Source organism: Accipiter gentilis, chromosome 17 (assembly GCF_929443795.1).
Source record: "Accipiter gentilis chromosome 17, bAccGen1.1, whole genome shotgun sequence".
Lineage (NCBI taxonomy): Eukaryota > Metazoa > Chordata > Aves > Accipitriformes > Accipitridae > Astur > Astur gentilis.
In genome coordinates this window covers 28,185,579-28,244,681 of record NC_064896.1, presented here as the reverse complement: position 1 = coordinate 28,244,681, position 59,103 = coordinate 28,185,579, and the positions used below count along the sequence as shown (strand labels likewise).

At 42.2% G+C, this 59,103-nt stretch overlaps 2 protein-coding genes across 2 annotated transcripts; both read left to right on the top strand.

Moving 5' to 3' along the window:
- Positions 1-208: 208 nt before the first annotated feature.
- LOC126047207 (acyl-CoA (8-3)-desaturase-like) lies at positions 209-12,192 on the top strand. The gene is made up of 12 exons (XM_049820519.1): positions 209-727; positions 3,223-3,333; positions 3,626-3,823; positions 4,616-4,717; positions 4,892-5,020; positions 6,512-6,572; positions 6,697-6,773; positions 7,923-8,020; positions 8,371-8,467; positions 9,101-9,180; positions 9,600-9,725; positions 10,495-12,192. Exons 1-12 carry the CDS (start codon positions 533-535, stop codon positions 10,544-10,546), a joined length of 1,326 nt encoding a protein of 441 aa, XP_049676476.1. The 5' UTR covers positions 209-532; the 3' UTR covers positions 10,547-12,192.
- An 11,464-nt stretch (positions 12,193-23,656) lies between these two features.
- On the top strand, positions 23,657-36,217 carry LOC126047208 (acyl-CoA (8-3)-desaturase-like). Its single transcript, XM_049820521.1, has 12 exons — positions 23,657-26,063; positions 28,146-28,256; positions 28,701-28,898; positions 29,954-30,055; positions 30,247-30,375; positions 32,317-32,374; positions 32,801-32,877; positions 33,348-33,445; positions 33,800-33,896; positions 34,862-34,941; positions 35,142-35,267; positions 35,615-36,217. Exons 1-12 carry the CDS (start codon positions 25,845-25,847, stop codon positions 35,664-35,666), a joined length of 1,347 nt encoding a protein of 448 aa, XP_049676478.1. The 5' UTR covers positions 23,657-25,844; the 3' UTR covers positions 35,667-36,217.
- The last annotated feature ends 22,886 nt before the right edge of the window (positions 36,218-59,103 follow it).

Sequence of the window (59,103 nt, the reverse complement as noted above, 5' to 3'; positions counted from 1 at the left end):
CGATTCCCATCACCAAATCCCTCAGCGACGCTGGCTGCCATCTCCGGGCGCTGCGTCCCCCCGCCCGGCCATCGCGCGCTCCCCCTAAAGGGGCGGGCGCAAGGCGAGCGGGACCCAATGGGCTTGGGGGAATCGAGGGGAGGCGGGGCTTGAAGGCTCGGGGAGCCAACGGGAGGCGGGCCAGCGGTGCCGTTTACAAGAGGTTGGGAGGGAGCGAGGAGGGGGGACTCGGTGCTGGCGGGGAGGGTTCGGCCGGCGCCGAGCCCAACCGAAGCGAGCCGAATCGAACCGAAGCGAGCCGAGCGCAACCGAACGGAGCCGAGCGCAACCGAACGGAGCCGAGCCCATCCGAACGGAGCCGAGCCGAGCCGAGTCCAACCGAACCGAACCGAACCTTAAGCCAGCCGAGCCGAGCGCAACCGAACGGAGCCGAGCCCATCCGAACGGAGCCGAGCCGAGCCGAGTCCAACCGAACCGAACCGAACCGTAAGCCAGCCGAGCCGAGCGCAACCGAACGGAGCCGAACGGAACCATGGAGGACCCGGAGCCCGGCCGGGGGCTTCGTTTCTTTACCTGGGAGGAGATCGGGCAGCGGAACGGGGGGGGTCCGCCGCCTCAGGAGCGGTGGTTGGTGATCGAGAGGAAGGTGTACGACATCAGTCACTTCTACCGGAGGCACCCGGGAGGGGCCCGGGTCATCAGCCACTACGCCGGGCAGGACGCCACGGTGAGGGGCCGTGAGGGGCCGTGAGGGGCGGCGGGGGGTCTTGCTGGGCATCCACGGGAGGGCTGGAAGAGGGATGCTCGGGGCGTGGGCAATATGACAAAAATAATAACGAGTGCTACCAAAAATGGGTGTCCGCAACGGGGCATAAATCTGAGGGGGGGGGGGGGGGGAACCCAGTCGTTTTTGCACAAATGCGGTAAATAAGAACACCCCGGGGTTGATCCACGTCTAGCCACAGGCCAGATCTGAGGAGAAACACCCGAGGTATTCACAGGGACACCGGGGTGTGCAGGGCTAGACTTATTTTGTTTTTTTTTTTTTTGCATGTACACGAATGCCTTCAGCCTCCTTGAACTTTAAAAACCCAGGGCGGTGTTTTCAGGAGATGGCACTGGTGTAAAATAGTGCTGAAAATCGTATTTCAGTCCTTTAAAAAAAAAAAAAAATACCACCCGTGTCTGAGCGCCAGTGACCATTGCAAAGCAGAGTCAACGTTGTTCGAATTGGCAGCGCAGGCGTGGGGTAATTTTGTCAGTGTTATTGCCTTCCTTCGCCCGGTCATGTCTTTCACAAAAGAAAATGCGTTTCCTCCAAAAGGAAGTATTTAGACCCAAGGGCAGGTGTGGGATGTTGAAGCTACCCTCAAGAGTGTTTTTGGTGGACCATGTTTCAGCCCAGTGTTGTCCCTGAGCAGAAAGGATGAACCTTGAGATCTAGTGCTTTCCTTCACTACATCATATGCATATTATCTTCAGCTTTAAGTTATAGGAGAATTTGCACATACTTCATGAGGTCAGGAGGCGCACGTGCATTTTTGAAGACCTGTTGCTGTTGCGCGATCAGAAATGGGTCGGTGAGAGCGGGCAGCACGTAGAGCTGAACACGGTTAGATGGTCAGATTGCAGCCAGCTGCATTCTTTAGGCGCTGTCTGTGTCACTGCTGGGTGCAATTGAACTGCTGACCGCTCAGGAACCCGAGCCAAGTAAATTCCAATTTTTTTAAATAGTTTTGTCCTAGAAATGAAAAGAACCAGGCTTCTCAAAAACAGGAAAAAAAAAGAGGGAAAGGTCAGGAAAGAACACTTTTAGTCTGCTGAATGCCACTGGAGTGTTCTGCTTTCCTGAAGCTGGAATCAGCGGTCCTTTAATCTCCCATTAGGATTGCACTGCCAGGTTTTACAGCCTCCGTGGAAAGGATTGGTCTAAACGTGTGGCACCATCCTACTCTAATCTGCCCAGATACTCCTCCCCATTTTTTTTCCAATGAGAAAATGCAAATGTACGTTCTCCTCTTCTCTTTCCGTCCTTTATTCACATAAGCCTGAACAGAGAGTACTCCATCAGGGATGCTACCTCTGTAGTACAACAGGGCTGACCCAGAGCTGGCAACATCAGCTGGTTTTTTAACCTCTTTCTTGACTAGACATCTTTTAAAAGGACAATTTATTTTGAAAGCATGCAATGATGAGCTAGTAATTATAGTGCTGAACAGTTCATGGTGCAGGAAGCTTCCAAACTGACGTGCAGTGGGCAAATATTGTCGCAGAAATGAAAAAAAGAGCCTTAGGCTGAGGGAGATTGGAACATATATGCTGATGTGGACATGGAGGGAGAAATATGCAAAAGGAGATAAATGGGAGAAGTAGATGTCAGAACTGCTGTGTGTGCTCAGGGGATTTGTTATCTAAATATAGTGGTAGAATCTATAGTGGTAACAATCGCTAGTGATTTTTTCACCTTGCTGCCTCCTTACCATGGAGATAGACATTACATTTAAATGAGAAAAGTAACTGATTTCCCTAACGGGGATCTTTTGAATGGTAGGGATGAAACAAGGCTTTTTTCATGGGACTCTTCAGAAACATGGAGGGGAACCGCATGGGGAACAGGAGACGGGTAGGAAGAAAACAAAACTATTCTAGGAAGATGTGGCAGGGTGGTCATCGGAGATTGCCAAGGAAGCACGTTTGGAACAATGTGGGGCTTTTGAGAGATTGGTGTGGGTCACCAGGAGCTGCCATCACCTGTCTGTGTCCTGCTTGTCCCATTATTTTTCCCAGTTCAGCTAGCTGATTCAGGTTTTGTGCTAATATCTTGCCCTCCTTCCCACTCAGACTTTCATTTCAGGATATGGGGCCTGAGGAAGGAAGGTAAAGGCAAAATAGAGACAGAGGAATATGTGGTTGAGATGATATATCTTGAGGTTCAATGGGGTATGAAATTTTCAGATTCAAAAGTAAGAGGGGAGTGAGCCCATATTTCTTGGTGACCTGCACTTAACAGCATCCAGATAGGAAACGATACAGAGAATTCAGCTTCAAATGATCATTTGCGGTGTGAAGAAAGCAGTAAGATTTGTGGCAGTAAGATCTGGTTCAGCCAGCTCCATTAGTAGGGTTGCTTTCTGCTGAGTCCAGGATATCATGAAATACATTTCTTTTGCTGCCACCTGAACAATTGTTTTTCTTCATCCTGTTCCTATATCTGTATTTCAGGATCCTTTCATAGCATTTCATCTTGACAAGACACTAGTAAGAAAGTACATGCGTCCACTCTTGATTGGGGAACTGGCACCAGATCAACCCAGCTTTGAGCCCAGCAAGAATGTAAGTATCTTAAAAACTTGGTATTCAGGTTGAAATTGTGCTCTTCAGCTCCTCTTACTGGCAGCCAGAATTCCCTGTACATAAAATGATAGTATCTCCTGGAATCTCTGTGTTGGTCTGAAGCTTCCCCTTGGCTTCATGTCATTATCAGTAGTCTTAGGGAAGGTTTGCCTCCAGGTGACCCTCAGCTTTTTCCCATTGCCATAGTAGCTCCTTGAGAGGGGAAACTGAGCTCGCCTTCGGGTTTCTGAGGCATTTTCAGACCAGCAGATACTCTTGGGTGTCCCCACAGAAAAAGCTGGTAGAAGATTTCCGTGAACTCCGTGCAGCTGTCGAGAAGATGGGGCTTCTCAACCCCAACCGCACCTTTTTCATCCTGTATCTCTGTCACATCTTGGTCTTGGATGTTGCAGCCTGGCTCACCATCTGGTATTTTGGAGCATCCACAGTGCCTTTCCTTTTCTCTGCAGTGCTTCTAGGCACTGTCCAGGTAAGCAGCTAGGTGAAAAGAAGCCCCAGAAACACCAAAAGCCAACCTTTTGAGACTTAGGGGCTCATTGCCATAAGCACAGGAGAAATCTTGTCTTCGTGGACTGCCCAAATTCCCGCTTCTCCCTGCGTCCCACCAAAGGGGCAAAATTACAGTGCCACAACACGCTGCTTTGGTAGAGCAGGCTTTGCCCTGCTTTTTCCTTCCTGTAGTTCCTCAAAGCCCTCCTTATTCCCAGCCTTCTTCATACAATGAAAGCCATGCTACGCTTCTGAGGTCCCTTGTGCCAGAACTCCAAGGCACTGTGCAGGGGCCAAGCCACCGTGTTCCCATGGGAACTTGCAGCGAGTTAGAGGAGAGGGCAGAGCAGCTTTCAAAGCCCCAGCTATTTCTCCTGTGGCCAGCTGATCCCCTTGGAATTACAAGTACTCAGAGGAGGCAGCAGCAATCTGCTCCTTAAAGGAGACTTTGTTGCTGATTTCAGTGCAGTTTTGTAACAGAATAAATGCTGTTTCTGAGCTCCATGACTCCCCCCCCCCCCCCTTCCAATTTTTTCCTTCCTCATGAAAACAACTACCTGGGACTAAAAGTCATTAGGCAAAGTCTGGACTGCAGTAGTATATAGTAAAACAGAAGTGTTTGGACTGGGTTTTAGTAGTAGAAATGCTCTTGCTATCCAGGGTTACATTGTGAGGAGCATGGGAGTGGGAGAAAAGAAAGCCCTTTTCCAATGCAGAGCCTCTTGACTCTTCTTTTTCCCCAGCAGCACTGTGTGTTTTTTTTTAATTCCAGACCCAGGCTGGCTGGCTCCAGCATGATTTTGGACACCTTTCAGTCTTTAGCAAGTCCAGATGGAACCACTGGGTGCACAAGTTTGTGATCGGCCATCTGAAGGTGGGCATTCAGTGCTGAGAGGGACTGCTAGAGCCTTGCCTGGGAAGCTCTGCAGTCAAAACCAATCTCAGTATAAGAAGAAAGCAAATGCAAGGAACTGCTGGGGAGGGAGGACAGACGAAGGGCAGAAAGTACAACCTCTTTACAGCACTCTCTTCTCATCCTTTCCTGCAGGGAGCACCAGCCAGCTGGTGGAATCACCTCCACTTCCAACACCACGCTAAACCCAACTGCTTCCAAAAGGACCCTGACATTAAGATGCACCCCTCATTTTTTGCTTTGGGAAGAATACTCTCTGTAGAGGTGAGACCTGATGAAGGCTGGGAGGTTACAGCATTAGGATTCAAATTTGGAAAGCTTCAGGGAGCTTGGAGACTAGTGACCAGTTGGTTTGGTCAATGAGCTGTCTCAGTATTTTGGAAATTTGGAGAAGGTGCAGCTTGGCATTAATAGCCTTTGAAAAACAAGAAAAAAAAAGATCCTGATGCATCACTAGCTTCCATATACTTAATGTTGCAAATGGGGTTTTTTTATGGTTTTTGCCCTAATACAATCTTGCTGTGGGTTGAAATTTTCCAAATTTACTCTGAAGGTTTTAAAACAAACACCCAAACTGCTTCTGTAAAATGAGAAGTACACCCAGAAAATTATTTGAGTTGACTTGCTATTTTATATAGTGCTATTTTTGCCTTCCACTTGTCCCTAATATTCCTTGGTAATACTTCAGTATTTCTGAGATTTTTATATTCTTAAAATTTCAATAGAAGTTATTTTTGCTGTGTTTTAAAATAAGAATGAAATATTTGTCACGATTACAAGTTTGTATTTCTCTGATGAGAGACTTGCAGTTGTATGAAGATAAGATTGCCAGTTGTTCTCTTTACCAAGATCAGCTTGGACAAATTGTAGTGTTTTGGGAAATGAAGTAGTGAATGACAAGCAAGGACTATCTGGAACGTTTACAATTACTGATGAAAGAAGATAGTTCAGTGGTCTCAGTCTGAGAGTGGGTGTCAGACTGGGTCCCATCTGGAGTCCAACTCTATTTCTGGTACAACTCTGAAGTTAATTGAATGGCTTTAGCATTTGCTGGTCCTTAAAAAAAATAGTTACATAAATTCATAGTGTCACCTGGCTTAGATGTTCCAGTTTGCATTGAAATTAAGGGAGGGCTCCTGTTTGGAATTAGTTTGGACATATACAGGGTTATAATGGAGCTCCTCAGGGAAGTCAGTGACATGTTCTGTTATGTTTATACAGTGAAAAATTAGCAGGCTCAGAGGGAGGATAACCTATTCAGTCCTGTTCCTATGCACACAGTTTAATGTCTAGATGCTCATTTCTCTGCTTTGGAGACTAATTGCAAGTAGGTGGGAGTTCTACGTGCTGTGATCTTTATGGATAGTATCATAGGTCTTTGGTTTTTTCTGAAGCTGTATATTGGCAGCAAACTGTTCTCAGTGCCTCATGTGGTTTTCGGTTAAGTGTTGTTAGGCAACTGTGCCCTCTGTAGGCAAAAAGCTTCCAGAGCACGTCACTGTCTGTGGTGCAGGGGACTACCCAGCCTCTTCTGCAGCCAAGGCAGGGATGAAGACTTCCCATAGCAGTCATAGACTGAAGTTCCAGGGGATGATGAAGCCAATGGCATGTGGATGCTGGCATGGTTTGATAGGGCATCTCTTTCAAAGGTTAGGAGCTATCTAAGTATGCATTTCTTCGGAAGCATATGTAGGACTGTATGTACAGATGTCTTTAGCTGTCTTCACAGCCTGAGTAATTTGCTTATTTTAACAGCTTGGTGTACAAAAGAAGAAATTCATGCCTTATAACCACCAGCACAAGTACTTCTTCTTCAGTGAGTAACCCTACCCTTTTGCAGTTCTATGGACAGCATTCACTCAATGCCTTCCTTTTCCAGTCCATCTCCCTGGCATAAAAGGGCACAGTTAATGTCTCTGCAATCTGTTTCCCCACTCTAGTTGGTCCTCCAGCTCTCGTGCCTCTTTACTTCCAGTGGTACATATTCTACTTTGTGGTACAGCGGAAACAGTGGGTGGTAAGTCGGCTCCGCATTGCCAATGGTGACTTCTCCTGGTTTTACAGATACGTTTCTGTGAAGAAATTACTGGGAGGAACTCTGAGCCATGTATCTCTGTGGCAAGGGGTGTGGGTATACGATCTGAGCAATAATGTTTGCTGGGGGAGAGAGGGTACCTTCCACAGAGCCCTTCTCCTCTGTGAAAGATCCATTCACAGTTGGGTAACAAAAGATGTTCTCTGATGTTCTGTCTCGGTCCGGGGTGTGTGAGTGTCTGGAAGCATTCCTTCTTCTGCGGAGTCGATGTTCATACAGAACCTGTCCTTCAGGTAGCATGAGAGTCTAGTTTAAGGTAGAAGCGGCCATTCTGACCACTCTTTTTTGTTTTCCTAAACCAATACAATAAAAACTGACAGGCACAGAAAAAGGGGAAAAGTAGCAGAAATCAGGAAGGGTCAGAGGAGTATTCAGTGTGCCTCCATTTTGCAAAATGATGTATAAAAATCAAGTAGCTTTCAGGTAGCCTAAAACTGAATCCTCACAGTTCGGTGTGAAGTGGAATAAGGAATGTGTAGTAGACTTTCAGAGTCGTTAGGAAGGTAGTTTATTAGGGGAAGATCTAGGACCTTGAGAAATAACATGGCGTTTAGAGACTTTAGAAAAAATATAGAAAAAAGATGGCTCTTCTCTGAGATGTAGGGGTTAGAGACAAAGCATCTTGGCTGGTTTATTCTTGCCTGGGGGATGGGACAGTCAGGAGAAAATGAACATGAGGGGAATCAGAGTTTGCAAGAAATGTGAAGAGGAACAAAAAAGGATGACATGGAGGTAAACCAGAGCTCTTTATTCTTTTAATTGGCTTTTCTCACTGCTTTCTTCCTCTTTAGATCCAGAGGAAAGCGTGATGCTTTAGAGCGTGTCCTCTCTAGTGTTTGCCCTGTGTCGGGCTCATAAGACTCATAAGTCCTGTGCCGGGCTCTGGAGCACAGGAATGGCTGGGGAGTGGCTGTGTGTCAGATTGCTTTGTGATGGGGCTGGGGAGGAAAAATCTATCAATAAAAGATATTGTGGGAGGTTTTAAGGGGAGTGCCACATAGAGTGGATGGTAAAATCAGAAGCCAGTACTTTTTCCTGTTAATGAAGTTTTATCTGTTCCCTATACTACAGGACCTGGCCTGGATGATGACCTTCTACATCCGATTCTTTCTCACCTACTTGCCCTTACTGGGGGTGACGGGTATCCTGGGGCTTCATCTGTTAGTCAGGTATCATTCAACTTATAATTCCTGCATTTTCTTTACGCAGTTCCTTTGTGTCAGCTTTTCTTCAGCCTTCTGGTTATCTTTCCTATCAGCTCCCTATTCTTCTGTCTCTTTATGACTTTCAGCCAGACAGAGGTTGTTGTCAGTCAGGCATGTGTCTTTAGAAGGTAGAAAGTGTCTGTGTAGAGGGTAGAAGGTGTGTGTAGGTCTGGTCTGCTGACCAGATGTTTGGGGTTCCTGGTGTTCGTTTTATCAAGCAACGACTAGCTTGTATGCGTACGAGTGTTTTGTACTGACTTGTTATGGCATAGGTGTGAGACCAGTAATGTTTTTGTGTGTGTTTGTGTGCACAGGTTTATAGAAAGTAACTGGTTTGTCTGGGTTACACAAATGAATCACATCCCGATGCACATTGATTATGATAAGAATATGGACTGGTTCTCTACCCAGGTAAGACCTTCTTTCCAGAGACCGGTGACTTTGAGGTGAGAAGCTACAGTTCTGGGTACATAATGCCCAAGAGAGCTGATCGCAGAAGTGGTGGGAACCGAGAGAGGAAAAAATAAGCAGCTTGTCCTCACTGTGTGAAGCGAGTGATTAGTGCGAAGAAAGAAGGTGCAGAAGTGGCATGAAGGCTTCAAATGCTGAGCACAGATGCCTCAATGAAAATAATTAGAGATGCAGAGCATCTGCATCTAATAATTAGAGCATTGTAAATGCTCTTCAGATAGAGAGCTTTCTGTGCATGAAGGATGCACATCTCTCTTGTGTGCTCTGTCTTATTTTAGTTCTGAAGCCATTACACAGTTTTTTAAGTGAGGAAGGTGAAAGTCATAGTTGTTATGGCTTATCTCACTAGGGAAGTCAAGTCTGTTTTCCTAAATTATGCCCCTAAGAATCGTATATCTCAGCATGGCCATCTCGTTTTGATTGGAGATAGCTCTTGGAGCTGCTGTATTCAGCCAGAAGACATGAGATGATAAGGAACTTATAACTGCTTACTGTTGTGTTTGGCACATGTAAGAGAAGAGGCATTCCTAAAGCAAAACTTAAATGTTACTGGTTTTTGCTTTTTTTATTCAGCTCCAGGCAACCTGTAATGTTCATCAGTCCTTATTCAATGACTGGTTTAGTGGACATCTGAACTTCCAAATCGAGCACCAGTGAGTTGAAGCATGGGTTGGGGATGTGAGGGAATTTCAAGGAGTATGCTAGTTACACTAGGTCTGAAGAGCCTACAAGGTCCCTGTCTCTATCAGCTAATACAAGAACAAAAGATAATGTGGGTAAATTTTGTGTTCTTTACATGGGGATGGAATGGGAACTCCAAGAAACTTTTTGGAGGACTGGGAGGCACCAACACCACTCTAGATATGAGTAGTATGGCACAGGAATGAGAATTTCCAGCTTCCTGGTTTTACAGATACTGATTAAAGTGACACGAGAGGGACCGCTACAGAGCTCTAATGGCTGTGGGCACAAGGGGACGTTGAGGCACTTCCAAGCTTAGGCACAGAAGAGGGGCAGAAATTCTGTGGGGTCATGATGGGTGCCATTGAATCACCATATTCTTTTCCCACAGCCTTTTTCCGACAATGCCTCGACACAACTACTGGAAGGTGGCCCCTTTGGTGAAGTCCCTGTGTGCCAAACATGGTATTGAGTACCAGTGCAAGCCATTGCTCACCGCCTTTGCGGACATAGTGCAGTATGTATCAACCTACCGCATCCCCTAAGTGAAAGGTTTTTCAATATTACGGAGTGAACAGGCGGGGGATGTGGGAAGGTGAGGGGCAGCCAGCGTGGATCACAGAAGTTGTGCGAATAGCTGTAGGTAGTATAGATGACTATGAAAGGGATTGGAAGACTTCAGCTGTGGCGCTGGTTTCAGTAGCAGCAGACAGAAGGTGTCAGTAGGAACGACCTAATGGAGAGCTCCTTTCCTTCAGCTCTGAAGAGACAGAGGTCATTAGGATGCCAGGTCTGGCACCTCTGTCTCCAAATATGCTCCAGGGAAAGAGGTGTTTTCATAAAGATGTATTTGAACCGTCATTCATTCTTTCTTTTTTCTTCTTTCCTCCCCTCGTTGCCCCCCAGATATTTCTTATTCCATTGAAAAGTCATATGGCTGTCTTCTGCCATGCTTGCTCCTTTTGTTTTCATTGTAATTAAGTTGTTTCCTTTAACATTCCAGTCTTTCTTTGATGTAGCCACAGTGGTTTGGTGGTTCTTCATCTTTCCAAGGAGCTGTAGTCTACATTGCCTTGCCTCTGAAGATCTCTGAGCAACCTGATCTAGTTGAAGATGTCCCTGCTCATTGCGGGAGGGTTGCACTAGATGACCTTTAAAGGTCCAACCCAAACCATTCTGTGATCTCCTTTGCTTAATCTATAGACAGGAATTCTCACAATGGTCTGTTCCCTGGACGCTGTATCTCATTACCTTGTTTCTAAGGAAATGTCGTTCTCTCTTGGCAGCTCTTTGAAAGATTCAGGGGAGCTCTGGCTGGATGCCTATCTACATAAATAAGCAGCAGTGGATCCTTACAGAGGAATTCCCCACCTTTGTTGCCTCCTGTGGTGGTCACCATGAAGATACTGCACAGAGGAGAGAGAGCTGGCTAAGCCAGAGGTGGGGAGGTGGCTCAGCTTTATTCCATTGATGAATGTGATTAATATGATTGTTTAAAAGATGTGTTCTTAATTCTTCTTGTGCTTCTTTCATTCCTCTTTGGTGCTGAGTTAATGTGGAAAAGCTGAATGGAGGAGGTTATGTTCCACCAAGCTGGAGGCAGCTTTGGGACTGGGAAAAGGTTCTTTTCTGTCTGCTGATACTTCATTTGCTGAGTATATAGGAGGGAAGTCTCTTGTCTAACATAGGCTTTTGTGAGGTGGCTCTCATTATGAACGTAGCAAGAAAGTTGAGACAGTATGAACTCAAAAGAACACAGTTATTAAAATGTGGAAGCAATAAGGAATTGCATAGGTACAGTATTTTCGAATACCTATGTGTAATTAACAATGGCAATAGAAGTGCCTAAACCAACTTGTATGTATGTGGATGAGGTGGAAAAGGTATAGGCAGCAATTCTGTAGGAATAAGCATGAGGAAAAAGATCTAATTAGAGCCCTAACTGAGGTAGAGAAACAGGAAAGTGGAGGTTATTCCGCAGGCACGTAGATGTGAGAGCTCGGCATGCCATATTCTGTGGCAATGCTGCCCTCTACATCTCTTCTGTGGTGAAAACCTCTGGGTGATTTGCCGATTGGTAACCTCCCATGGAGTCTCTAAAAGTGGTTTCCACAGTGCCATACTTCTGAGGGTTACTGAGCCTGTTACTGAAAGTCAGAAGGGACAGAAATACAGCACGTCCATACTCGGGATCCCTACAAAGGTGACTAAGAAAGCAAAAGGGTAATCGGTCTGTGGTCACTTGAAGCTTCACTCTTTTTTGAGTGATTTGTTAAGCAGAGAAAACTCATGACTTCTGGCCTATAGAGCTGGAGGTGTTCCTGTCTGAGCTGCAGCCAAATTTAATGAAGGTGTAAAAGTGTTAGGGGTTGGGGTACTGTTTAAATGCATTTAACTTCTCAATCGGCAGAAGTCAGCGGGCTGCATACCTGTAGGCATATGTCAACCAATACATTGCTGGTCTCTAGAATGTGCCTTCAAAACACACCCCAAGAGGGCATGTACTGTGTGATTTATTGGAATATTAATTAGCCTTACTGGATTTCCTGGTGTCTTTTCATTTACTACACCAGTGTTACAGATGCCAAACTAGGATATAGCACCTGGCATAGCACTAATGAAGATGGCTCCATCGCCCTGTTACCTCAGTGACAGGTGGCTTAGTCTCCAGAGGGATGGGTTGATTTTGAGGAAGATATGGTGCTTTTTCTGTTTAATATTCAAAAGGTGGATGGCTTGTGATGGAATGGAAGAAATGCATCTGCCCAGGCCAACAGTGTTGTTAAGCACAGAATAAAATTGTAATAGAAATAATAAAATAATCATTGAATCATTGATACCTGTTGATAAAGACCATAAAGGAAATGGGCCTTAGTTACTCTTTCACCTTGATTTCTCCTGCTCCTTTTCTTTCCCTCTTATTATTTAGAACTGTTGGTGCAGGGAAGTCTAATAATAAAATTCCTTATCTTACCAACTGTTGCTGTCACCAGAGTAAAATACGTCTGCACAAGAGTCTGCACTTTCTAAAATGTGGAACAAATGCTTGTCCACAGAGAACCATCATAAACCTCAGCATTTGTATTTTGGAGGAAGGGAGTGAGTCTGTCCTTTTTCACTTGTGTGAAGTATGCAGTATAAACAATTAAACCAAAATGAATCCTACCAAAACAAAACCACACACCAGTTCTTCCTCCAGAATGAGGAGGAAAAGAAAAAATTTAACTACCCCTGACTTCTGGAAGTTGCATTACTTTATACGTAGCAAGGTGCACATGTTTTATGAAATCAAGAGCTGCTCTGTAAGGACTTAGATTCAACAGGCTATCAACTCTCAGATGAAACTTCAGTGGCACTGCCAAAAGTTCCCTCTGACCTTGGAGTGTTGATCCTCAGCCACAAAGGGACAGAAGCCTTGTTAGGCTAATCAGGAGAGCTGTTTAACATCTCAGCTCCGTAATGGAATCCCCCAGGTTAGGCTCTTCATACGTACAGAGAAAGCTGGACAAGTGGGGAGCTGCCTAAGCTAGACAAGATAAAACACTGAAGGCAAGGAAGTCTTCAAAAATCCTCTAGAGGCATTCCATCTCCCTAACTCAAGCTTCACAACTCGGAATTTTGTCCACTGGATAAAACTGGACAGACTGTCCTGGTAGCAAGAGTGCTTTGATCTCGTGTTCTGGCTACAATTGCCAGGTTCGAGAATAAAGGTAATTCCTGCTCTTTTTCTGTGGCCCAGTGAGCCTTTAATTTACACATGCAAGTAGAATGGTTTCAACAGGCAAGGAAGGTACAAATTTTCAATTGTCTCTGACAAAAGAGGGAACTGAGCCTAAGCTGCTCCGGTAGTACTCCAATTACGGAGATACTTCATAAAAGTGCAAGTACCTGCAACATGTTTTGAAGGAAGGCAGCTAGAATTCAGCTCAGTTCGTGAAGCTTTGAAATGGATTGTGACAAGCGAGGTAAGTAGAAGAAATGCTGCTTGTGGGTCAAGTGGGCTGTTAAGTGTTCAGCAATGTTGAAGCGCTTGGTGTTTCCCAGCAAGTGGCTTTTTTCTGAATGCCGAGAGTCAGAACATTAATTATCTGGATGTTTAATTTTGAAAATTCAAATAAATTTAAGCTACCCCCAGGGCTAGGATGATCTAGGCGTTAACAGTTTTGAAGAGAATAATGTGTCTAAGTTCCACCTTAGTGCCTAAGGCCTTGGAGACGTTTGTTGCGTTTTCTCTGCCACAGTAAGGAGGAACCGTCCACGCTACAATAAACCAGTTGCCTGACTAACCAGGAAAACTAACGTGATGAACTGATTCACAGTCCTAAAGGTAAGACCAAAAGGGGACCTGAATCAACATAAGCAGATCTGCATATGTTGAGTTTGCTAGAAGTTCTCCAGGTGTATGACAGCTCAGGAGGAGAAATAAGCTGTATCATAACTTCTTCCGTTTCTGAGATTATTCTGGGCTGTTCAGAGTCCACAGTGGCATTACTCTGAGGCACCTAATATTGAAATTCTGCAATTTTCAAACGCAAATCCAAAACCCCGTTCAGGTTCCCCGAACATGCATTGGGATACACCTTTTTGGAACAATACCACCAGCCCCAGATTTGTCATGTAGTGGAAGTCCTTTGGCTTAAAACATGGAACCTGAACAGTTCGGCCTTAAAACACAGAACCTGAACATTGTGAAATAGCCACAGTATGGCAGTCAGGCATCAGAAATGAAGTAGGACATCCATCCTTACTGTGTTTAAAGGCTCTGGTCTTGCTATTATCCTACTTTTCTGTTCACTTAAAGGAAGTAAATATGAAATTAATGCACAGCTCAAAGCAACTTTTGGCTGATGTGAGAATGGAACTCCTAAAACTCACTAACCAACCATTATATCCCCATCTCACCCTCTGTAATAGGTAAGACTGTATTAAAATAACCTTTGCCCGTAAGCAGGAGTAGCTTCTGGGGCCTTTTGCTTTTGGGTCTATATTTTAGTTCATTCTAAACACTAAGAAATGAAAGGTATGCTAAATATCTAGTGCAGATTTAATAAACATAAAAATGCATTCTCTCTGAAGATCTCTCCAGTGGATCTGATCGTGAGGTAGGGAAAAGTAATTAATCTTATGCTGTCGGTAATTGTTCAAAGCCACGTGACCACTAAGATGGTAGTTCTGAGGTTTGGTGTTGCATTCACATATCCTGTACTTACATGCTCTTTTTCTGCGACAGTTGTGGCAGGTTAGGCAACTAAGTATGTGAATTACATGGTGTAAGGAGAGATTTAATGAATAGGATAATTGCTAAAAAAATCCTGGCACTGTAGCAAGGTCTGTTTAGGGATGAAGACAAGAACTTTTACACCCAAGGTGAAGCCTGTTAGTCTTCAGCCTCTCCTTGGGATTTGGATGTTGGTAGAGGATATAGTCCCCAAAGATGTTCAAATGAGAACAAATTTACCAGGCATTTGCATGGGGTCTTAAAAACTGCAGTCTGGGGTTCATAAGGCTTTGAAGATTATCTAGTTAAGCGGAGTATCATTGGGAAAAGAGGTGGCTCCAGCCCAGAATAAATTACTTTTTTCAAATCAGGGAGGAACATTTTCAGTAATGGAGTAGCTGGAATTATAAAAACGTTAGGGTGATGTTAAAATAGTTAAGGGTGGAAGAGGAAACTGTTGTAGGTTTCCCCTTCCCAACACCCACTCATTTTGACATGTTAATGTAACGAATTATCTGGATTTGCAATCCTTGCCCAACCCATGCAGGTGTTTGCTTCCTTTATCCTGAGTTCCTGAAGAGGTAAACTGTGTTGTTTACAGAAATTTCTCGATCTTTAGAGAAGAAGGAGAAATGAAGATGATTGCAGGTCCATACAAGATAGAGAATGGATGCAGCTGAGCCACTCGGAAACAGGATGATTTGTTGCTTCCCAAGATAGATTCTTTTATAAGGAGTATAAAAAGATTTCTTAACAGGTCAGGTGTAGAAGACTAATGTATTAATGCAACACTACTCATGGGTGAGGAGAGGCTTACGTTACACTGGAAGAGAGTTCATTGGCATGAATGTGGTTTCTGTGCAATTTATATCTGCTACAGAGACTAATATTAAGTGTTCAGAAAATGGTGAGGAATTTCTGCAAAGAAGGTTTTGAAACAGCAATAAAAACTAATGCACCGATGAGTACTAATATGAAAGGCTGATTATGATGGTGTCCTTTGGGCAAAATAGTTTGCTTCTACGAGAAGCAGCAGTTTTGTAGAGTTGGAGGATCAAGTGATACGATGCTTTTTTTTTTAGGAAAAATAGCTTAAAATATACCCTAATAAATAAAATATCATCCAACAGTGCAATTTTAATGACTGGAATGCTTGTCTAAGGACAAAAGAGTCTTTAGAACATCAAGTTTACGTGTATCTGACACCTCCGGTAGATATTCTAGGAATACTGTGAGACATATTCGGTCATGGTGAAAATTGCCCTTCCATTTTGGTTGCTGGAGGCTTTGTTTCACAGATTCTGCAATACAATGGTAGCAAACGTGTGATGCTTGGCAGCCAGTGACAAAGTCTTTCAAGTCTTGTTGAGATGGGGAAACTGGAAAATGTCTTGCACGTTGAATGCAAAACAACGTTTGATCCCCAGAGGCAGAGAAAGGTGAAGTGGAATCACTAATATAGAGGAAGCTGTTAGGCCATTTCCAAAGGTCTGACTGATCCATAGTAGCCTACTTTGTCTGTGGTCCCAAGTACTAGCGTGGCTTTTTGATTTTTGCAGCTAATCATTTGGGCTTTGTCAGTTTGGTGATTTTTTTTTATTTTTTTTTTTGTATATGTACATTTGTTAGTTATTGTTTTGGAGGGGCAGTCCTGCATGCTTACCAAGAGTGTATGGGCAATTCAGTGCATTTTGGCTCCCTCTACAGCCATTGGAGGTAAAGGAGGCAGTTCTAGATGCTCTTTTAATTAAAAATCTAAGATAAATGCAGTGGATTGCCTCTGAAGATGCTTGCTGCTTTTCATGCTCAATAGGAAGAACACAGACAACTAGTTCAGACTAGATGCCTCACTTTGTATTAAACTGCTAAGGTTAGATGACCATTACTGTCAGAACTCAGTTCTATGGGAAGAAGATTGTTTTTACTGATTTACGTTTCTTGGCGTATAGATGTTGCTGACTCCTACAGCTACTGAAGGTGACCTCTGGACAGTGCAGGTAAGTCCTGTATGAGTGCCAAAGCCAGTGTCTTTCTGGGCAGACAACGGGGCTTCAGGACCTCTGAATCATAGGATCATTCAGGTTGAAAGGGACATCATATATTTATATATCATATCAGGGTCATCTATTCTGACCTGTAGTGTAAATACTGAATTCAGGCAAGGTTGCTTAGGGCTTTGCTCAGCTGGGTCCTGAAAACTCGCAGGGCCAGAGATCCTGTAGGCTTTCTGGGCAACGTCTTCCAAAGCTTAATTATATTTGTAGAGAAAACTTTTGTCAGGACCTCCCTCGTTTCATTTTATTACCTGCTGCTTTCCTTACTCTGGCTCAAGCCACAGAAAAGGGAGCAAGATTTTGCCCTCAGTGACAGACACAGGCTCTGGCAAAAAGCACATGGAGGTAAATGAAGCGACTCTGCCTACTGGAGGGTCCCCATGCAGAATCTTGTCTGCGTGCCTCATTACTGAAATACAAAATTCTGTTTCTCTGAAAAGGTAGAATAATAAGAACAAACCCATTTCAATGGGTATCTTAAACTCAGTTCAAGGAGAACCAGCCACTGCTGAGAAATTTAATCCATTTTGCTTTTCTGGCCCTTCATAATTATCTCTGAAGTAATTAAGAGAACAGAACAGAAAAAGACATGCAAGTTGTTCTATGTTGTCTGTTGCACATGAGCTCCCAGCTGAATGCTGCTTTCTGAAATGCCTAAAAAATGACCTGTATGTACAAAAGCTAAAAAAGGGACAGGAATAGAGTTCCTACATTCTACATGGATATATCTGCTACCAGGATATTTTATTCAGGTGTGGTGTCTGCAATACAAAACCACTGTTGAAGAGCTAAAGAGGATATAGGGCAGAGATGCAGGAAAAACTAAAGCCTTAGGAAAGTTCCTCATTGCAGAAGAATAAAATTTTTGGAGCTCCCTGAGCCCAATAAAAGAAGAGGCAGTGACTTGATCATAAAATGAGAAACTTTATAGCGGAGAGTACTTCAATCTGTTGGTGATAAAGGAATACTCAGCAGCCGAAATGTGAATCAATACCAGTTTCAAGCTATACAGAAGGTGCAGATTCTTAGTACCAAGGTTCATTAGCCCAATGTTCAATATAGCAGGAGCAGTGATAGATTGTCCACTAAAGGAAATATCAAAATTCAAAAGTAATTTTTTAGAAGATATTTTTTTGTAAACTGTATCTGTTGTTTGCTTTGACTCAGAAAGAGATCAGGGCGGTCCTGTGGGCAGTATTATCATAATTAGGTCACCTCCTGCATAATAGATCTTTTGGAATGAACATGAGTGCTTCTAAAACAATAATTTAGATACATAGCCAGATAGAATGATAACTTCTTCTGGCAAGAAAAGATGTAAATGTCCTGACAAGTGAGTCTGAATTCCTTTCCAGGATCATCTCACAATAAATTATGAAAAAGGAACAAGCAGTAGTAAATGCTGGATGTTTCCCAAGTAAAAGAAAAGGCGAATGAAGATGCTGCCAGTGAGCTCAGGTTATGTCTTGGTCATTTTGAGGTTCTCTTTGTTTTATTGTCTCTTCTCCCCTCATCCAAGAAGAAGATCAGAAACATGTGACTTCAGTTGAAACTAGAAAGCTACAAATATTTCCGTCTTGAGCAAATATTCCAAAGTTACCAAAGTAGAGGAATAAATAAAGGGAAAACGCCTGCTGGAGTCTAATTCAGATTCCAGAACAGACATTCAGAGCAGCTGATTCATGTTACAGTCTATGTCTCATAGACAACTTCTAATTCTTCGAGAAAACTTTTCTTCTGCGAGAACGACATCACTTTAACAAAGATAGTCACCAGCCATAACTGCTGTGAGGCAGAACATGTCAAGGCAGGGGTAGATTCCTAAACTTGTGTCATCAGATGCAAGACTAGAGGTAGAATGTGTGGGATTTTTTTTTTTCTGAAAATAGAAAAGAGAGAATTTGCAAAATTGCCGAAGTCATATCAGAGCAATAGGACTCATCAGGATTCTCTCCTGTCTTAGTTTGTTCAAGATTTTTGTACTGGAGGAACTGAAGCCATGGTGTACTCCAGCCTGTTGTACCTGTCAATGAAGAACTTGTCAGAGAACCAGGATGAGGTCCGGCCCAGGAGTAGAAGGAGTTGGGACTTTCTGTAATGTGGGAGGAAAGCAGGATTCCCTTGGCAATGCCTCAGTCCTCAAAGGCTATGTTTGGGGGGGAGTAAAATTCTTACTCACGCTGGTTCAGACCGTTTGCTGTAGAATTAACCGTACTTGGGAAGTTGACTACCTGACAGATGGATATTCTAGTCTCAGAGTTAAAATGGGATCTAGCACAATGCCTTCTTGATTAAAATGGATAGTGGCTGAACTTCTTGTCATAAGACAGACCTACATGTCCCATATATGAATCTAAAAAGCCATACATCTACTCCATGCTGCCTCAAATTTTCAGGTAGCGAGGAAGCCTTAGTTTCTCCAGGGCTGAAGAGGTCTGCGCAGTTACGTTTGCTGAATGTGGCGTGGTACCCCAGGAGACTACATAATTTATGGGAAACCCGGATGGAGAAAGTGGAAATAGATTGACATCAGACAGACCTTGCTCCTGCAAAAGGGAGTACCTGGTGGTCTGAAGCACGGTCACTAGATTGCCAAGACAGTGCCTGCCCAGTAATAGACTTGATTGCCCAGATATAAAAGCTCCTGATACTCATTCTAGGAGGAAGTGTCACACTGAGGTAGGATGGCATATGGTTCTCAACATTTAAAGAGAATTTCACCATGGTTGTTGGAGATATGTCCAGAACTATAATCGATTTGACATTGCCAAAAACTGTCTCAACAGAGAAGAGCTATAGCCAGCAAGAACTCAGGAACAAACACAAAGAACCCTAGAAATAGAACAGGAATGGGCTCTAACTTCCATGTATTAACTCCAAACTGGAGATTTAGAAGGTTGCTTACAAGGATTGTAAGTATTTGCCTGATGCTTGAACATTTTTCTGCTTCTTGACCATTTTCCTTTATCAGCTAGACATTCACGTGCAGATCTGGAGTATCCTTTGTCCCTTGAAATGAGCCACTCTCAAGACTAGCTTGATGCTGAAGACCTGTGAGGCCGTGCAGGGATCACATGAAAGCATTCTACATTGGCAATTCCTTCTCTTAAATATTCTTTTACCTTTAACAAAGAAGAGCATACGTTCTTGTTCTTAGAACCAAACTCCAGCCGGAGTCTTCTTGCAGGCAGCTCCTGACCTGTGCTGAGCTGTATGTCAGCCCTCTTTGGCATGTAAACACGCTGCTCACCTGCATCTGAAAGCACTTCTGCATGCTTCCCTTGTTTTGAGAGAGGTACAGGCGATTTCCCTCATTAGACAGTGATAGTTCTTACCCAAAACATTCAAAGCAAAACAAATGCGACAGAAAAATACCGAGCAGTTCGTATTGCTGCAGTCTGGAGTCCCTGGGTCCTGAACATGCTAGGCTTCTGCCCTTGCACATACGCCACGTACCGTGGAGTATCTAGAAATGGGTCCAGAACTCATTCCATTTTTGTCTGAAGTGGTAGAGTAGCTTGTGGCTGAAAGTTATGATCCGCCACCAGAGAGAAAAGAACTGGCAGTTAGGAGTACATGTGCACCACATCAGAGATACGTGCCTCAGCTTAGCTACACCGGACTTGAGCCTTTGCTGCTTTTATTTAAGAGCAAAGTTTGAAAAATAAAAGAAAGTATTCATTACAGTCAGCAGGAGTAAGGAGCTCTGACATGAGTATGGAGGAGTCTTAGAGTATAAAAACTTTATGGGACTTATGTCCCTAGCAAGGACGGGAGAAACAAACTCAGGAGAGCATTTTGGATTGATAAGGAACTATCTATGAGGTAGATTGGGAATGCAAAGAATAGGGAAAAGGTTGTGGAAGTGCAAGTAAGAATTGCTAAAGTGTGAAAGAAAATTAAACTTTGCAAAAGAAATCAAAGCAAGTAGCAAAAGCTTCTTCAGCCATCGGAATGAAAAGTGCAACTGACCTCCTCGCGGAGAGGGTAGGATGTAGAAGTTTAAGCTTGATACACATCTCTGAGTCAAAATGCATATGCTGCCCTGCTAAGAATATACACCAATATGTGTCTGAAGAAGAACGGTGTGGGAGACAGACGGTGAAGGCCAGAGAATTGAATTATGGTCGAATAGTGCAGGAGGCAAGTTGTTGCAGGATCCCTCCCTCATGTTGCAGAAGTTGGAAGGTGGCCCAAGACCCACAGGAAGGACAGAAAGAAGAAGGTGCTCTGTGTGTAGGCTGTGGAACCGCTGTGGGTGTTTTAATCCTTGCTTATGTCACGTTGTTCCTAAGTGGTATTGCACAAGTCATCTACTAAAAAACCTTCCAATCATGGTCGCTTTTTGTAGTTTTGTGGATGGACAATTTCAGATAGCCAGAGCATTCAGAAGTGGGTCTGCAATCAGTGGGTGCTCTGCACAGAACACAGAAAAGGCTGTAAAAAAGCTGACAAGTCTGAGAAAACCAACCCCAAATATATGACAGTAGGCAAACAAAATGAGTTTCTTATAGGCATTTAAGATTTTTAGCTCAAATCATGCTGTGTCTCATTTCCTCTTTGTAACGATATATAATGCTACCCGTGTGCTTGAGAGAGGGGCTTTTTAACAGCTCTTCAATTTTGAATTTGTAATTTTAGACCAGCTGAATTTAGCTCTTAAAGCCACAGAAGAGCCCCTGGGGTTCTGAATTCCATGAAGTTGGCGGATGTGAAGGGTATATTTCATAGGAATCACAGGTTAAGTGAGATACATGAAATGAAAATATTAAGTACGAGGCGATTGTTGAAGAGATTAATATCAACCCTCTTTAAAATTAATTTGGGTGTGTATTTACAGGTGACGTCTGTATGAGAAGGTCACACCAGAATTGCAATAGCAAATCATGTCAAGTTTTACAGCTTCATTGTGCAGCGTTGTAGCATCTTCTGTGTAGGGGTTTTAGTAACTTAAAAGTACAAAAAATTTATGTAATATAGTTCAGTGTCTTAATGCAACTTATTGTTCCGAGGGGAGTTTTAGTTTAGAAGGTTCACAGTGCATTTTACAGAACCTAATTTTACACCTCATTATAATTAAAATGGCATCCATCTTGGTTTTTTATTGTTTACACATAAAATGCAACCCAAAGCTAGGAGTGAAAGCAAAGTTTGCCCCCACCTAAATGGTAGTATTTCACAGGTGTTTTCTTCTCTTTTGCAAAAGACATGAAGATTGCTTTCACAGAGGAAAAAAACCCCATGTGTTATCTCACTACTGGTATCTGGATTAAGGAACGAAACAAAAAGTTAATCACGACTTGGAATATCTGAGCAAACTAAACCCCTCAAGGCAGTGAAGAGAAGAGGGCCTCCACTGCAAACTTGACTCTGTGCCCTGCAAAAAAAAAGCGCTTGGTTTTGCTTTTGGTCTCTCTTCCCATTTCTGAAAGTACATGATGTTCCTGAAAAGTAGCCCCATCTGAGATACAGAGTAGCGTCTCATTAATTCAGAATATAATAAAAAAAGGAAAACCTGGTCCTTTTCTCCTCCTGACTGACATGGCATCTTTTAATGTTCTTACCAAGCAAGTAATTACTGGATTATTTTTTTCCTCCAAAACATAAGTTTGCAGTCTGCAAAAGTTATTTTCTCTTGAAAAGATTGAGGAGACGTTTCAGAGTGTAGCCTTGTCCTGAATTATGGATTCCCAATTAAGTTTTGTGCCAGAGAGAAAATAATTTTAATGATTTCAGTTTTCTTGCTGTGTTTAGAGGTCAGAGCCTCTTCAGGGCAGAACATCCACAAACCCTCCACGAAGAAGGTTCTGTTCCAGCCTGGCTTCAGACCAGACAGGGCAGGGCAGAGGGATTCAGGTCTGCCTACATAGGTAAGTGCAGCCGTAATTATAGATGATTACCTTCCAGGTCACGCTTCTCAAACTCTCCGTACTGTTGATGTCTGACCCTGGAGACATGTACAAGCCGTAGTTGTCTGTCTGTCTCATATCTAAGTTCTCACCCTTCTGGGTGAGACTCTCCAGCTCGTAAAGTAGATGTTCTTCATCTAGTCTTGCCCAGGAGCCTCACACAGCACGTGTGACAGGCTCCATGCAAAATTTAGGTTTTGTAGAAAAGGTAGTCAAAAGAACCATAGGTGGCATCCTGTATAACAAAATTACTCAGAACTTAGCGGACTTCTCTGGAACAAGAGATTTTCTTAGAAACAAGATGCTTCGGTGCATCCTAGTACCAGATTTTTTTTCTGGACCCCTCTGTGCTGTGCCAGTTTATCTCCAGCAGATTAAGTGTAAACTGTGAACATTTACGTGAGACAGGATAAAAATGTTGATGCAATAACTACCAGTTGAGAAGTCACGTACTGGCTTTCTGGAAATCTGGAAAACAATGTCATGTGCCTGTGCAAAGAGACAAAAGCAGCGATGTAGAATAGCCCTGTGCACGTGTACTAGCTCCCAGATACATACGACATGGATTTTGGCTTGTGTGTGGGTAGGTGTTGCAGAACACTGCCTGTGGTGTAAATTCACTCTAACTGATTTCTCAATAGTTTCTCTGGGTGAGTATGTCTGTCGTTTTCACTGTCTGGGCTTTTCCATGCAACCCGGAAATTTGTTTGGTGACCTGGATAGGATAGACAGAGACAGCTTCTGCTTTCAGATTGGGAAAGGACTTGTTTGAGGTTTGTTCATCTACTGTAATAGCGATGGGCATTACGGGACCCTCTGGATGGGATCTGATGCTAAATAAATTCAGATGTGGAATACTATGCACACTGTTAATATGGAGGACAATTATCTTAGAATTCCCAAACTTAATTCATCTAAGTAACAGCAGTGGTTTGGTGAATATTGGCACCCACAGTGTGTGTCAACAGGGAAAGTCGTGATTACTGACTGTGTGTCTATAGGCAGAGACATCCCATATTTGTTCACTCCAATATGTTCCTGGCTCTGTATTCTCCAGCTCTTTGTAGACCAGAATCTAAACCCGCATTTTTATCTACTCCTTTTCAGGTCGCTGCTGCATTTACAAGTCTGAATATAGGGCAATGGGAAGGTTCTTTGTACTTTCAGCCAACTATGGAGTAACTTGAATTTTTTTTGCATGTGTATAAAAAAACCACATAGGCAGAAATTTGCAACAACTACTGCGTATTTTATTACCACCACCTCAAGTACTGAACATGATTTATGTAAGACGCTACTCATATTTCGTGCTAGAACATGAACACTTCATTAGTGCGGACACTTAACTTTTATTTAGAGCAAGATAAAGTGTTACAAAACACAATGTGACAGCACAGGAGAAATTATTCCTCCCATTCTTTTATCACTGCCTTCTAATGAATACCAATAGTCACATTCTCTTTTACCTAGGGTGGTTCAACCATTGTCACATGTCAGAAACTTTTAAACAGTTGTTTGGGGGTTGACTGATTAATTTGCAAGATGCTACATTATGTAAAGAATTAGAATTGCATAATTAACAGTTCTGTGTCAGCCAGAAAGACTGCCCACTCCACGCAGGGCAGATGTCTCTCCTATGTGAGATTTCAGCTGTCTGCCCAACTGGTTTTGGGCTGCTGTTAAGTCACTGGGAAACACAAGGAAGACAAAACCCCAAGACTTCACGTTTGCCACTGTGTTTGCGGGCTGAGACTCACACAAAGTGTGCTAAGAAAAATAACTGTAATCTGAGAAGCCTCATCATCACTTATAGCACAAATATCCTGTAAACTCTATTCCAGGGTCCCTTAAGGTGGAGAACTCGTGATTCGGGATTTAACTCATATTGCATTATAAAGGGATAGGATGAAAACCTAATGAGCACAGACTATACCGTATCTGCCTACTGCTTGTACCTTCCTCAAAAGCACCCAGGACTAGTAATTTTGGATTTTAAAAAAGTACAAGAATTAAGAGAATCCTATATCACAAGTAGGGCAATATTTCATGTATGTGGGCTTAGTTTTTTCCTGGGTCACCTGCAAAATTGATGTGACTTCATAGGAAACATGGCATTGCCTTCTCTTTGCTATTTATTACAACTGAGAACTCTTACCTCTTTACTGCACAGCAGGTCCTCTCCGAACATCAGAAATATTTAGACTTTGGCTCAACAAGACTAATATTTAAATAAGGTTAATTATGTAAACAGCATCATTAAATGTAGTTTTAGAAACTCCTGATCTACAGCCAAACTTGGTGTTAACAATTGTTGCTGTCGTTGTTGTTGTTGTTCTCAACCCCAAAATCTTTTAATGCCTGTTGTTGACTTATGAATGAATTAGTTGAACAATGAGGTGATTGAATGACTGGACTACACAGAGGAAACTCTGAAAACAACTGGAGGCAAAATACTGTTAATATGCAAGCTAAATTAACTGGACATAAATAATGTTTTCTTAATGTGTTCTTTCTTTACTCTGTTCTGGTGGTATTTTGATCAACAATGCTTTAGTTAAGACAGACACATGAATTTAGCGTGTCAGTGTCAACACAGAAGATTTCAAAGACCAAGGACAATCTGAAGGTTTTGGGTAGTGATGAGACTGTTGAGATATCCGTTGTGGAGAGATTGCAGACCTTGGAGCATTCTGCTGTTTTACTGTGTTAGAATACAAGTTGGCTCCATGCCTTGAAGGCAGGAATTACAGTTGGATACGAGATGTTAGCAAACATATTTAATAGCAGCTTTTGGCTTTCCACGCAGGCTCCTTTACAGCTTTACTTTTTGGCACTGTATGACATTATGAAGCTCCACTGTATGGTAAATGCAGGATTTCCTGATGTTAGTGACTGATTAATGGATTACAGACTGCTGAAAGTGCTTCGGTTTTCTAATAACGTCCTGAATATTTGCTGCAGAAAAGCTGTCCGCAGCCTTCCTGGGATTTCTCTTCTGGCTAATCCCCGTATTGACTCAGCAGTATGGAAGCAAGTTAGCAGCTTACCTTATCCAGTTCCTAATGCTCTGTGAAGGTGCTCACTTAATAGTCCTTTCTGTCATTTTGCCATCTCATTTAACTGAATAACAGATAATCTTCCCGAGTTTTTCTATTTATGCATATTTGTATTCAGTGGTTTACAGCTCTCACAAGTAATCAGACCTTCCAAAGGCAACTCAGAAAGGACAAGAAGGAAGAGGGCTTTTATTCAAGGGTGTGTCGAAGTGTCTGGTGTGACCGTGGAAGAGGAGGGAGCTATGGAAGGGTGTGTTTGGGCAAGGGGAGCCAACCAGCCCTAGAAGCCCAGGGAGTGGCTTGGAGTGGGACTGTATAACGGGCAGGCTGAGATGGTTCGCCCACTGCCTGGACACGGACTGGTGAACCTCAGTGCTGACTGCACGTCTACCAGTACAGATGGCTCCACAGACTGGCTCCACTGAAAAGGAGACGCAACCTGTTTCAGCCTTTCTACAGCTTTTCACTTGGGAAGAAATCAGAAGCCACAACGGCCACGGTCAAAGTCGGGAGCAATGGCTGGTGATTGACAGGAAGGTTTATGATGTCAGCAAGTTTTCCAAACACCACCCTGGAGGCAGCCGAGTTATTAGCCACTATGCTGGCCAAGATGCTACGGTAAGGTCTAGGAGGCTGGTGGAGGAAGGTGGTTCCATCGGCAGGGCAGGATGACACGGGGGGGCTCCAGTGGAGAGCGCTGGTGGTAACTGGCACCGTGCCTGGTCCGATAATGTACTGCACACGTCTGTGCCATCTGTAAAAATGCCCGTCGGGTTACCTTCAAGGTCAGGGTTAGCCTCAAGATCAGAATTACCTGCTGTGCAAATTGTAAAGCTCTGCTTAAGTTCGTTACCCACTGCTGTGCCAGAATTCTCTTCATCTTTTTTTGCTATGTATAGTTGTGTTACATCCCTTTGAAGAGAGAAGGACCAGAACTACATGCAGTAGTCCAGACTGTGGGTACACTGTGGATTTATGTTGCATTATAATGACACTCGTCTGTCTTGCTCTCGATTTTTATTCTGCTAATCTTTATCATTCTTTTTGCTTTTAAAATGCTGCTCTGTTCATATATTCTGAGAAATGGACACTTTTACAGAAAACCACGACTGGAAGGTGTCTCAAAAGCTCATCTGGTTCATGACTTTGCCTAAAGTCAGGATGCAGGGGTTTTTTCCAAGTACTCTTGACTATGCTAGAGCTCATAATTGTATATATATCGTGAGAATTATCTTCCTCTAGAGCTCATAATTATATATATGTGTTGTGAGAATTTTCTTCCTCTGTGCGGCTTACTTTGCAAATATAGATAATATGCATTGCAGAACATTACACTGATGCCAAATGTTGGAGGTCAGGTGCGTTGCAGATGATAGTCCTTAAAGTTAATCTCTCGTAAGATGATAATAAGGGCCTAAGAGCAGGGAGGAGAAAAGGCAGGTTGCAGGACTGAAAGGCTTGTGTTTCTGTGATAAGGATCTGTGATGCTGATACTGTGGATAGAAACTGCTGTTTTGAAGCTGCAGTACAGATACTTATAGCTTGACTTCAGTTTTTGAATTCCTCACAAGAGGGAGCTACATAAAAATGTATACAAAACTGTAGGCTGGGGGGCACAGAATCATGATGGAAACATTTCCCCAGTCCACTGGGTCTGGACAGAGTTACTCATTACACATCACTGTGACAAAGGGCCGCTGGATACCTGTAGAAAGCTCAGCTGTCCGAAAAGCCACCTTGCTCTGACTTCTTCCAGCCTCAAGTACTCAGAGGTAGACTGTCTCTGAACAAGAGACTCCAGAGGAATGTCAGACTGCACAAGGGAAGTCCTCTGTCCTCTTCCAGGGGCTTAATCCTGACCAGACGCGTGCAGACTTTTTTTTGTGTCATGACAACCCACAATGGTTTTCGGAGTCAAAATCAGCAAGTACCTGGCTGCTCAGGCACTGAGGATTTTGTTATACCTACTCTTTCTGGAAGACAAAAGAGTATGGTCAGGCTCTTTACCTTTCTTCTGGAAAATTCACTGAGGACATGAATTAAAGAAGAGGTTTGGTTTATCTGGCATTTCATCCTTTATTCCATAGTTTATATTTGATTTTGCAATTGGTATTTCAGACGGTTCCTGGACAGACTCGATTGTGTCACTAGAGCTACCCAGTTCCCCAAAACATCAATCAGTCTGAAAACTGACAGGGAACTGTAAGAGATACCCAGGTAATCCTGCTGCGTATGGAGCTTCGGCAGATATTGCCTATGGCCCTAGTGTAATAAAGACAGGATTTTAAAAACATCATCCTAAGCATGGCAAAGACACACCTCAGTCGTTGACGTGTTTTCCTGCTCCTGGTTCCCATCCACAGGGCAGGGCTGCTGGCTGGAGCCTTCTAGGGAAGGACTGTGCTGAAACAAGCAGATGAAAGAGCATGTTTCCCTCTGCAAAGAGTTTTTCATCAAGCACTTTCATGTTCGTTACGAGCCTCACCCAGGTACTTTTATGAAATCTAGTTTCTTGAAACTTCTCCAGCTTCCTTGGGCCAAGCTCCAGTTGACGGCAAAGAACGACAGGAGCAACCAAAGGGACAAAAATGGACAAAGGAAAGTGGATTATGTGTTACATCAAAGACCTGGAAAAAAGAGAGGCTCAGCATCTGGTGTTTAGTCACATACCCTTTCTAACCCCCTTTCTGTGTTTTTCAGGATGCCTTTGTAGCATTTCACAATGATAAGACTCTGGTGAAAAAATACTTGAAATCTCTGCTGATTGGGGAGTTGGCGCCAGATCAACCCAGCTTTGAGTCTAATAAAAAAGTGAGTGTCCTAGAATCCAGCTGTGGGAATGGCTTGGGGTTCAGTATGGGAGGAGAGGGAAAATAAGCGCACTAGCAGTAGTAATTTCTGAAGCAGCACGCCTGACGCTGTGCCATAGGCTGGGTGGTGGGGAGGCAGCTGGCAGTGCATGGAAACGTGCACCGTCCCAGAATCACGAAATCCGCACCTGGGGGTGAGGAATGAGCCCTAGAGCCCCAAACTGTGGTCAGTTCTTCCCACTGCGATGGCTCAGTCACAGAGCTTGAGCAAGAGTCACAGCTTGTTTTCCAGTGTCAATGCAAAAACCAAGATCTGTTGATCTCGTGCTCATTTTTGCACAGAGACCCCTCTGATAGAGTATCTCCATGGCTACTTTGGGATTCCTGGGTCTGCTGTGTTACATTTTCAAAGTAGACACTGCATTAATACTCACTTTACCCACAGAAATCACTTTTAGAGGATTTCCGTGAGCTGCGCTGTACCATTGAGAAGATGGGACTTCTGAGGCCAAATTACGTCTTTTTCTTCCTGATTTTCCTTCACTTCGTGGTGCTGGATGCTGCATCCTGGCTCACGGTCTGGTACTTTGGGATATCCTTCGTGCCTTTCCTGGCTGGCATGGTGTTCTTCACCATTGCTCAGGTAAACTTCTGACAGCTGTCCAACGCTGCAGAGATGTTTGGTTCTTCCAGATGGAGAGGATTAATGAAATGTGTATATCCCAGTCACTGCTTTTCTGCCTCTTCTTAGATCCTGTTATCTGGCTGAAGGCAACAGGCACGTTCTACATCACAATTTGTGTTGCCTCCAGTAAATCTCGTTTTGCTGACAAGCTGCTCACTAGGCTTGGTGGGGTGTCGTGGAGCTGGCAGGTTTACGAGATGGGCTGAGCTGATCTAATCACTTATCCCAGCAGAAGAGGGAATATTTCACTCTGAACTCCACTTTTGGCTCCATGTTCCTTCTGTTTACTGTCTGATGGCTCTGGTGTTTGTTGGGTCCTTTACGAGCCAATTACACTCACTAGCCCTGAACAGGTTTCTGCCGGGTTAGTAAACTGAATCATAGAAGGGCATGATACATGTCAAGGTCGGTGTAGGGAAGGGGGGAATAGGACTTTGTGGCCCTTAGGTGGGAGAAATTGCAGGGAATTTCTCTGGAAAAAGGAGGGGAGGAAGAAAGCAAGATTTTCTTAGTTACACTGAAACCTTAGGTTTGCTCAAACGTCCATGGAACAAGTGCAGAGTAACTCACTCTTTTAAATAATCGGTTGTATTTGCCTAATATCTGCAAAGGCAGTTATTCACCAAAGAACATTCTTGTGTTTCCATGGGAATATGAAATGCAATGAAGCTATGGATTTGGAAATTCTTACACTTTCTAGCTGGTTTCTTGGAAATTATATGTTTGCGATGGGAGCAAAAGACTTCTGTGCCGTAACAGTCAAATTAATTGTAAAGATGCTTTGCTGCTTTCCCTTTAGCTGCTCCAGTAAGATCAGTTTCTGGTATTGAGCAGCTTTAGTGGACAGTAGCCTGGAAGGAAGGTCTCAGCACTGAGCAGGTAAGACAGCAGGTAGTGTTTCTTCCCCAAACCAGAAGGAAGACGCGCTCACACCATGACGTTACAGACTCCGGAGGCAGATGAGTGCACTGCCCCTCTGATTCTGTTTCCTCAGTGATCCTTTTGTCTTCCAGATCCAGATGGGCTGGTTCCAGCACGATCTGGGTCACTGCTCTGTCTTCAGGAAGCCTAAATGGAATCGACTTCTGCAGATTGTTGTGATAAATGTTCTGAAGGTAATTGCCTCACGGTGGGAAGATTCTCTGGGGCTAATCTGGACTGAGCAATGGTTGGGAGTGTCCCTACAATCAGGCAGTATCACCTGTGAGGAAAGTGTAGTGCAGCCATCAATAATAGGTGGATAAATAGTGATGCAATTGTTGATATTGTTCTAGTCTGAACCCCTGGTCTTCAACTTCTCCTGCAGGGATTACCAGCCAGCTGGTGGAATCACCTGCACAACCAGCACCACGCCAAACCCAACTGCTTCCGCAAAGACCCTGACCTCAACATGCACCCTCTCCTGTTCAGCCTGGGGAAGCCGCTCTCCGTGGAGGTGAGCATGGCGACGCCTGGAGAAGCAAAGGTTTTAACGACAGAAAGCTACAGAGCGAGGTTTAATAACAACAACCCGCACTGTGCCTTTCTGCAGAAACTCATGATATAATTCCCAAAGTGTTCCAAGGTCTGAGTCCCATGGTTATTATGATGCTTAGGCATCAGCTCCTGAGAGCAAAGTCTTAAAATCAGTGCTTAAGTTCTCTGTGTTGATGGAAGAGCAGGGTAAGCACCTTGAAGGCAGGCCAAAGAATGAGTCAATCCACTTGCATTAGTGTTAGAAGTTCTTAGTGATCCTACAGACGGTGAGTCAGATGTTCTCTCCGGGTCCTTTTGGCTGTGGGAGCTGTTTGGCACCTAAATCCTTCAGGACCAGTATAGCTGCCACGCACAAAACACAAGTATAGCAAATTATTTCTTAATCACAAATTTTGTGGCTTTCATAAAAATAAAAATCATGAACAGACCCTCCCTGCATCCTTATGACTTCTGATATCATCAGGATAGGCAAGGTCTCGTTTGCCCTTTCTTTCCCTGGCAGTAAACAGGGAAATTTCATTAAAAATTTCAGTAAAAAAACAGTAAAAATTCTGGTTACTCACGGGGTGAGGAAATGGCCTCTTTGCTAGATAACCAGCCTCTTAAAATAATGCCTCTCTCTCCTTTAGCTGGTAATGAGCAAAGAAATTCCAACTCTGCAAGGCATGTGGAAAATTCCGGCTTTGCCGTCTCAGAAAGACTCCTGTAAAGGGAGTTGGTACAAAATACTTATTCATAGAAAACTGTTAGTTGCAACTGGGAAGGATTTTGTCAGTGATCTTCCAAAAGCTCATTCATGGCTATATATTCACGTGAGCGTCTGGAGTGAGCTGGCTGTGCTCGATTGGCTTCGGTGGAAGTGAAAGGGTAGGAAATGAGTTCTCGTGTCTTCCTGCTTTTAACAGAAAAGGGTCAGGCACCCTGTGGATGGGCAAAATGGATTTCAGTGGTTTCATTTAGACCAGTTAATTTGTTTTGTTTCAATTTCGATCCAGTGAAGACATCTTTGAGGTGTTCAAGTTTTTTTTCTCAGGAAGAGGGGAGCTCTGGAAATAGTTTGCTTTGCCTCATTATTTTGTCCTTTGAAGAATCACAAGCACAAAATTTGCAGATGATGTTAAGAATCCTTTTGTGCAAATAGCGAAAAAATGCACTGTGAAGAAATAAACTTGTTTGTGCTTTTTGTAAATATTTCATCTCTTTGCTGTTTCATGTACTTGAAGGCAAAGTACTCGACCAAACAAAAAGGCAGATGTCTTTATAGAGTGTTTACTACTTTGATCTTGCGGAAATGATTTTACAGTCATTACAGGATAGCATCCAAATGCTCATGTAATTTCTGACCACTATCTCCTCTGTTACTCAAAAATCTGGAATGTCTGCATCCTATCTCATCTGATACAGAAATTCAGATGTAGCTTTCACAGCAAACACCTCCTGCACTCATCACCCACCAAGTTTCCTGGTTTTCTTGTTAATAACTTGTTCCTCCCTCAGCACTGATAGTCTCAGCACTCTATGGTGAATACAGGGAATTGGCTAGATTGGACTTTCATTACCATCACTAGAAACTTCTCCTACAAAATTCAAATGACCTCTGAGCATTTTTGTGATTTTTGAGCATTTTTGTATCCTGCCATGAGTTTTGGAACTCTCCTAAAAAAGGGGTCTGTTCTGACATTGGCGTAACATTGATATCTGGATACAGAGGCTCAAATGAAATCTGCTCCTCTCCATTACTTTGGAACTTCAGTACCTGCTTTTCAAGAAGAGGGGCTGAATTAGAGAGATCGAGATTAAGAGGTAGCTCTCGATGTATTCATTAGACAGGAATAAGAAATACCTTATGAAGGCTCTCAGGTCTCCAACTGGCCCATTACAATGTCTTTTCATTTTTCAGCTTGGAAAAAAGAAGAAGAAGTTCATGCCTTACAATTACCAGCATAAGTATTTCATCTGTGAGTATCCCCGCTTCCTTGCAGTGCTGTAGGAACTTCGCCTAAAAATCCTGACTGCATCTCCTCCCCAAAATGAAGGATTTAAAGACAATCCCATTGAACTCACAGCTTCAGGAAGCTTTCTTCATGTTAAAGAAGGCTCACAGGAGGAGGAATTGCCCCTTATTTCTCTGTTAGGATTATGTGATGTTAGGTACTAGATAGGATGAATCAAGTGTGAGGAAGAAAGTGATGGGAAAGAAATGAAGAAGTGGTGAGATGAAAAGAGGAGGAGATTATGTGGACACATGAAAGTCAGTCTAAATGGAAGACAGCAATTTCGCTTCTACTTGAAAGGAGAATCTTTCTTCTTACAGCAGAATATTCTGTAAGCGTCATGATGCAGTGAAACTACAAATGTCTCTCTGTTTTCATTCTTTCCTTCAGTTTTGGCCCCACTTGCAATTATACCCTTCTTCCAGCTGTCTATTTTCTACTATGCAATCAAGAGGAAAAAGTGGTTGGTAAGCACTACTTGCATTGGCTAGAAAACTTTCACAAAATGTCACCGCTCTGTGGCTATATCAACCTTCAACTCAGGTGATTGGGGGTTTAAGATAGAAAAGGCTGATTCTAGGCTTGCTGCAGCAGGAATGCAGTCAACGGATCCAGGGAGAATTTTTTAGAAGGGGCCTTTTACCCTCTTAGCAGCTGAATAATATTTAACAGAAAACTATCAGACCTCGGCAGAGTGTGATTACAGGGCTGTTTCCTGGTCTTTAGTTACTGGTGGTAAAGTGGGAAAATATTTCTGTGGGAATATTTCAGGGATACACTCAACTTGAGGCAGAATGGTGACGTGGAGCTTACTTTTGATGAGTAAGACATCACCGAAAGAACGTTTTTTATGCTGCGGTTCAAGTAAAGGGGAGAGGAAGGAGTGGAGAGAGTTCATCAACAAAGGCTTTTTTTTTTTTTTTTTTTTTTTTTACAGGACCTGTTATTGATTGTAGCTTTCAACATCCGAGTCTGTCTCATGTATATTCCTTTAATGGGATTTAACAATTTCATGATATACTACTGGCTGTCCAGGTAACACTCAGCATACCCAAAGTCCCCATGACTAATATTTGTAAACAGTATTGAGCTTCAATGGAAATAAATGAAAACTAGTCATACTCACTACAATTTTCTCAGAAATAAATAGCCAAGAATAAACAGTATAACGTCAGGGTGGTGGTGGTGGCTGCTCAGGGACATCTGCAACTACAGATTAAGGGGTTCTCGAAAGAAACTCCAAAAGTTAGGAGGCAAAGGGATGGAATTGAAAATCCTGAGTTACGTAGAAGTGCTCTTTTACTTAAGATGAGACTCAGGAAAGTGTTTTAATGGTAAATTTGGATGGGATTAGAGATTTGATAAGTGTTTCTGTGTTTATGTGCCCAGGTACCTAGAGAGTAACTGGTTTATTTGGGTGACGCAAATGAATCACATTCCAATGGACATTGATTATGATAAGAACAAAGACTGGGTATCTACGCAGGTGAGAATCCCCTTTCTTCTGGAGGACTGGGTCTGCAGTTCTGCATTATAGGACAAAGACAACGTTGTTATTCTCTTAGCTTTAATGCTGAGTTAATGAGGTTTGTCCCTGCCATTCATTAAATAGGCATGCATTTCTGTAGTTGTCAAGACATTTAAAACCTTAGTTGGAAACAGTACATCTAGATTAAAAAAACAAATCCTGTTTTTTCACTGAAAGGTTTTGACATATTTTTCACGACACTTTTCCCTTCCTATTATGAAAAAACACTGATGGTATAACAGTCAATATCCTTTTTAGGCCAACTAAAGAGAAGCAAAGTGGGACTGGATACATTTATTTTTCACCCTACAGGTTACAGGTTTACTGCAGATAAAACAAATCTGACAAAATTTAGGTCTGATAAAAATGAATATGTAAATACAACTTTACTCACATCTCTACTGCCTCCAGCATAGTGGGTTCTAAGCATTTTTCCTTATATTAAAAGACCCAGCCTGGTATTCATCTGACCAAATCTGGATGTCTACATCTGAACGCCAGCTACATTCATTGGAGAGAAAGAGCCATTTCTAGAGCACGATTCATCTTACTCTAATATACTTGTACTGGTTTGAGGAGGCCAGAAGAATGTTTTTTTGTTTCTTTATTGGGCATCTTTTCTTTCCATCCAAGTGCAAGATGTAAGGAGAACCTCTTAAAAGAATCACAGTTGGGGTTGTGTGCATGCCAGCAAAGAAGCTTTTCTTTCTGAGCAAAGAGCCAGCTAAATTAACCTATATCTCAACAACCCATTTCAATCTAAACTCTGTTTAATTCTTCGGGGCAATGATGGCTATAATCCCTGACACTAAATTGCTTTTTATGCTAGATGAGGATGGGTAATGATTGCAGAGGTTCAATTATCAGACTTGCAGAAAAAGAAAAACTAAATCATTTCTTTCTTTTGTCTTTTTTCCTCCCAGCTCCATGCAACATGCAACGTGAACCAATCTTTGTTCAATGACTGGTTCACTGGGCACTTGAACTTCCAAATTGAGCACCAGTGAGTATGATTATGGGGAGAAGAGTGGGAATAATATGGGGCACTTAAAAGCAAGAAGGGCCATGTAGTCTCACATTAAACTATCTCAGGAGACACTTTGCTCTCCTTCTTGGGGAGGGCAGGGAAATATTTTGAATGGAGGGAATAGAGAGTGGTGCAAGTGAAGTCTTAGAAGAACTCTCTCTTATTCAATACTGCAGCCTTTTCCCCACAATGCCTCGACACAACTACTGGAAAGCAGCTCCTCTGGTGAAAGCCCTTTGTGACAAGCATGGCATTGAGTATAAAAGCAAGACTTTGCTGACAGCCTTTGTAGATATTTTGCAGTAAGTATTAATTAACAAGATAGTTTTGCACTGTAATAGCATGCAAGGGGGGGGCATAGGCAACCATTTCAAATCAACATCCACGGAGAGATCAAACCTAGAGTTTATTCAGGTTTTTCTAAAGACACACTTAATTTTCAAACATTTTCAAAGTTTCAGAGATTTTTGTCTCTTCATTAATTCCTCTCAACTCATTCCCTGTAGTCACAGTTGGCTATGAGATGTCCATGCAGTTTTCAATCCATTTTTTCCATTTACTTCTTTTTACATCTAAACTACAGTTTGCTTCCCCTGAAGTTGAATATTGTCTTCCCATAAGTGATTTTTTTTACTTTCTGTTCTTGCAGTTCACTGAAGGATTCTGGGGAGCACTGGCTTGAAGCATATCTGCATGGATAGAAACTGGCAATGCTCAAAGGGAACCTCTTCACCAGACAACTGCTGCAAAGAGTCCGCACAGACCAACAGTGTGTGTGTGCGCCTTCTGGCATAGAAACTCAGGACCTGGGCAAAGCTAATTTCAGTAAGAATGGGTGGGAAAGTGGGTTAAAGATACATTTTTTTCTTGTTCCAAACCATGAACCTTTATTTTTCCTGCTCTTAAACTCAGCATTTAGAGCCATGATGAACTGGGCCTTTAAACCTGGGAGAAGTAGCTCTTGAATCAGCTTGATCAATTTACTTCATTGGAAGTGCCAGCTCGTTGCTTATGGAAAAGGTTTGAAAGGAAATCCTTCACAGAGTCATAGAATCACAGAATGGGTTGGGTTGGAAGGGACCTTTAAAGATCATCTCGTTCCACCCTTCTCTCATGGGCCGGGACACCTTCCACTAGACCAGGTTGCTCAAAGCCCCATCCAACCTGGCCTTGACATTTTCTAATGTCATTTATAGCTAATATAGTTCATTATGAGACAGTTGAGCCATACTGGCAAAACCTATATTATGCTGTATTCATCTAAGCGACCAAAACCCATGAAGGTAGTCTCTAATGGCAAATAAGTAGACAATTTGCCCATAAAGGCAAGGGCCATGTGGAAAAAACGTGGTTCTTCTCCTCTGCCATTCACATCCAGAACTCTGTGCCCCAGCTTTCAGTGGACAAACCACCCAAAGGAGGAAAATGTGAAAGATCTCAAAGTGAGATAGCACCGTGAACAAGATAACCCATCTGCAACCCATTGATAAGCAACTTACATGTATTACAAGCTACAGACAGCAACAGCCTTCTTCTAGGTAACAAAAAATATCAAGCCCAACACACAAAGCAGAAGGAGTTTGGACTTTTTATTTTTGCCTTTGTTTTTTAAGAACATCTCCATTTATTCTTTTGATTTATATTTTTTGTGTGTGTTGGTGCAGGTACTAATAACAATGTTCTGGTTATTTCCTAATAATAGCTGACAGATGCCATTGAAAAGTGTTCTGATTAAAAAAGTAGTTATTAAAAAACTGCTTTGAATGTTATTTCAAAATCCCTTCTAATTCTAATTAGCACCTAGAAAAATTCTGTGTTCCCATATCCAAGGTTGGTTAGAATGGTGATCTCCACAATTGTGTGCAACAGTAGTACCATTTTATAAGTATTTAAGTGAGAGTACTGTCTTAAGATGAATGCAGGGATTTCGCTGCATGCCCTATTTGCTAATCCATTAAGACATTTTAAAATGGATATCTTGGTAAAGGTAATATAAATGTTAAGGCTTCCTACTTTTTTTACCAGTGAGACTTGAAAGCTGTGCTGAGTAGAGCCTGAGTCCTACTGAAATCCTCTAAATACAAGAATGACACAGAATGGTTCTTTCTGGTGTCAACCTCATAAATCAGATTATTTGTTGCATTTAGTTAGCATTCTACTCATTTGAACGTAGTAATTTATTGAGTAGGTCTTTTTGCAACCTCATTTTAATTAAAATGTTTCTGTCTCTTTAACTGGTTCAACAGGCTCCCCTGTGTGAACAGTCATTTCTTTATCTGCTTCATAAAGGTTATTAACAATTAAGTTGGTTTACCTTTATCAATTTCTAACATGGTTCACAAACTTCAAGGGGTCAGGGTAACACCTGATGAGAAGTTGGCAAGCTACTTTGTTTGGCATTTGCACTGAGGTCTCTAATAGTCTGATCTTCATGAGTAATAATTGGAAATTGCCCCAGCTGTAACACTGGTATAGAAGGAAGATAAAATGTGCGCAGTGAAAGCTTCTTCAACAGAAAACTTATGTGACTGAGAGCAAGAAGATTGAAATTTGTGCTTAAACAGTCTTCTGGAGACTGTAATCTTATTCATCATGTTTTTCGTAACTGTAATGTTCCCTGAAAGACAATATATGCAATCTGGAATATCTGGAAGAAACAAGGAAATTAGGGAAATAGTTTGCAGTATCCTGCTTGCTTCAGAAGTTTGTGCTGAGATTCTGCTAGTAGTGACTTTTCTTATTCAGGTAGAGCAAAAGAGCAAATGACATGTGGCACAGCCACTGACAGTTGTTCAGAATCGAATTATGCTTGTGCAAATATAGCGTGTCATGCAGAGTAATGCAGCATGGTTTTTATTCTGCAGCAATCATATGCCCAGCTTCTCACAGTATTTCAATGTTTAATTCTAATTGAAATAATGGGAACTAAACCCCTTGAAATTGTCCAGCTTGTATACCCAACTGTATTTGCATCCTCAAAGTTCCTTTGCCTTAATTCAGGGATTTCATGTAACTTTATATTCATAATTAGTCAGCTTGTCAAACAAAAATATTTGTTTCAAGTCCCTACGTTTCCGAATGGTCAAAATTTCAAAGAAAGCAGAGACTTTTGAGAAAAAATATAATCCAAAGGCCAACCTCTACTAAAATGTAGTTTTGAAGAAATATCAAACCCAAAGCAAGTCTCCTGGATCCGCCATTTCAGTAACCTTACAGATAAGAGTAAATATAAGAAGGTTCAAATAAGGTTGAAGATCTAGGTCATATGTCTGGAAGTCTTTCTGGTTTTAAGTGATCAGACTGAAAAGCAATATTCCAGAGGATTCTTTAAATTGATGTGCAGGAAGAACTAAACCACTTACATTCCTTCTCTTTCTATTCTAAACACCAAGTCACTTCTTCAAGCTGCTGCTCCCTTCATCTCTTCTTCTAACTGACTGAGGAGGGTTACTTCTCACAACAAGCTTCTCTCTCAAACTGGTAATGGACACTCTGAGTCTGTCTCCCTCCCACCATCCTCAAATACTTCACATACTTGATGATGTTTAGGCTTTTTTAATAAGAAATATAGACAATCTTTTCTAGTAAAAGGAGGAAGAATGTAATAAATCTGTTATTTCTTCTTCCACTTACTTTCTTGTTCCCATATTATGCAACTCTATTTCCCATTCACTTCTCAGCTTTTCTCTCACTCTCCTCTTGGATAATTTTACTCATTGCCTCCTTCAGCTCTTTTCCAAATGGGTTTCCATCAACCTCTTTCCCACCTTCAACTCGTGAATATTTCCTGTCTCCTCGCGATTAGACAGACTCAAGGCTTCCTACCCTGTAGGTTCTTTGAAAGATTAGAAGGTGCTGACTTGGCGGCTGGTTGTACAGATAAGTAATGCCAATGAAGCTGCAGCAAATATACTTACACAGACCAAAAAGGATTATGAAGCTTTGGGGATAAGGATAAACTTGGCTTAAAGCTTATTTCATGAGGAAGGGAGGAATATGTGGTTACATTCCCTCTCCTAAATTTATATCTTTGCTTTTGTTCTTCACTCAGGCTCTAGATTTAGGGATGCAACTGGATAAGATGTTTTGTGTGGAATCTGACTGAAAGAATTTAGAAATGGAAAGAACAACTCCCTTTTCTACTGATGTCTTGCTCCGTGTGGCAGGACCTCAGCTTAGCACCTGCCCTCTTTCCTCCCACCAAAGGGTAAAATGATTCCCATAAAAAGCTTGTGCACTGACTCCTCTTACCACCCACGACTGCCAAAAAATGCTAGAGTTCTTCAGTGTTATTGCATAACGTCTTAAATAATTGTTTGGTGGCTAACTTGTTTGTTGCCTGACTTGAAGGAGATTGCAATATATGTATATAATGTATATCCGTTAAAAGACAGTCAACCAGAAATAGAGGTGATATCTACAATGAAGTCTGATAACACCGGCGACTATATTTCAGCTTACCACCTAAAAAGCCTTTTCTTCAGGTGTTGCCTACTGCTGGCTCAGTAGGTGTGTTCTGTTATTGCTCTAAAGCTCTTTAAATGCTGAGCTATGCTGCTGTGCATGTACAGAACCGCCTCACTCTGAGCAATTTTCATCTTATCACCCACCTAAGGGTGGGGCGTATTCGGTTTTCCTGTCTGCCGTATCCCCAGAGGGGCCTGATGCCATAGGCATGCTCGGAACACGCTTGACATGCTGGCAGGGCTGTGCTTTTCAGAGAATATCCATGTTTGCTTTCTTTCTAAAATAGAGCTGGAAGAGGTGATCCTCCGCTTTTTCATAATGCGGCGGTTATACAGTGGTTATGGCAGTATCACTGCTGAGGTTCAATTCTCTCCCTAGCAAAAGTGATTCGAAGCCATAATGCCCACCTCGCACCCACGTATGGACTGGATGGTGACATGTTCCCCTCGCCTTGGGGTGCACCACAGCGCAGCAAAGAATTCAAGACTGGCAGGACTGGCCTCTCGTTTACGGCATTTCTTGTCTCGTTCTCAGAATACTTCTTGGGTAGGAATTCGACGCCTGTTTTAGATGCTTTCTACGCCTTAGATTCAATGGCTACTCGTAATTGCAAGAGCAATTTCCATCCTTTGTAATTGCATTCATAAGAGCGATACGGTATCTAAGCTGTTATCTTAGGCAGCCTGGGCCTTTCAGTTGTACCTCTTGCCCGCCTGTGCTCAAACTCCACAAGGGACTAGAAAATGGTGTGCCAGGACTGAGTCAGTTGTTCCACTGTTGGGTTTTTGTACCCTTTTTGAGGAAATTGCTATCAAGGGACATGCCCTGTGCACACACTGCACTCTGAGAAGCACTGTGATGGGTCTCTGGCACCAAGAAGAAGCAATTTAAAATCAGGATAGTGCCTCTACTATCTCCCCTTCTGCAGCCATTACTGCCACCTAAAATAAAATAACGTGCCTTGAATACTAGAGGATGAATAGTCGTGTGCATAAGTCCAGCAGAAACTCAGAGTAGAACCAGGGAGATTACTGGAGAGCCTGCAGAAGCTTGTGCAATATGAAGTGGTAACTTTCATAATGCTGTTGTAAGAGCTAGTTGGAAACGTCTGTTACGGTTTATGATGTCTTCTGTTACACAGGGCTGGTAGAGTCAGCTACAAGTTGGGCTCTGCGTGTACAAGTTCAAGTCTGAATGAAGCCAACGTGCTAATTCCCTGCTTCTCAACGATGTGTTTGGTGCTGAACATGCCAACTTTGCCCTGCGGCATCTTCAAGAGCCAGTAATAGGCTCTTTAACAAACTGTTGAGTTCAGGTGGTCACCTGGACACAGGGGATAAGGTGGGGAAGAGGCCAGCGCGGTGATTCTACGTTAAGATGATATGTCCTGCAACGTAGGCATTCTTTTAGGACTGGCGGTGCTGTTGTATTGACAATGGGTATAGGGGTGTTGCCAAATGCACTTCCATGAGAATAGTGTAAACTCTGTGCTTAATGTATGTAACTACAAGAAGAACTAAAGATAAAGTTGGATAAGCTCTCTTTAAGATCTGTAAGGGTAGGTAGCTTTTATTTCCTCAACACTCTAAAGTGAACTTAGAAAATTATCTAAATAGCAATAAAAAGTAAATGAATTTGTTCAGCTCTTGCAAATTAAAACCTACTTTCGCCACTGGGATTTTGCATGTCAAAGAAACCAACAAATACCCCTAAAATAAAGGTGAAAAAAGAGTCAGTACTTGCATTTCAGAAGTTGCCTGTATGCTTGAATTCTCTGGTTTTCATATCAAGAAATACTCAGCCTGCAAAACCCTGCTCGGGAGGGAGAAATAATCAGAGACGGTCTTTCCTCATGATTGAACCGAAAAGGGTACTAACCTACAGCAGTATTGGGACCTTTATAAAGTCCAACCCCAGCTGCCCCTGCTCCAAAGTTGGGGTTTTTTGGAGAAACTGAGTAGGATTATTAAGAGGATAAGATGACGGATAAGATGATGGAAGGATACATTCTTTCAGAATTCTGTCAGTAATACTGTAATAACCATGGTATTATAAATACAGTAATAACTACAACACAGGTAAGGTTGGCAACTTGCTACAAAGTCATGAAGCAATTCCTAACAAGGAAGAGTTTGTTCCGTATTTTTAGACTTGGGTTGAATCTTAATGAGCAGAACATTTCCAGCTGGTAGCCAGCCTAATGAACTTCTGCTGCTTCCAGTTAGACATGGAAGAATGTTTCTCAATATCTTCCTCATCTCCCTGGATTGGAGGTTTCTGTTGTGTCTGCTTTGTGTTAGAATATGAATTATATCACTATGCTTCAAGTGTTCTTTTTTGATGAGTTGTGAAGATGTTCCTCATTTGGACCCTTGGTCCCTTAGGGGTATTTGTGGCTTATCAGAAAGATGGTATGCCTGTTACGGCTGAGGATACATGAGGAAAAATGAGATTCAACTGAAACAATCGTTATTGATTTGACTGGCCACTAAACTGAATCCAGTAATATATGCTTTGAAAAAATTGTTCTCCCCTGAAGGACCCACATTCCTTCTTGGAAGTAACAATTAATGTTTGAAAACACATATAGATATATGTGAAAAAACATCTTGGGGGGATGGTTTAGGTTCCTAGGCGATTCAGATCTTTCCCTATTGACTGCCCTATCCTTAAATACATTTACCACTCAAGTAATACTTACATTATGTGTATATTTATCAGCTGGGTGGTTCAAGAGATGTGTAAAAGCTTGTGTAAGGAAAAGCAGCAACAGGAACTTTGTTTCTTATGTCATGTGGTATCAGAGAGTCGCTCAGTTTGGTTCCCTAAGTGCCCATTTGTGACAGCAGCTTTGCTCTGCTTTGGTTTAAGTATCTAATGTAAAAAATGCTATGTATTTTAGAGTTACCTATTTATCACTGCACAATTCTTGTGCCAAAAAAATGGTGTGCTGATACACATGGTTTTATACCAGCACAGTATGGAGAACATTGAGTAAGAGCAAGCCAATTATGCAAATAAAGTCTATATAATCTGCAAGAATTGCCGCATACAGAAATCTACGTGACCTTAATTTTCACTCTGACTCATAATTCCATTTTTGTGAACAGAATTGTGCACAGCAGTTGCAGACCATTTGGTATTTAACTGGGGCTTGCTTACGTGGGCATTTCTACCCATTTACAACCTCTTATATCAGCGTCACACAGACTCGTTAAAGCTTCAACTACCTCTGTCTATGGGGCTACCTAGAACAACAAATAGGCATGAGGTGGCGTAAGAGACACCACGTTAGATCAGAGCAATATTCCAGCCAGCCAGCCCAGTGTCCAAAAAGTGGATGCCTGAAGAAGGCTATTAAAACAGATTCATTAGGCATTAATTACAATATCTATTTTATTATCGTACATGGATTAAATACGCAGTGACTTACTCAGTGTGGGAAGGAAAACAGTAGCAGCTCTTGCCTCTAAGACTGTTGCTGGCAGTGATTTAAAGGGTAGCTCTTCTCAGGAATTACTCATTCCACCCCCACTGACCTACTAGGATCTTTGAAATCCCATGCTAGATGTTCCAAGTATTAGTGTAACCTTCTTCTATTCCTCTTGAATTACAAAATAGCCTACGACACCTTGGCCTGTTGCAATAAAAATGTATTTCTACATTTCTACCTGCAGCTGCAGGCTGCAGCTCCTCATGAAGACGAAAAAGGATTTGTCTTCATTTTTGAACACTTGCTGAAGTGGGCACAAGAGCTACACACCAGAAAAAAAAAACCAACACAGTAATAATATGTATGAAAAATCATCACAGCTTTGTTTCTGTGTAATTTTTCCTTCCTGTGTATTCGGAGAATGCACACTCTTAGCTATAACATCACAGTAGGAGCTTACCTAAAAATAGAGAGCTAGCCCATAAAAAAAAAGTGATTTCAGACTACGATTCCCTGTATTATTCCTGTTATGTCAGGGTGAGCAGAGTCAACCAATTTTGGAATGTTCTATCTTGCTTTCTATCAGGGCCTGCTGGGATTTCTGATGCACTGTTTCAACACACCATTATGAAGCTCCAATTTGCTGAATCAGAAATGCTTTTATTCATCAGCCATGCACATCAATGAGCAAAGCAAAGCAGGCGAGTACTACCCATAAAAATATTCATTATAATAGCTTTAAATGTCAGCTGTAGGACATGAGCTAAAAGTTTGATATTGCAGCATACAAAATTTGCTCAGTGTATGGGGCGATGATGTAAGCTTCTTAAACCTATGGATAAAGTTGCAAGCTGTGGGTGTACAAAAATGAAAGAGAGGTTCTCAGGGTACTTTCTAATCCCTTTTTATTAACTCACTTCTTTTTACTGCCCTTACCAACTTTTAAATAAAAAAATACCTTCAGTAAGAAGCTGTGACATGCTGACAGCCAGGGAGATAAAATTCAGCCTTCAATCACCGTGTGACCGTCCAGCCAATTCCTTATCCACCAAATAGTCCACCCATCAAATCCATATCTCTCTGTTTTAGAGAGAAGGATGCCGTAGGGGACCATGTCAAAGGCCTTACAGAAGTCCAGGTAGATGATGTCCGTAGTTCTTCCCTTGTCCACTCATGTAGTCACTCCAGCACAATTTATTCATTCCTCAATTTTTTGTTTACCACTTACAGTAAAAAGCTACTATAGGCAAAAGCAGGACAAAAAACTTCAAAATGGCAGCCTGCATTATAGTGAAAAGAATAAATTCCTATGTGTAGCTTCTTTTACAGCTTTCTTAACACAAGGTTGCCTTGGAGGTTTTGCAACAGCATGGATTGTCCCTGCTATTTCCCTGCTGGCAGGTTTAAACTTGCAGAATTCATATTCATTCTGATGAATTAATTGTGTCCTACATTTATTTTAGATTATCAAATAAAATGAAATATTAAAAGATTCCACTCGAAGTTGGATTTATGCCCCTGCTTTTTAATCCTTTGAAGTACGTGGAAAGACTCCACTTTCATTTAGTGGTCTCTAAAATACGTTGCATGAAGGATGAAAGAGGAGTGATGGGTACGTGGACTGAAAACATGCAAGTCCAGCGTCAAGCCTCACAGGTGCTGCATCAAGTTTGCATTTTATACCAATATCTATAGATTGCAAACCTAAGCCACGTATGAGAATTTTATTTACTGCGCAGGAAGACTTGTAAGCAGGGTTGTAGGCAAGTTAGTAGTCCACAGCAATTATTTACTGTCTAATGCACATAGTAAATGACTGGGATCAGCATGGTGTTGGAAAAGGGATCTTCTGTTGCCTCTCCCTGGTTGCAACTAAAACTCTGCAGTATTTCCTCCCCACGTTGTCCTTCTTTGCTAGATTTCTTCTGCAACAAACTACTTATGTTGAAAGCAGGCTCCAAGTGCTGTTTTCTGGTTTGGACAGACTTTGTGAACAGATAAAAAGGAGTGGTTGGAGTTTGAAGGTAGGCCACTTCTAATTAGAAGCAGTATGTGCTTTTTATCCAGAGGATGTTAAGGCAGCAGGCTGGTAGAACATCCTGACTTCTGTGCTCTCTGGCATGAGATGAAATTTAGCAGTGCATAGTAACACAGTAGAAAAAGTACTGAGGAAATTTCTCCCCGAGTCAAATAATATGTTCTTGGGACTGTGATTTACAGCTTGGCCGTCCCTCTAGAATGTGTCCTCTCCAATCAAGCAAGGGACCTGCGTTTCATGAAAAATCTCAACTCTTTTTTGTTCCTTTAGTGCTTTTAATTCTCCGTACTATGAGCATGAGTTCCTCATTTTAACTAATTCTACTTAAAAGTATTTGGTGACTAAAGGCACTCTGTTTTATTTTTAACTAACATCCCCTTTTTTCCTGTATGGACTATTAATGTGGACCCTTGCTACGCTTACCAGTTCAAAATCTGAATATCCCTAGATAGTTTCATTGCAGTTGTAAATAGGATCTGTATAAGTTATCTTGCCACCTTCATCTCTTGCTAATAACAACTTGTGAAGGGATTTACCTCTGGGCTACTACCTCCAGTTTTGTTACTCCTGGTATTTTACCCACCTTTCTTCCCACTGTAAGATGATTTGATATAAATACTGGTGGGATATCAAGTATAATAACCCAGGTTTGGTTCTACAGGCCAGGCGGTTTCTCCTTTCTCACCAGCGTTCTCCTTGAGTCGTTGTTTCCCTTGGTCGTGCTCCCTGAGTCTGTATTGTCATAACCTTTCCGTGTCCTCCTCGGGGACCCTGTTACCTCCTTTTCTCTCTGCACCTCCCCACCACCATTCCAACCGCATTCCCTCCAGCTCCAGTCCTCCTTCTAGTCCTGCTAGTAGGACATGCCCAGTGCAGACTGGAGTGCCCTTTAGCCTGGCATGGACCGACTGCCCAGTACCAGTGTGGCTGGGGATGGGTCATGGGAATAAAAGCTTGCCTTCTGTTTTTTTTTTCTTAATGGAAGTGTGACTTTGGAAAAATAAGTGGAATATAATTGCCTTTGCTGCTGCTTCTTCAGAACTGCAAGTCTTGTGGAGCAGAAGATTCCTGGAAAAGGAATACTCTCTTGGTAACCAAATTTTTAAATATGACTTCAGATATTAAAAGCAGGGTTGAGACATTGCTGCCTTGTTTATACAGACTATTTTATTGTCTTCCTTGAGTGTGTTGTCAGTGTTTAGTTGCATGAACCAGGGTGTGTCTTGTGTTCTTCTCGCTGTAGCGTCTGCATCTGCTGACAGCAATATAATACGTCTTGTCTCCACAAAAAAAACCTCTTAACATGTTTCGCACTGGTAGAGCTACCCTGGGGACAGGGCAAGGTTGCATGGATTTTAAATAAGATCTATGGCAAGGCAATCAGGGGTTGTCTCTAATCATAGAATGGTTTGGGTTGGAAAGGACCTTTAAAGATGATCTAGTACAACCTCCCTGCCACGGGCAGGGAAATTTTTCACTAGATCAGGTTGCTCAAAGTCCCAGCCAACTTGACCTCGGACACTTTCAAAGATGGAGCATCCAGAAGACTGCTACTCATTTTTGTGCCTGGACTACAGACTTTGGTTTGTTAATATGAGGGGGTTTAGGGTAAGAGCTCTACAGACAAAGAGAAAAATTAAGCAGTGACCAGAAGCTTCTGTAACTCTACAACAGCGGTATCTGATCATCCCACATGTCCTTTTCATGCATTGATCTTCATAATCCTTTTGGGAGCTGGGAAAATGCTATATCCATCACAGGGAGAGAAGTCTCAACAGCTGCCTCTAAATGGTTTGAGTGTGCAATGAGTCATCTATTTTTATAAGACGACTGTGGCAGAGAAGGTAACTAAGTCCAAATTTCTTGCATCACTGGACCCTTTGTGAAAGCAAATGACCATATAGATGTGTCTGTTAATATGAAGGGGAGAAATTCAGATGTAAAAAAAGATGAGAAAGACGTGCAGAATGGCAAGTTAGAAACAGGTTGGAGACCTTTGAAGATGAATTTTTGCACTAGTAAGAGAAGTGGGCTCAATCCCTTCTTGCCTGACTCTTGTGTCTCAGCCTACCACGTGGTACTTCTATCATCTACTTTCTCTGTACGCGTTCCAGCACCCTTTCACAACATTTCATTGTGATATTCACTTCATTGTGATATTAATGCTGATGAAAAAGTACAGTAACTTGGTGCTAACTGGTGAGCTGACGCCTGATAAGCCCAGCACTGAGCCCAGAAAAATTCTACATTTGTCTTAATGGGTGCTTGCACGGTGGGACTGCCGGGAGAAGGTGGATGGTAAGACCTCCTTCTGTTTACTGGCAACTGGAGCTTCCCATTTACATCGCCCTATAACTTGAATTCACTCTTCACTGAGCTCATCTCCAAACTGAACTTGTCCTTTGGGTCGCTGCTTGATACTTTTAGCGTCATCCCCATCTGGAACTGGGGGCAAAACCTGCCTGCTCCAGGCGCTGTCTAGCTCATGTGCTTGCTGAAGCCAAATAGTAGCCGTGGCAATGTGCTCCCCCCAGTGGCAAAGGCATCAAAATGAAGATTAAATACACGTCAGGATACTACTTTGCGTTTTCTGAAACAAAAAGGCAATCCTTAGTTGTAGAAAAAAGAGGTCAGGGTGCTTAATAATTTCAACACAGTTGTCCACGTGATCTCATTTTCTTTGTAGAGGTAAGCATTTACTGCGTGCGTGGGAAAAAGATTGCTCTTCTCTTAGATTTTCAGGTGGAAATTCTCAGGCCCTTCTTTGAGGAGACTACTTCTAGACAATATGGAGACATGGTTTTCAATGTGAAATTACCTTATTTTGGAGTGCAATCCTCTGCTACTGGCTGCGTTTTACCTCAATTCAGGAGCCAGCAGTTCCCCTCATGACCTGAAGTCAAATCAAAGCTTTTTTTTATTTACACAGTGCTTTCAAAGGAGTGTTTGACTAGATCCAAATCTGGAGAAAATTATTGTGTCTTTCTTTACTCACTAGGGACAAACATCTGAGTTTATAATTGATTGATATTAGGACAACTAATGAGAGGAAGGCTACAGAGCCCCAAGAATTTGGTCAGAAAGCTGGAGGGGTTGAGAAGGTCGGAGTAGTATGCACATAATTTAACTTGAATACATTTTAGTAGCAGAGGCTTACCACAAACACCGTATAAAGAGGGATGCAGTTTGGTGCTTTGAAGGATCTTTGCCTCCTGAGTGGTAGAGTGTATACTGATGCACTCATCAGGAGTGATTATGGTCTTTGCATTAGATCAAATCTTGGTCATTGGATCAAATATTTAATTGGTGGGCTACAGAATTCTGTACTTGTTCGGTCTTTCTCTGGCTCAGTATGTCTTGCACCTTTTGCTGCACAATGACAGTCTTGCTCGTAGAGAGTAAAGGTTTTCTTTCTTTCAGTATGGAATGGAGTGGGCTGAAAAGTGAGGAGAGACAGCTCTGAGTTGTTTAGCTATCCATCATAGAATCCTAGAATGGTTTGGGTTGGAAGGGACCTTTAAAGGTCATCTAGTCTACCCCGTCTGCAATGAGCAGGGACATCTTCAACTAGGTCAGGTTGCTCAGAGCCCCATCCGACCTGACCTTGAGTGTTTCCAGGGATGGGGCATCTACAAACTTCATAACCCCATAATCATAAATGGCTTCTCTTTCTCTACTCTTTTTCTAAAAAAAGATGGACTATGTCAGGGCCTTGGGTACGCTAACAGGTCTTAACGACCCTGACCAGCCTCACCTGGGACCCACACCACAACCAGGGTCACCATGTAAGCTCAGCTCTCAATCTTCAGTCCCTCCCTGAGCTCAGCTAGGTCTGGCCACAGACCCCATTGACCTTGACCCATGGACCTGCTTCATCACCATGAGCTTCCTCCTGGCTTTTGGGACTCGGTTGAGCCTAGCTGCCGTCCCAGGCCTGCCCTGGTCACCTCTCAGGTACTGTCCCAGCTGACATGGCCCTGCTAGCTGTGGCCTTCCCACTCTCTATCTTCTGGGGACCTGCCCTCCTTGGCCGCATCCTGACAGACTACTCTTGGTCTGGTGCTATAGCTTACACCTTGAGTGCCATCTAGGTCTTTCTGTGACTCGCTAAAGAAGCTTCCCAGAGCATTCAGAGTCTTCTGAACTGACTTATGTCCTGCTCATTTCACTTAGAATCACGGAATATCTCGAGTTGGAAGGGACCCATAAGGATCATTGAGTCCAACTCCCTTCTCTTTGCAGGACTACCTAAAACAAAACCATGAGTAAGAAAGAGCGTCATCCAGATGCTCCTTGAACTCTGACAGGCTTGGTGCCATGACCTCTTTACTTGTTGAAGTGCTAGAAGAGGTGGAAGATCCTGGCATGATTTCCACAAGAGGAAATTTATTTGCAATTCGCATAGTTTAGAGCTATAGACTCTCTCCAGGAGAAAAATAGGAAAAATAATCCAAGTTTGCCTCCTTGTGGTACTGTCCCGCTGTTACACCTAGAAATGGAGTGCTTTTTCCTTTTCTTTGCATGAATTCCTCCGTTTGCTGCTGAGACTGGAACAGCTGTGTTCGTAACAGATTGCTTAGAGCATCCCTGGCCTTTCAGGTCTTCAGCTGTGATTTTGGAGACTCTTAATGCCAGCCAGCATTGTTCAGCCAGGACAAAGACAGAATGCAGTTTTACCTGATAATATCTGATACTACAATGCAGTGCTCCTGCACTGAAGTCCTGTGTGTGTAACGCAGAAATGTTATCCAAAGACGTGTAATGACAATATAAAAAACTTAATATCCTTCTCCGGGATTACTACTATTATAATTTCTATTAGGTGTGTTTGAAAATGAAAAGGCGATGTGATTGTTACAAATAATTTATGGCACACAGCTATGCAGCTGGAGCTGTTCAGTCAAAGCACTGTTCTGTGGGTAAAAGAACCCAAACTGTCTTCAGCAAGAGAGTATGGTAACATTTGAAGGGGAGCAGGAAGCCAACAAACATTAAAAATATAGCTGAAATACAAGGACTTGCAGGGAAACATAAGGAATTACGGCGAAAGGCTCAGGCATCAGTTAAGGGCTTTTTTCCTTAAGCAGCCCCCTCCCATGGATGAAAGGGAAACTCGTCCTCTGGCAGTTTTATGAAAAATCTTATGCCCAGAGAGGACTGGAACAAGGTTCTTTGAGACCGGTGGACGTACTCACCAGCACATCTTCTGCTTGCTTACCAGGTACCCGTGATCTTTGGTATTCTTTCAGCAATAAACAAAACCATGCACAACCAGAAGTGAAAGCCACACCAGGCTACAGACTTTTAAAAATTATTTCTGAATTACACATTGCTATCAGTCTTCTTAGGAAGTAAGGAACTTTGCAGTCAACAGCTGTAATAAACTCATATAAATGAACAACAGGAAAATGTTGGACAGCCTCTGAATCCCAGCCTAAGAAAATGCAGAGTACAGGAAGCCAAATTCTGTACTTCTTGTTTAGAAAGCGTGATTGTCTGAAAGACATTAAACAAACAAACAAAAAACATTCTTTCTGAATTTTGCTAGACGTATTCAATTAAAAACACCGAAAGATCTCTTCCCCCAGGACAATGGGCAAGTTACAAACCCCACGATGGTGAGCGGGCAGACCACACGCTGGGTACGATGCTGGCTGTGGCCACGTGAAAATACCAGTTTGTAAGTAGCTCATAAAAGAGAGAAAAAATGAGATGAAAACAGTAACCTTGTTTGTGGGTTAATTTGTAAAACCAGCATATTTGGAAGCCAGGACTACATGGGACTTAAGATTTACAATCTTAAGCCGAAAACTGTGTATTTAGAGCAGCCATTCCAGCACCTGTACAAGAAGGACTGTTGTCCAGATGGAAATTCACAGTGTGAAGCTCCTAATAGTGCCTTGCTGCAGTTTATTCCCCCTCTGTGTTCTGACTGCTCTGCGTCTTGTCCTTTATATGAATTTGACTCATATGTTTTTCCAACAAATGGTGAGAGCTTGTTCATAAACTGGAGAACTTGGCAGATACTTGCCTACACACCTTACTTGCCTGCAAGCCTAAACAAGGTGGTTCAGCATTCTCACCTCACATGTAATTAGTGTTGCTTTTCAACGTGATGTGGAGAAGAGAGCAAGCAACAGGCATGTTTCTCTAGCTCCTTCTTTTTTGACATAGTTTTGGCTACGGTAAGGAGTTTGCCGGTGTCCAGGAGGACACTTGTCATCTCTGAGTATGTGTCTTGGTAACCACAGAAGGTGTTCTTTGCTATCAGCTTATGGTGCCTCATTTTCTGAGGGGGAGAGACTCAGGGTCTGGGTGACAGCTCAAAGTCCTTGAGTTCCCTTCTGCACAAAACTCCTCCGAAACCTCTTCTCCAAGAAATGGAGTATAGGAATAGCTACAGGGCCCTACACAACGAGCCTCTTCTTTCAATCCGTCTTGCAAAAAGTGGAAGGAGATGTACTCTGACAGCAAAATTTTGATCTGAAACTGCAGTAGACAGCAAGACGCAGACAAACGATCAGCCTGGCCAAGGTGAATATTTAGTTATTCTGCGCATTTTCAAATTCAAATAGATCTACAAGCACAAGGATATTACTCCACTCTAACATGCGAAGTAAGTTAACAGAAGTCTCAAGAGAGAGCACAGTGTTTGGATTATGGAGTTTAAGTCTAAATAACAGAAATATCAGAGCTTGGTTCCTCATAACTTTATTTTCCTTAACTGCAAGTTCCACTTGAAAGTTTTTTTTTTATTATTTTTTTTTAATGGTTGTTAGTGTCTCTGTGTCTCATAACAGCTGAGTCCTCCATGGAGACACTCGAACGAGCTTTCAGAACCAACTGTCACTTTATACAAACTTGGATGAACTTAGTCTTGGCTTTTTTTAATCAAATTTGAAATGGTATAGAGGTCCCAGTGAGTTCAAAAGTTTTTGGCTGGGAGAAAAAGAGAGCTGAGAAACAGGTAGACACCTGGTAAATCTCACTTTCTTCGAAAACCAAGCTAAAAAAGCCAAAGGAGATGTTTGTGACTTACAAGCTGTGATGTATTTTTCAAATGACACAGGAAAGAAAAGGGCAAAGAAACTAGTCCTTTTCTCTCATGTCCGACCAAGGCAGTGAGATCTGCTCCTTTTGACCCATTGCTTCCTCCGCACACTCCCCGCTTGCCCTGTTTTAATCTCCCTTGCAAAAATGCCTTACTTTAATATCTGTGATGCAGCCTACATAAGGCTCCATCTGGAGAATGAGTTAGTGCAGCAAATACAGAAGTAGCTCAGGGCACGAGTAACCAGTGTGAATTCTTGAGGGCCCACGATCATTTTCTATCCACTTTCCACAGCTAATTGCTGTGTGTAAGCTCTGAGCATGCAGTGGAAAGAAAAAAAAAAAAAAAAAAAAAAAGAAAAAAAAAGAGGTGAATATTTTCAAAGCTCTGAATAGAAATTCTGCACAAGAGTACTTAGGTCAAGGTCCTGGCTGAGGGGAGGAGAATGGGAAGTAACGGGTGAGGTGACATGGGGCTGGGTCATCTTTGGGTCCATAGGTTCCCTATGGTGTGACGCTGGCAGGGCATCAAAACCCGATCCGCTGCGGAAAACTATTGGCAACATCACGGTGACTGCAGGAGGTGTTTGCTTTCAGGGCTGATGTGTTAAAATGGTAATTTTTAAACCTGTTTTAAGCTGGCTCATGAATGCTGTGGAAACCCAGGGATGTTCCTGTCAAAAGCGGGTCCCACTTCCTCATGCAGGGCAAAGGGACCTTTTCCAGAATACGTCTAAAATCAGATTGTCAGACCCAAAATTCAAGGTTCAGAGTTAAACTAAGAGTATAGGGCTTTTTTAATCCTACAAATACCAACAATATGTTAAAAATTAAAAGAACATTTTAAGAACTTCAAAGGAAACGCGTTCTTTCCCCCCTCTCCTACCCCCGCCCCAAGAAAACCTTCTTCCACCACTCACCAATTTCTGAGTTCCTCCTATGCACAAAGGTCAAAGCTGCAAGCTTTTCTGAGGAAACACAAGGCACTTTTTTTCCCCTCTTCTCTCCACTCCATGAATACAGGTTTTTGTTTGTTTTGTTTTGTTTTGTTTTTACTTTTGTGCCTGCTGGGAATGGAACTGTTAAGAAAAATACCCAGAACTGCGGGGCTCACGATAGAATAGCTAGTGCTGGTACCACCACTGAAAATGCATTTTGTCCCAGGACACTGGGAGATCCTGCTGTATAGAAGGTCCAAGATCCAGATCTCCACGTAATCCCAGCTGCTGTCAGGCTTTATATTTCATGCCTAAAAACCAGCACTTGCAGCATTGGGGCAGCCAATATATTGTGGAGTGGTTTGTGTGTCTGGCATCACTGCCTCCTTAGGTTTATAATCTGTGATCAATCAGTATATAAGCACCTAGTAGCTTCCCAAGGCTAAGATTAAACAATTAGTACTCCACTTGGATTTTCAGAAGTATCCCACAGGCATAGTCCAAGGCCTCTGTTTGTCTAATCAAGGATTAGGAGCAATTAAGAGAAGTAAAATGAAATACTTGCGTGATATCCACTAATATCCATCACACTGGGCTGGTGCAAAACACTTAGGAAATGTGTTTTTAAAATGCCATCTATGTCCTCCCAAGGTTAATCCTCCGGGCGGATCGTGGTGCACCTAAAGAAAATACCGTGTTAGAACCTGGTGTCTATAGACACAGAAGAAAAAAGCATTCCATCTCGTTAACCTATGTAACAGTAATCCAGAAATCCAGCTAAAGATCTTGGGTCTGGCCCTCAATGAGCGAGTTTCAGCTAGGAGAGGATAGCTCTTGATCCATCAGTTCGAGGATGTAGAGCTGAAAAGAAATGGACCCAGGTCCTGTGCCTGAAATTCAGCGAAGGACTCACCGGATAAACTCTGATCCATGTTACGTAGGATGTAACGTCAGTTGGTCCATGAGTCCTTGCTGACAGCAGAAAAGGGACACACCACCAGGGTATTTGTGAGGACAAACTGGATTCTTCTATGCATACGTTGTTTCTCCCCAAATATTTACATGGAAGTTCACGGTATGCCTTCTCTCCATGGCAGCTGTCCAGGGAATCTCAGGGACCGGGAGATGGGATACTTCAGATGCGCATGAAAATTCACCTTCTTAAGCCCGCATTGTTTTCCTGTTCTTTATTCTTATCAGGCACTATAATTTTCCCAGTTCTTTTTGAGTCCGGGCGATACTTTTGCTTACCTCGGTAGCTGCTTTGTCTGCCTCAGTTGTAACATTTCTTTATCTTTTAAGGATGCTTTTTTTGGCTTTTTACCAAAACCTTTTTCCCTTCTGTTTTGCTGAGAGAGTTTTAAATTATGCATACCCTAAAAAACCTCCGATGAACAGTTTCTCTTTGTTACCTTTTGCTGACCAGTAATTTGTAAAAGCTGAAGTAAAAATCAACTGGAAATAGTTCAACTCCTGTACTTTTGCCACTTTCTCTTTCAATAGTACAGGTCAGCTTTCAATGAAGAGCATACAATAATCTTCTAACAAAAACAAGCGAGCATGAAATAATCTGGTAAGCAGAAATAATCATAAGTGAGGACAGGTTCCTAGACTTCGAGCAACTGAGTATCTACATCAAATAATTACATTATTGAGATAATTGATCTGATGACATCAGAAAAGAAAAATAAAATACTGCACAGTTGATCCATGGAAGCTATGCAGGGATTGTGCAAGCAAATATAAAAGCATTTGTCATAATTTAAAAATGTTTTTTTCTAATGACTGTTTGAGACCTGTCAAACTTTTCATCCTATCATCATCCTGTGTTCCTAATGCTGTAGGTAAAAAGCTAAGCATAAACTGTGCACAGAACAGCTTACATTTAAACTTTATCATAAGGGCCCTGCCAGCACATTCATGAAATAAAAAATTTTACCATAGTAGGTATGAAACCGCTTGTAACAGTCTAATAGGAGCTGTAACTCGTACATTGCTGATTCTAATAATCGATTCTATTTGCAGTATATGCTGTCCCACATGCTCAGTTGCTTTTGCACTATACAGTTTTGTAACGGTGGTGGTTCAAATAAGTTCCTGAGCATTAAGCATTGAGGGAAAACACCTCGATGTTTCGCCCTGCTGAGGAGCGCAGTAGTTTCACCCGCTTCAAGATTTTCATTCTTATGAATGTGGAAGCAAAGACTTTCTTAACATTCGAAGCACACACCAATGACTGGGTCATTGCCACCTTTCAGGTTCTTAGAGACGTTTCAACCTCTGTCCCAAGGTCCCATCTCCTGTAGGCATCCAAGGTCGGGGGGGGGGCATCCAAGCCCTAGGGGGGCCAGCAATTCCGATCAAGGGCTTTCTAGGTTTTGCTAGCACTCTCATTTGAGTCTGTACACCTGGCGGGCTCTTCGTGAAAACAAGGCTACAGAAGGAAATGGTGCGTGTCTGGATGTTTCCCGTGGCATGTTTCCAAACTCAGGCGGTGGGAGTGCTCTTCGGTGTGTTCGTGTGGGTAGAGCTACAGACTTTCCCAATTCGTGGTATTTATTCTGCACGTCTCAGAAGTTAAATATCCTGTTCGCGTACCAAGTCTAAGTCCTCTTGTCTCCTGGTCCAAGCCTGCTTTCCCTGGTTTCTCTGAACCGTGGGGATTATCTGGCCCTTCTGGACTATGCACTGTGGATTAAAAATTGCCCGCAAACCTTAGGGACCGTGCAGTCCTCCTTAGATAGGAATGCCAAGATTACTTATCTCCCTCTGTCTGGTTGGTACCCTTGGTCTGAAGATAATTAGGCCAGGAGAGGGGGAAGGGAAAGGGGACAGGACAGAAAGGAAGGGAGGAATGGGTGGCACTGGCTGAAGGCAGTACCAGAGGAGTAAAGCCAAAATGTCCTATCTTAGTCTCAAATAAGCAAATAAAAAAGAAAGAGGCTGAAAATGTTTTTTCTATATTCAATTACGTTTATAGATAAAATTAACGATTTTAACCTTATAGATTCTTTAAATGTTGGGTTTGCAGAAGACAATTGAAAATTCTGTTTGAAAAATAAGAAACTTTGATTATAGGTAAGTAGGACACAGAAAACTTTGAGCTTAACTTAACAATGCGCAACTGTTCATTTTGTGCCTAAGCAACAACATATGACCATTTCCAGCCCTTATATGAAGATGTTTCTAATATAATAACCCTCTTAAAGGAGGTACTGCAATGCAACATTCACTTATCTATGCTAAACTTCTTAACACTACTTATATTGGTTTATTGAATTTTATTATCTGTTCTTTGTACGTTGACCACTGCACTTCTTCCATAAAGGAATTATAATTATATAATTATTTCCATGGTTCCGTATCAATGTGTAAGAAGCTCTCAACAGATATAGATTATTGTTATACATATTCAAAGGCACAGATGAAGGTAACTTGTCTGTGATTTATATGGCATTGAATGTTTGATTTGTAGCCTTGTTTTACAACACTGAAGTTGCAGTTAATAAATCCATGCGATTTCCAGAACTAGATGCACTTACGGGCCTGAGGACGCAAAGTAAGTTGACCTCTACCTAGGCCATCTAGACAAATTTATATTTCCAAAAGCAGCTGCAACCCAAAGTCTCTGTTAACCTGATAACTTCTGTTTGGCAAGCAAGAATGAGTTGTGTGGTCTGGCTAACATAAGAGCTAACATTAATTTCCCATTTCTGCTTCTTTCACCTTAGCGGGGAAGCAGAAGGAAGACGATCCTAAAAGAAAAGTCAAGGTGTGATGAAATGTGGCTCCAGCCACTTCAGGTGAAACAAGGCAATTAGGTAACCTAGTAGGTGCTAGGCACAGGTTGTGCAAGGAACCAGTCCAGCTACAAAATATAGATCCTCCCTTTTAATCTTGATAATGGTTCCTAACTGACAGAATGAATTATATGGCCCTGCTTTGCTCCCCCTCGTTTCCCTCAAATAAAACTGAATACATTATTCTCACAGGGTGAGTGGGTGTCTAGGATTTTGTAAGACAATTCTTAGTGTGCAACACGCCAATTCTTGGTTGAGATTGGTTGAATCACCTGATCGTGATTTTAATATTCTGCCTCCCTTGGGTAGAAAAAAGAAGAATCATGTAGACTCATTACTAAAAGTGAGGGACGGTGAATGCAGATTGGGATTTGTAAGAGATAATTGTAACGGAGTAATTCTGCAAAAGGTTATTTTAATTGTTTGCTTTTCTATTTCAGTTGCTTCTTCATATTGAAATTTGTTTCAATCATTCAAATAAAAAAAGAAAAGGTTGTGATAAGAGCCAAAAGTACAATTCCTTAAGGAACTCTGTTATTTCACTTCTGAAAGAGAAGAGGAAGAGGTAAGTTGGTCACTGTCCATAACAAATGAAAGGAGTATAAAGAAAACCTGAGTAGATCTCAAGTGCTTCCATTTTCTTTAAATCTTAAACTTGTGCTGCCTCCAGCAATGACTGTTTAGAGAAAGAATATTATCATCAACCCTAACACCGAAGGCCTCATTGAATAGGATTCATCTTGCTTAGCTTTATGAGGTTAAGCACCTAGTCTAAGCTAGTGTCTAGGTTCCCTTCTCGATGAAGCGAGATAGCCAACTCTAGATGTAGTTTATGCTGTCCATTTTTCTCAAATTGTTACAGAGCAAGAATAAAGAAATAATTTAGATTATGAATTTTTAGACAGCTAAAGCTAAGTGAATGAATTCATTCATTGTATCTGAACTATGCTGATGCTCACATCATCCTTTTTTGAGACAGAGAGGTGCCATGGAGCACTTTCTATTTCTATGCCACCGTACAGCATAATCCTTAAACCTGTAGACCATAAAAAGAGGTTAGTTTGTTAAAGGAATTAATCTGCTTGCAATATAGTGAAATAAAGATGAGTTAAAAATACTTATGGTTACCTACTACTATGTTTAAGTCTGCCCTCTTTTCGTTATGGTTTTGTAGTCATATTTTTCCATCCTTCATTTTCAGGTCATTCTCTATTAGTCAGCCACAAACAGAGCAAAGGAAGCTGCTAAAATTAAAAGTACTTTTTTACACAGCGTGCACATTCAGTATCCTATATATATCGTCTGAGCACCCTTTAGTGTAAATGAATATTAATAAGCCTTTTTTTAAAAAAGTATTTGCAGTGCTGCTACATTGGCTGTATTAGCCCAGGAAAATGTCATGTTGCTTTACTGCTTCCAGTGCCTGAATTACCTGAAAGACTTAAGTCTAGAGCGATATGAGCTCGGCCTCTCTGAAGATAACTCGTTCATGGAGAGCGTCTAGAGTCTGTATACACGGGCACGGAGTTTCTCTCTGTGAACCGAGGGGAGCTGGACTCAATGATCCTTATGGGTCCCTTCCAACTTCAGATATTCTATGATTCTAACCTGATCTGGCTGAGTTCACACGGGAATTCAACGGCTGAGAAAGAAGACAATAAATTTCCAAATCCTGGAATCAAATCCTAAGTGCCGTTTTCATTAATGATGTCTTGAGAGGGACAGTGCTACTGTGTGATAATCACCTACAAGCAACAAGAGGGGGGAAAGCCACAGGAGAGCAACGATGTCTGCAGGCCAATGCTGTGGTGCACCTCTGAAAAAGAAAAAAACCAAAACTTCTATCAGTCAGGGAATTATCAGTAGTGAAATAAAAAAAATTAGTGGTCTTGTACAAGACTGGGGAAATCTCTTCTAGATGATTCTGCAAACAGTGGGTTGCCCATTCTAAAGAAAGATTAATTCCAAACTATAGAGGGAGGGCTACTTGGTAGATCAGAGAAATGCTATGTTTATCGCACGATTGAAAGCTAAAAGAACCTAGCAAATTTTCGGGTGACGTTTCCAGTGTTTTTCTCCAAGCGAAAAGTCAAGAACCAATACGACTGTCGTTCATATATGTATGTATTTAAATTTTGTAGAACAATATGATTTTTGGCTGTTCTTTGTAGGAGCCTAGTGGGTGCAAAGAAATACTACGTTTGCTCTCACCGATGTAGTGCTTAAAGAGAGGAAGTACCTTTCCTGAGATCTGGTGAAAGAAGCACATGTTATGCCCATATTGTTACAGAAGCGACTTCTCGGAAAGGTAATTTATAGTGTTGTGCAATGTATTTGCACCTACTATTTGATGTGACTTGTCTGTACCTGCTGACATACCTCAGAGGGGAAGGCTGGGTGGATCTTATGAGG

Bases quoted from the DNA above. Each gene is read 5' to 3' on its own strand.
- LOC126047207 (XM_049820519.1), top strand. From the start codon at position 533: ATGGAGGACCCGGAGCCCGGCCGGGGGCTTCGTTTCTTTACCTGGGAG. The intron at 3,334-3,625 runs GTAAGTATCTTA...GTGTCCCCACAG, and splicing joins GCTTTGAGCCCAGCAAGAAT to AAAAAGCTGGTAGAAGATTT. The intron at 4,718-4,891 runs GTGGGCATTCAG...CCTTTCCTGCAG, and splicing joins TTGTGATCGGCCATCTGAAG to GGAGCACCAGCCAGCTGGTG.
- LOC126047208 (XM_049820521.1), top strand. From the start codon at position 25,845: ATGGCTCCACAGACTGGCTCCACTGAAAAGGAGACGCAACCTGTTTCA. The intron at 28,899-29,953 runs GTAAACTTCTGA...TTTGTCTTCCAG, and splicing joins TGTTCTTCACCATTGCTCAG to ATCCAGATGGGCTGGTTCCA. The intron at 35,268-35,614 runs GTAAGTATTAAT...CTGTTCTTGCAG, and splicing joins GCCTTTGTAGATATTTTGCA to TTCACTGAAGGATTCTGGGG.